The 71,324-nt window shown below is 40.7% G+C and overlaps 5 protein-coding genes and 1 long non-coding RNA gene across 8 annotated transcripts in view; 4 read left to right on the forward strand and 2 right to left on the reverse strand.

Moving 5' to 3' along the window:
- The window catches only part of znf703 (zinc finger protein 703), a 3,276-nt gene extending 1,286 nt beyond the window's left edge, over positions 1–1,990 (forward strand). The window contains exon 2 of the mRNA XM_071482041.1: positions 1–1,990. This exon is cut by the window's left edge and continues 19 nt beyond it. Coding sequence (XP_071338142.1) covers positions 1–1,490 — 1,490 coding nt within the window. The 3' untranslated portion in view covers positions 1,491–1,990.
- Positions 1,991–20,392: 18,402 nt separating this feature from the next.
- erlin2 (ER lipid raft associated 2) lies at positions 20,393–41,518 on the forward strand. Of its 3 annotated transcripts, XM_071482043.1 has the most exons (13): positions 20,429–20,543; positions 21,578–21,694; positions 21,865–21,972; positions 22,600–22,681; positions 25,746–25,792; positions 25,967–26,028; positions 26,212–26,337; positions 28,455–28,528; positions 29,365–29,423; positions 34,792–34,883; positions 34,971–35,060; positions 39,798–39,877; positions 39,988–41,518. In XM_071482043.1, the coding sequence occupies exons 3-13, from the start codon at positions 21,866–21,868 to the stop codon at positions 40,159–40,161; spliced, it is 993 nt and encodes a 330-aa protein (XP_071338144.1). In that variant the 5' UTR covers positions 20,429–20,543; positions 21,578–21,694; position 21,865; the 3' UTR covers positions 40,162–41,518. The 3 variants fall into 3 exon arrangements, 2 of the variants coding, with proteins under 2 accessions (XP_071338143.1, XP_071338144.1); XM_071482042.1 differs by lacking the exon at positions 21,578–21,694 and having other exon boundaries at positions 20,394–20,543; XR_011691569.1 differs by lacking the exons at positions 21,578–21,694; positions 39,798–39,877; positions 39,988–41,518 and adding an exon at positions 32,919–32,965 and having other exon boundaries at positions 20,393–20,543.
- A 3,684-nt stretch (positions 41,519–45,202) lies between these two features.
- ch25hl3 (cholesterol 25-hydroxylase like 3) lies at positions 45,203–48,237 on the forward strand. The gene is made up of 2 exons (XM_071482046.1): positions 45,203–45,791; positions 47,749–48,237. Exons 1-2 carry the CDS (start codon positions 45,340–45,342, stop codon positions 48,098–48,100), a joined length of 804 nt encoding a protein of 267 aa, XP_071338147.1. The 5' UTR covers positions 45,203–45,339; the 3' UTR covers positions 48,101–48,237.
- A 5,804-nt stretch (positions 48,238–54,041) lies between these two features.
- On the reverse strand, positions 54,042–57,510 carry bmp10 (bone morphogenetic protein 10). Its single transcript, XM_071482045.1, has 2 exons — positions 56,716–57,510; positions 54,042–56,336 (listed from the first exon to the last, which is right to left on the reverse strand). The coding sequence occupies exons 1-2, from the start codon at positions 57,119–57,121 to the stop codon at positions 55,267–55,269; spliced, it is 1,476 nt and encodes a 491-aa protein (XP_071338146.1). The 5' UTR covers positions 57,122–57,510; the 3' UTR covers positions 54,042–55,266.
- A 2,544-nt stretch (positions 57,511–60,054) lies between these two features.
- Positions 60,055–71,324, reverse strand: part of arhgap25 (Rho GTPase activating protein 25) — a 14,030-nt gene continuing 2,760 nt past the window's right edge. Inside the window, exons 2-11 of the mRNA XM_071482044.1 lie at positions 70,275–70,477; positions 68,364–68,451; positions 67,891–68,004; positions 65,537–65,741; positions 64,312–64,444; positions 64,130–64,203; positions 63,765–63,886; positions 63,052–63,206; positions 61,573–62,117; positions 60,055–60,813 (exon numbers count right to left, since the gene is read on the reverse strand). Coding sequence (XP_071338145.1) covers positions 60,612–60,813; positions 61,573–62,117; positions 63,052–63,206; positions 63,765–63,886; positions 64,130–64,203; positions 64,312–64,444; positions 65,537–65,741; positions 67,891–68,004; positions 68,364–68,451; positions 70,275–70,477 — 1,841 coding nt within the window. The 3' untranslated portion in view covers positions 60,055–60,611. The remainder of the gene's footprint in view (positions 60,814–61,572; positions 62,118–63,051; positions 63,207–63,764; positions 63,887–64,129; positions 64,204–64,311; positions 64,445–65,536; positions 65,742–67,890; positions 68,005–68,363; positions 68,452–70,274; positions 70,478–71,324) is intronic.
- Positions 66,468–69,448, forward strand: LOC139623664 (uncharacterized). The gene is made up of 2 exons (XR_011691570.1): positions 66,468–66,604; positions 69,360–69,448. It is a non-coding gene; the product is annotated as an uncharacterized lncRNA (long non-coding RNA).

Consider the following 71,324-nt stretch of genomic DNA (forward strand, 5'->3'; position numbering starts at 1 on the left):
CTTTGGCTCTGCTGGCCCAGACCTGCTCTCAAATTGGCAAACCAGACCCCCCCTCTTCTTCCAAGTTGGCCTCCCTCTCCTCCAGCAGCCTAGGAGACAAGGAGTCCTCAAGCCGGTCGTCCAAGCCTGGAGAGCAGCACCAGTCTCTGGAGGACAAATCCAGCTTCAAGCCTTACTCCAAGTCATCGGGCGACTGTCGTAAGGATGTTCTAGTGACAAAGGGGCCTTCAGATAAAGCGGCTTTCAGGGTGCCAAATGGAAGCTCCAGTGGTGGCGGTGCGTCGTGTCCATCCTTTCCTCCCCATTCCCAGTCACCCAGGTCCAGCTCCCCTCCACTGCACACTCAGAGCCAGTCCCACAGACAAAGCCATTCCCCCTCCACGCAGCCCCCGCCACACTCCCAGGCCCCGCACATGGACAACAAACCTGGGAGCTCAGAGCAGGCCAGCTCGGACGCTAACAACAACAGTCCTGGCAAAAAAGACTCAGATGGAGCTAAATCAGGGATGGATGGGGCTCAGTTAGCCAACTCCAGTCACATACGGGCCAGCGCCAATTCCAGTAATGCCAGCTCTGCCAGCAGCCCGCGGCCAGAGAGTAAGGCTGACCCGCAGGCCCCTTCACAGCCTGGCCTCAGCTCCGGGCACATTGCCCCCGTCTCCCCTTTCAAGCCAGGACATTCTGTCTTCCCCTTGCCTCCTGCTACCATGGGCTACCATGGCTCCATTGTGGGCGCCTATGCTGGTTACCCCTCCCAGTTTGTTCACGGTTTGGATCCTACCAAGTCTGGTTTGGGGATAGGACTTCCGGGAAAGCACCCCAGCTCCAGCCCGCTCACCGGAGCCTCACCTCCATCTCTGATGCAGGGCTTATGTCGGGACCCGTACTGTCTGACTTACCCCAATGCACCTCACCTGGGTGGCAGTAACTGCTCCACCTGTGTCCATGACCCCTCAACCCTCAAGTCCGGTTTCCCCCTGGTTTACCCCTCACATCATCTCCACTCCTTGCACTCCAGCTCCTTGTCCTCCAGCACCACCCCCACCCTCTCCCACCCACTCTACACTTATGGTTTCATGCTCCCTAATGAACCGCTGCCCCACGCCTGTAACTGGGTATCTGTCGGAGGCCCCTGTGACAAGCGTTTTGCCACATCAGAGGAGCTACTAGCCCACTTGCGTACCCACACGGCCCTGCCTGGGATGGTGGACAGTAAGCTGTTGTCGGGCTATCCTTCATCGGTTTCATCGACAGCCTCCTGCCACCTCCACCTGCCCCCACCAAGCAGCCCAGGTACACTGCCCAGCTCCTTCTCCCTCCGAGGCTCCCCTGGTCTGAGCCTGGCCCGGTACCATCCCTACAGCAAATCCCACCTGTCCGGAGCCCCAGGGCTTCCCATGCCCTCTCTCCCCTCCTCCTCAGCCTATTACTCCCCCTATGCCCTTTACAGTCAGAGACTGGGCTCAGCCTCAGCCCTTGGATACCAGTGATATCTGAAATAGTGTTGACGCCCACAGATCGCAGGCACCAGCTTGGACTCTCCAGAGCAGCCCTGAAGATGGATTCTTGAGATTGGGGTCATCACCAGTGCAGGGCATCACGCCTGCCAGGACTAGCACCTGTTAGCCTCAGTATTGTGACTTGCGCTCCAAAGGCAGAAGAGCCTCTGACGGATTGTCTGCACCACAGACACACACAGACTTTAGTGATTAAAGATGGCGGGAGGCAGAGCTTGAAATGATGAAAATTGTGGGATTTTTTTCAACAGTTTTGACTTTGGTTTCTTTTTTTGTTGTTTTTCTCCATATCTGTCTCCTGGAACTGAAAGTCTGTATTTATTTTTTACTCAAGCGCTTGGTATTCAGCTCTGGGGGGAAAATTTTGCTGTCCAAATAAATTGTTCTTAAGTATTCTAACTGAAAAAGAATGATTTAAGTATAGTACCATTATGCCTATCATACACTCTAAAAATAAAAATCTTGCACCACGATGAAGATGGACTGTGAGGCTTTATTCTGGGGAACTCTTTTTATCTCTTTTCCTCTCTGCTGTTGTTTTTTTCCTTCATATTCTACTGAGCATCAGATTCTGGAGAATTGCATGTCCATGAGAATTATCTTGAACAATGCCATTATTTTTATTTGTAAATATGGAAAGATGTAATATTTTTTCAAACTTACTCGGGGTCAGCATTTTGGGGTCACTGATACAAATGGTACAAAGATAAGATAAGATGAAATTAAAAAAAAAACCGATGGTGGCTGTGCTCTCCAACCAACAGGAAAAGGTCCTATTTTGTTTAATAAATGATACATGATTTTGACTTGTTTTTTCCTCATTGATGACTATATATAGAAACATCCTGTGTCACAAACGATGGAGTAAATCCTGCCAGGCCGCTGCACTGCACTTATCTAGGCCTATCTATCATTATGGCTGTTAGAGCCACGCTAGATGTGGCTATGTGTAATATTTCATGGCTCATATCAGTTGACAGGGCTGTCCCGAGGAGGGCAGGCTGGGTCACATTAGCCCTGTTAGCTGGTCTCTGAGGACTTTCATTCCTCCTCCTCCTCCCTCCATCACCCACATTGCTTTTGTTGTTGCGAGTGTAGCTTTTAATTGCTGATTCCTGTTTGTGAGACCTGAAAACAGCCTCCTCAGCAGAGTGGATGGCTGTGCGGAGTGGCCGCTGGGTCACTGGGACTTCAATAATGACCTGAGGGAGATGTCGACCCAGGATCTCCTCACGGTCTGATGGATTGGGCTGCAACACAAAGGCCAGAGCTGACAATGGGAGGCGGTTAATAGAGAAATATTCATCAAAGTCCTGACACCTCCCCTGAGGAGAGCAGGCTCTCTTACAGGAACCACAAACATGGAGGCCTCCGTCCTGATGTGAAGAGCCATTTTCTCGCTGCCCTGTGGTTTGAAGTCAGCGTTCTCCACTCCGCTGTTAGATACTAATTCGAAGGGAAGGAGTCGGTCTATCTTAAAGCCGCACCAGTGCCATTAGAGTGTTTCGGTCCTGATAATGTGTCTGTGTCTCCACTCTATTTGGCTGACAGGGTGTAGGTGGCACAGAGCAAAGAGGCTGTAGTCTCCGAGGCGGCTATTGACCCCGACTCCCAGACTCCTCTACTCTTGCGGTTCATTAGCACTCCAGACAGGGGAAAGGCGAGCACAGGTGTCACTTGACAGGACCATTAACAAAATGGATGACCCTCCCAAACCACATCCAGCCCCTGCCACACCAGCAAGGTCACGGTGCCCTGATCACCGCTCTGCGTAGCTCTTTGGGACACAGCACTTATTTTTCTTCTTCAGGAACTGGAGCTATGCACACACTTCTCTGCAAGAGGACACACTTACTTTCTTGTTGCTGCTTTTTTGGTGGAGTGTAAAAAGTAGTCTAGACAAAATGGGTCAAGGATATTCTAGTTTTAATGCTGCATGTGAATTTTTGTGAAACATATTTCTTTGTAACTTGCAGAGTTGTGCTACAAGGGATACACTGGATTGTGTTGCCCCCTAAAGTTGTGTTGGTGAAGTACAAGTCAAATCTGTAGCAGAGCAGGTACGTGTCTCCCACACATGAATTGCACATCTTCAGTATTATCTTGCTTTCGATATGTATGAATGTGGATGTTGGGATGCTGTTTGACAAACTGTAGATTGAGAGTTGGGTACATTGGCTGGAATCTGGAGGTCATGCAGAGGGGAGAACTTTCAATCTTGTCAGGGAGGTGGAATTAATTCCACTGCTGCCAGTTTACACTCGTTCATCAAATGCCTCACTATTCTCCCTATCCCCACGCTCATCAATCTCCTCCATCTACCCCCCCCCCCCACACACACACACACACACACACACACACACACACTCTCTCACAGCTGAGTCAACACCCACACACTCCATTTATGTCACCCGTGTGAGGCTGTGTGTGTGTGTGTAAGCATGTGTATCCAGCCCCAGTCCTTTGTCCACAGTGGGTGACACATAAGGCTGAATTCTGCAGGTCTGTGGGGACACAAATGATGATGTTATTTGATGATATGTTAAACTGATGTTATGTCAGAGCAGGATGCAAAATCTTCCAGTTTAACATTTAAGTGCGGTCACACAAAAAAAAATCCAAATCCAGACTCAAACACTAAAGTTGTCACCAGTTTGTGAAGAAGAATGAGATAACATTGGCATTTCTTAAAATTTTGATATTATCTTATTTTATAAATAATTAGAAAGATATTCCAGTGGCACAAAATTATTGTTTTCCAGTTTTTATTGAAATAAATGATAATATGTAGAAACACTAGAAACACTTACATAGTTTTACTTTAATGAATAAAACAATTTTTTTCTTCATTAAGAGAGAAAAGTACAAAAAATATGTTTGCCCCGTCATTGATTTAAAGGAATTGTTTGATATTTTTGCAAATATACAAACAGGTTCTTGTCAAAACCTTAAATAAGAAGATTGATGCCCCCTCTCATATCTGTTTTTTAAATATGAAGCTACAACCTTTAGCTTAGCATAGCATAAAGAGTGGACATTGGGCTTAAACAGCTAACCTGCCTTCATCCAAAGGTAACAAAATCCACCCAACAGCGCCCCTTAAATTCACAAATTTACATTTATATCATTTATATGTCAAACTTGTGCAAAACCAAAATACACAAAAGAAAGCAATCAAACTATTTCCTGACATGTTGAAGTATTACTGTAAGGAAGTCCAGAGAGAAGCAGTCTTGAGGAAGTCGGTCACAGTAATGTTAGCAGATAGCAGAAATCAGAGTAGTAGTTGTATCAGTAGAGGTGGTGATGGAGGGGACTAATATTTTCCCCTCTGTGCGTCAGTGCAGAGATGGCGCAAAGTGCCACTGTGAGGTCCTGAGCAGCGGCTGACAGGCCTGGTGATTAATGACGACAGGGTGTGGAGCTGCTCTTCAATTAGACGCCAGCTCTACCCCGGCTCACCATCGCTGCTGACAGCTAGGACAGAGGGGGGGGGGGAGCTCATCAGTCTCTCTCTCTGTCTTTAGAACAAAACATTAACCTCAACTCCATGACTACCACCTCTGTGTTTAACATCAGGACACAATACAGAGCCTTCGGCATCCAACAGCGACCGCAGTGTTAAAGCAACCCAGATGGCGTGAACACATCCCTCATCAGGGCCTGTCATACAATCTCTGCTTTATTTCTCCACATAAACCCTGTGACTAACTCTTTTACATGCCTGTTTCAACTCCCCTCTCATTCACGTCTGCAGTCAGGCATGCTGTAATGCTCGCTGTGAAAACAATAACAGCCACATTAAAGTCTTCCAGGCTGTTTAGCAGGTTTTGTTCCTCCTACAATTCCAGGTACAGTAATGTTTGCGTGGTCATGAAAACTTAACTTCCCTGTTAAGTTCCCTGTCAAGCTTCCTCCATTTGGTTTTTGAAACTTGCAAACATTAGTACAAACTGTTGGTTACAGCTGACTGTGGATAACAATACTCTGGGCTAGTAGCACAAAATGATTAGTGACTCAGTGTAAATCAGCCTAGATTCAGATGTAGATGAAGATATTTATATAGACTCGGGTTCATGCACATAATAATTTGTGTTCTTTTCTCACAAAGGTTGTGTTAACACTTCAACAAAACAAAGTTAAAGACAATAGAGTTGAACAATTGTCTAAATGGACAACTCTACATCATAGCAGTTTGTTATTTTGTTGCTTTCTGAATTGTATTAAGCAGTTAGATACCAACAGCTGTTTTTTTACTTCATTTTCACTGTTAGCATATCCTTCAAACTCATGTCTGTGGTTATTTTGGTGCTTGTTCAAACCAAAGACAAAACACTGACTGATTTGTTCTCTCCGGTTGAAGCTGCCACACAGATGGTTTTAAAACCTGTGGTGAGCAGCAGCACTGACAGACAACTCCTCCAACCTAACCCTTAACCCTAACCCTTTATCCGAACCCTGTGACAGGAGGAGCGTCTCCTGGAATATCACCAGATGTACAGGACCGTTATTGCCATGGTTGTCATGTCCTGACGGTGGCATACCAGACCTTTGTCATTATAGTAATCATAATAATTAAAGAACAGTCATGGTTTTGTTAGGTTGAGGCACAAAAACTACTTGGTGAAGTGTAGGAAGACATCATGGTTTGGATGACTTTGTTAAGGTAAGAGGACCTTTGTCGTCATGGTTACAATAATAAACACACAGTTAAGGTGGTGGTAGGGTCATGGTTAAATGAAACAACAACTACTGGCTTTAAACAGGAAATGAACAGAGGTCTCCTGTGTCAAAGTCCTGTGTTTTGTCTATCCACCCGTATACACCAATGACTTTGTCTACTATCTACTACATCACCCCACTTCTGTCTTTGCTCCCGTCATAATAGAGTGCTTCAGGAATGAGTCCTAACACTAGGATATTGGTTAGCTTTCTAGCGCGTCCAGTTCTCTTGGCCTGAAGTCAATGGGTTTCTTGAATGGATTTTTGGTTAGATGACTGAATAATGCTCAGGACATGTTCACGTTTTATTCTTTGCCATAAAATATGTCAATGCCCCAGTCATGATTTCTTTCAGCTTTCACGTGTCTTAAAAAAGGCTAGCAAATGGCTAGATGTGACTACAGAGGTTGTCGGGGATGTTAAATATCATTACGCCGAATACGAACACAAACAGTCACATGATGTTGACACTGAAGTGATGTGACTGTGGTGTAACGTGTAAAAAACTTTTGTTTATCGCTGAGCTCATTTTCTGCAATAATCCTAAAGCCAAGGCAAAAACCCCTTTGGCTTTTTGTTGAGGGAACCAGGGTGACGCTATCGTCCCAGTTGGCCTACAAAAATACATCATCCCAGCTGCCCTCTATTACTACGGCCACTGGAAGTCACGTACATAACTAATGATCATAATAAGCTGCTTCACAGACAATCTATAGGGTCATTTTTTACAGGAAGACAGCGTCACATTGGCTAATGATAAGGTAAAGAGCCATTTCGTGATTTAAACATTGTTTTTTTGCCCTTGTCAGTTCAGTAGCCAAGAAAACAAGAGTGACATTTAATGTGATGCAGCTAACAGAGCCTGTAATTATTAAAGAGGCCACAAATTATGTTGCCAAATTGTACAATGACAATACTGTATGGTAATTTATTTTAAAGCCATAAAAAGAGGCTTTTTTGACACCCAACCTTGGAGGCAATGAGAGAAAAGATGTTTTGCAACACAAGTTGACATTCCTCCTTTGTAATAATTGACACCTCTTTGGTTCTGACTCCTATAAAACCCTTAGATATTTTATATTTATTTTGTGCTAAATCAATAAACAAAACTTTCCACATTTCATTCTGACATTCACCTCAAAATATTGAAAATACTTGTTTGAGTTATAGGTTGGAAAATATTCAGAGTCAGACACTGAATAATGTACCTAAATATCTGGTTGTATAATTCCTTTTGAGGATTAATTAATTTATAGATTAGTGACAGAGGGGCCGTCATCTCAGCTGAGTTCACATAGAGAAATAGTGCTTTTAATTTAATTTTCAGCCATCCTGACCTTGGCAAACCTCACTAGGCCTCGACATGGAAAGCTGCCCAGAGCTGCTGTGGTCGCTCCAAAGTTCCAGTGGTGTGAGTGAGGACCGTTAATAGACATACCCTCCCTAACCACCAGTGGAGAAATGAACATTTCAATTACAGTACGGTGTGCTGCTAATAGCACTTGGACCACGTGTCCAGCTGGATTCCATTTGTTGCCGCGCTGGGAGATCGCGGCAAAGATGTCACGAGCGCTCAGAAATGAACGTGCCTTGGCGAGGAACAAGCGGCAGTGCTGATGGTCGTGATTCATGCTCTGACTGACAACTTGTTTTTTTTTGTCCACTTTTGGACAGCCTGTGGTCGTAATGTACTCACTTTAAGTATCATCGGCCTCACGTCCGTTTTATGTCTCCTCTGGATGGGCATCCAGACTCAGAGGCTGCCATTATGATAATTGCACTCATCTTGCAGTACAGGCCAGGATACCCAGTTCATACTCACTTTATATTAGCTGCTTAACTTTTCCTGCAGTGTTGTTGCAGCCACATTAATGGTAGATTGCCTCATTTTAAAAATAAATGTGTGGGCATATGCAAGACGAGATACAATGACGAGAAACAGGAAAAATGATTGACAGGGACGATGAAATGCAACAAGGGCCCCAATTAGGACTGAGCGTGCAGAAACAAGGGTGAACACACTGATTAGATGAACTGGAATAAATTACTCTTAAACTGCTGTAAATGTAAGTGTGACTGTGTGTGTCACAGTTGTAATGTAAATTTAAGTCCAGATGTCACATTGTCTCTCTTCAGTCTCTTAACACACACAAGATGTTTGGCAGCTCACAAACAGTTGAGTGGGACTTCAGCTGCCAGGACCCAACAGTGTTGAGTGTGTGTGTGTGTGTGTGTGTGTGTGTGTGCCACCATCACCCAGCTGTGTGGTATACACTTCATATATACATTGAACATCTGTATATGTTACACATTCACTCAATAATACATGTTCACTGTATTCTCAGCCTGTGTAATGGTGCATTTAATCTGTGAATAAATGGGCGTATTGGATGTGACATCGACAGTGATTATTTTCACTTGGGCTGAACAATGATTTTTTTTTTTGTACCAATGATCAACTTGTTGTCTTTAGTTCCCAAAAAACAGCACTCAGACCATTATTATCATTAACATTCTCTAATAAAACCAACAGTCAAAATACATTCAATCACAGTGAAACCAGTGATAATGCAGCTCTCAGACCTTTCACAGGAGACATTTATACCTGTCGGGAAAAGCACAGGTGCAACTAGTAAAATGAATTATGTCTCACTTCCATTACGTGTCCCCGTAAGTCATGCCAGTGAGTTAGCATGTGCAGTACCAGGACCATGAATCTGTCTCACGTCTGGAACATTAATGTTATTAATCATTAACAGTTTTAATGATCACATGTGTTTTTCCTGCTATGATATGTCAGCATGTCTTTCAAAATGAGGGTGTATTTCCTTTCAAATGAGTTTGAAATCTCATTTCAATAGTACATTTCTGTAAATTGAGGTTAGAGGAGAACTCCACTGATTAAAGTTTGGAAGACGCACAGGAGACAAATTAAAAATGAATATCTTAAAATTAATGCCAAGACTTTAGTCTCTAGTATGGTTCAAGCTCAAAAAAATGCTGGGCCCTACATTTATCATAATGATAACATCTTAATGTTAGATTTGTCAAATGCCCACACACCAGAAGAGAAGCAAAGTTAGCAACTAGCTGGTGAACGTAGAGGAGCATTTAGCTGAAGAGGCAGATACGTTCCTCAGGACTGAAGGAGACCAGACACAGAGCTATAAGAGGAGTGAATACTGAACTTTCATCTGCCAGGTGACCAGACACACAACCACAAATAATTCCTAAGGTTGCTTCTTATCTTTGAAAAGTGTAAAAAACTGACAAATGTTTGTTAACAAGCTCACAGCTTGTCTCTGCTGTGTCCCAAAACATCAGTGATTGCAGGTTTAACATAGATTGTTTTCTAATCTGTAACTTCAAGAAGAGGCTGTTTAAACTGAGGAGATTTTCCATGCCTCTCTCTTTCTTTTAGCTCTGCTTCCCTTGTCTCCCTAAGGTGCTGCACTGACAGCTCCAGAGTCACTGGACACTGTTGGTCTGGAGCAACACAGTGGCCTGCTGCCTTCACAGTGAGCATTAAAGCTGTACCGTCCTGAAGATGGACAGAGAGAAGTAGGAAATTAGACAGAAGTTATTTTACCCACCATGTTAAAAGTGTGTTATGATTTTTTGATTTTGCCTCCTCCAACGATCCTTTCACCGGACCTCAAGTTAGATTTCAGCTCTGAGTTGATAAAACTTTCATCATTTTGTAATTCTGTTTTAGAAAATTTTAAATAAACTCATACTTGTGGCTTTGCATATCCAGGTGGGTCTGCTGATTGCAACACAGTCAATCCTCTATTATCGTCACATCTTCACATTACAAGGTCAGTTTATGTTTTTAGGTTCCTGACAACCTTTACACATTAAGGCATTTATGGTTCATGTTAGTGGTTCCACACCATCCATGAATCCCCTGTGTTTGATTTAGCAGGACTGTGTCAGTGTGAGAGTGTGTGCTCACATACACAAGTTTATATTAGCAGAGGCCTTGCGGTTTCTGGAGTGAGGGTGAAAAAAAACTTTTTTTTTCCACAGGCAGCCTGATTATTTTTCCTTTTTTCAGAGAACCCCTCCCTCACCGCCACCTTCTTCTCCCCTAATAGTGACTTACCCACATGGCTATGATGGCGCTTGGGGCAAAAAAAGGAAAAAAATGAGTAGGGGAGAGGAGGGAGAGCCAGGGAGAGGGCGGGAAGGGAAACAGAGCTGATTATCCAAATACAGTCATTAAAGGGGAAATGTGTTTTTCAAGCTGTCAAGATGATTAATGGGCGAGAGCAAATCCTCACAAATGCTCTTGTTTAGTCTAACTGGCAGACACGATCCTGCCCATTGATTTATGGCAGGCCTGCTGTGTGAGACCATAGTGAGGTTAGAGGGTGTGTGTGTGTGTGTGTGTGTGTGTGTGTTTGTGTGTGCAAAGTTAGGGTGTATGTGTTCATGTTAAACTGTGGGTTTGTGTGCACACGTATGCATGCATGTGAGAGCAGCGTGTTGGTCTGCATGAGCAGCAGGGGTGTGGAGGGATCAGAGCACAGGGGAGAGCAGTGAGTAAATTCTCCTCATCAGCTTTCACCCTCTGCTCTGACAAACCAGCCACACAAGCCAGAGGTTAGCTGAGCCCGTTTTTATTTTACGGCTCCATGATTGAACATCAACAACAGGATCGATGTGACATCCAGAATAAATCAAACAGCTGTTCACAAGTACTTAGGCTTTCATCTGTCACTTGCCAATATCCTTCCTCACAGATGAGATTGGAACAAAATAAACAATATTTCTCTCATTGCTCAACTGAAACTGATGTTTATCTGGCCTGCAATGTAGATAACATCACCTAACAATACTGCTTCATAGGGCGAGGTAATACTCACTTAGAAGTTCATAAACAGTGTAGCGTCACAACATGTTTTTAAAGGAGCACAGTGACCCAAAGGAGCAGTTTGACATTTCAGAAAATACATGTGTTCCCTCCCCTGCTGAGAGGCAGATGAAAAGATTGATACCATTCTCATACTATATCTTTGAGGTAAATCTGAAGCTAGAGCCAGCACCTGGCTAGATTAATTTAGCATAAAGATTCACATGAAAAAGGTGAGCTAACAGGTTTGGACAAGTGAAGGAACTTTTGATAAGATTAGAGTAAGTGTTTTTCTTGTCATTAAAAAGGGATATTTGCAAGTTTTCTTTGCTGCCAAATGTGGTGTCCTCTGGGAGTGGTTGGTGGGAATTGTTGCTTTAAAAGGGCTTCAGCCCCGTTGTCTTTATAACACAGGAGGTTATAATACGCCCTCTGAGCAGTGCTACTGCTTCCGGGCAGATTTGAGGTCACGGTGAGTGGCTGGGGCTAGCTGGTTAGTGTGCTCATTTCAGTAGAAGAAAAGAGACCAGAGTTAACATTGGTGTCAATTTCCACAGCTGGAAACAGCTGTTGGTGAGTAAAGGAATAAAGTGTGATGCTAAAACCACAATGTCTCTTCTAGACTGGTAGGTAACAGCTGTTAATTCAAACATCACCTATGTAGCAGTAGCAAAACTTACTAATAGGTAGCTCTCAACATTTTGGGGAATGAGCATTTTTTCTTTTTTTTTTATAAGTAGATGATATACCTCTCAGGTCTGTGCTGTAAATGTGAAGCTACTGTTAGCTTAGCTTAGCTTATCATGAAAACAGTGGTGTTACAGCTAGCCTGGCTCCACCCAAAGTCAGTAAACCAGCACGTATAAAGCTTCATATTTAGTGTACTGAAATGAAATGAGATTGGCATAGAGCTCAGCAAAATGATCAAAAATGTCAAATGATTCCTATAAATTGCAAATAACTTTCTGCATGTGTACAAACTGAGAGGAGCTTTTTTGTCATTTCTGTGGAATTTCATTTGAACAAAAACCTGTTGATTTTTTTCACATGACAAACAGATGAAAATGACATGTTTAATGATTCCTGTTGTTACTGATTCAGTTTGCTGATGGAGGTACATATTATAAAATGTAACATATACTCTATGTTTCAGGACTCATTGTATTTCTTTTTCTTGCCCTTAATCTTGTCCTTCTGGTTTCCAAGTTTTCTACTCAGTTTAGACTAAACTACATTCTGTACAAGGCTAAAAGCACTAAATCAAAACATTTTGACATATAGTATTTGTTTTCACACTCATTCAAGGACATATCTATGTTCATTTGTTTTTCTAAATTCTTACTTTTAGGTAAAATATTATGGGTAAAAATCTGTGGCATATTTGATTCATTTCTAAAAGCAACATCTGTTTTGCAGGAATTATTGAAACTAATTTCTGGGAACAATTATCTGACAAAGAGAACCACAGACAAAGAAATGAGCTCCACCACCCACACTCCTTTGTCTGACAGGTGATTCTGCAAAAATAAAAACAATGAGCAACAGAGAATGCTTTTTATAATAATTTGTGCAGAAATTGTGTGGCATGTATTTTAATACATTTGAAAAAAATAAAGATGCATTCAATCAAACATGCTACATAGATAAAGATGATATTTGTTTTGTTTTCCTGTCTGTATCCTCTTCCTAGTTCCTGCTGCTTGCGCAGAAATCCAGATTTTCCAGTCATAACTGAAGTTTCATTTTATTGTATCTGAATAAACTGGTGCTTCCAGGGACTTTAAAACAAACTCCATGGATTTATTGCAAATACTTACTGACCCCGCTCTGATGGAAAGTCCCAGTACGCTCGTCCCCTGAAGGTGAATACGTCACTGCAGGGCGGTCCAGTCCAGCTTTTCTAGGCTGGTCCAGATGGATGGCTAGCAGCTGTTGGCCCTACAACCTCTTCTCTCAGCACAACCATTAGGACTATCTGTCTGCAATTTCCTCATTCTTCCTCAGCTCCCTCTGAAGTCTGCTATGATCGCTTTCCCACACCCCCACAGCTCAGTGTAGCACTACACTGTATGTACACTGCAGTATCGTTTGGCCTGAGCAGACCTGTGCACATTCACAGGACCAATTAGCCTGTCCACCCACATATCCATACACACATACACACATAGGGGTACACACACATAATCACACAGACACATGTCCTCTGATAAATTTCACCATGAAGCAAAAGCAGACACCCATGAGGAAGATGTTAAAGGGAGATTTCTGCAACCAGGGGAATATTAATGTAGCTCCACAGAGAAGGGCCGGTTGTGTAACTCTGTGCTTGGACCTCCTCTGGGACTCTGCAGCACTGTGAAGAGCAGGACGTTCTAAACCCTCAAATACTAATGGTAACAGATGATAGTGAGAAAAAAAGAGAAGAGAAGAGGAGGATAAGAGTGGATGTCCAAACCTTTAAAGTTAAATTGTGACTTATTGGTGTCATGGCATTCATGTTGGGCTCCAGCAAGAGGCAACAGGATGCAACAGCTGGATGAATTTCTCACTTTAAAGCTGCCATAATCAATATTTCTATAAAAACAATAAATCAAACATATTATGTGTAATGTCAAAGGGGTCACTCGTGTTGACAAACCCACAGAGAATTATGACCTCGCTTTTTATTTTCCCTCAACTCTGGGGAGTTGTATAGTCTCTTTAAACTCATTGTTTTTGTTTTAAGGCCCAGAACTTAACAGTTTTGGTTCACTTTCACTGCTCTCCTTAGTATAATTTAGGCAGCAGTAGGCAGCTGTTATAAAAACCCACTACCTGCCCAGAATCAGAAGGTGCTGGAGACAAAAACAAAGGAGTGAGCTTTGTTGTCAGGTGGCCAAACACATGACTCCAAATTAATGCTAATGTTGGTCTGTGTCTGCTGGATGTGTAAATAGCAAGCTATTTGTTAACACAGTCACTGTTTTAACTTAAAGGTGATGATATGTCAATGTATCCTGTTTGTGCTGTCTTCAAGGGCCCAAAAAAATCAGTTTTTTCAAGGTTAAACATATTGGTTAATACATGCTTTTTGGGAAGGTATTAGCAATGCATCATTGGGTTGGACTAGCAAAAGCATTTACCCTCAAGCTTTTTTTTAATATATTACACATATCTATATCTTGTTCTGTTAAGATTTTAAACTAAAAAAAGTTTTTTTGTTTTTCCAAGTTTTTAAGACATTTTGAAAAGGCTATCAATACAGTTTAGTTTTAAAACAGGCATACTTTTGCTTTTTTGACGCCTGACTTTTGCTACTTTGATGCCTGACTCCATGCTACTCCGTAGTTTTTGCTGCTGGCCCCGTTTTAGTTTGAAGACTCTAGGGTTGCATTAAAGTCTGGAAAGGCAAACAGAGACCTTCTCAACACAGACCTTTGGAAACAATGACACAGACACCCACGTTGGCTTCATGAATAGGACTTGTCAGTCACGACTACCGGTGGTGAATGCAACGTGGATTACAAATTACAAGCTTTACTGATCTTGTTGTCTCTGCTAGCAGCTGTTCTGCATTTTAACATTACAACTGCCTTTGCCGTTCCTAATTTTTAGAATTTTTTTGCAACTAACCAACTGCCGATTAGAGCTATGTTTTCAGGTGTGTTAGCAAAGACAGAGGTAATTTCTGATATGAAGCTAAAACAGTCTGTCGTTTTCATTTTCGAACCCTCTTTTAAGAGGAAACTGTATTAGTGTGGACCCGCTGCGAGAGGAATTTGTGACACAGAAGTCACTGGGAGCTGAGCTTAGCAATAGTTTGCTAAAATTTTGAGCCAAGCTTTATATAACAGTTAGCTAGCAGAAACCCAAATGAAACCAAAAAAGGCTAACACTAATTAACCAACACTTCTGCACTAAAGCCTTGTTCTGTGCAGAGTAATTAAGTGTAAAATCCAACCTGAGCTGACCATGAGTCTGTTAGATCAGCTGAGTCCTGCTAGGTTTGAGTACAAATACGAAGCTCTGAAATGGAAGAGGAGCGTGGGAGCTTGGAGGGGGAGTCTAACAAAATCCGAGGCATGTAGCCAGCTGTAAGATCATTCTCTGTGTGTGTATATGTACTCAGATTCGCTTAACGTCTGTATACATGTTCAGGTTATTCCAGCTGCAAGCTCTGCAGCAGTATCCCTCTCCAAGCTGCACAGCTACATCTGTGTGTGGAGAAATATATGGGCATGCGTGTCCATGTGTCAGCGTCCAATGATTAATGACCACCAGCCCTGCTTTCTTCTACTTCCTTCCTCTCTAGTCATGTCACACACATCATCACGCGTCACTGTAATGGACGCCGGCAGACGGCTGTGGCAGCTCCTGCTTGGCCTCATGGATACAAACAGACCATAACTTCCTCCACATGCAAATACACTCATATATTTAAAGCTGCACTGGGAGACATGTCAGTAGCTCCATAATGTGACATGAGTAAACTATGTCCTCAAGTGGAGGTCAGCTTTATGATCTTCCAGGGTTTTCTGGAGTCACTGGCTGCTCTTTTAACCTTTTTATGTTGAACTTAAAAGGTTTCAAAGTTGGAATGACTCTTGTTAAAGTAAGTGTTCAGGTGTTAAGAGAAAGTGATGCAAGAGCAAGATTTGAAAGTGGCTATTTGTTCTCTGCCACCAAACATGGAGCGAGTGGGGGTGATTGTCGCTCATCATCCATTGTGTTCAAAAGACAAGAGGTTATAAATTAAACTTCTGAGCACTGCTATCGAAAAGTGACGAGACCATAGACTGTATATAAAAAGAGACTGGCCAGGGCTAGCTTCTTAGCATGCTAACCTCAGTAAAAGAAAATACATTATAGAGACAAGAGTTAACATTGATGTTGCTTTCCAGTGGTGGAGACAGCCCTAAAACACAAGACCAGAAACACAACTCCAAATGAATGATAATGCTGCTCTGTATCTGCTGGATGTGTCACTTAACAACTGTTTGTTAATTGTTAACTGTTGCTAAGTTTTCCATATTAACTTAAACTGTGATAAAATATCAGTGTTATTTTCACAACATTTATAAATGGTCAAAAAAGCTAACCAGCAGCAGATTAGCTTAGCTTAGCATACAGTCTGGTATCAGGGGGACACAACTAGCCTGGCTCTGCCCAAAGAGCTCTAAAGCTCACTAAACACATTTTATCATCTTTTTTTTTCTAATCTGCACAAAAAATGAAGTTTAAAAATATCAAGTTGTGGTTTTATGATTGTTTTGTGTTGGGTTTTTTTTTCTTGGCCGGGATCAAGCTTCCACTCTTTATGCTAAGATAAGATAAACTAATCCCCTGATGATTCTAGCTACATATTTGGCAATATGAAAGTTGGATTGATTTTCTCATCTGACTCTTGGCAAGAGAGCGAATAATATTATTTCCTAAAATATCAAATATTTCTTTAACAAGAGAACGAGGGTCAGTTCTCACCACTTCATAGTTTGAGCTGTTTGTAAAATCTCTACCCGTCCATATTAGATCTTACAATATTACTTCACACTGACAATTACCCATTGATAATTTAACAAGAGCTGAATTCCTAAATAGCAAACAAGTGATATTACACTGTTAAGATCAGACCTGCTAGACCAAGTAGACATATAGCATAAATGTTACATTATACTATGACCATGTATGCTTGAGAAATGTGAGAGAAACCAGGATCACACATGCTCACACAGATGCAGTGAACATATCTCATCCATCAAAAAAATCACAGTCTTTTCCAAACTCGTCCTGTCAAAAACACTTATGTATGGGACCCAAAAAAAAGAAGTGCCGCGAGTGTGTTCATGTGAGCACATGTCTTCTGAGCTGTCTGCTGATATGCTGCAACGTGCTGTAAGTGTGTGTGAAAGAGAAACATAAAAGACAGAGAAAGAGAAAGAAAGGGAGTAGTGCTGACAAAGAAAGAAGAAATGGAGAGAGAAAGGAAGATAATGAAGGAAAAGAATGAGCAGTGGAAAAAAGAAGCAGGGGCGAGAAAGAAAAGGGAACAGCAGAGAGACAGAAAGCAAGCAAGTCTTGCATGTGTGTTGGTTCCCAGCCCTGTCAGGGCCCTGTCAGACTGTGATTTATGGCACCGAGACTGGGAGCAGTCTTTGCTGCCAGCTCAGTATTGTTACAACTGACAGCTAATGAGGCCGGACGGGCTTTCAAGCACAGCACTTAACAGAGGCCTCCATCTTCACAAGTCACGAGCTCTCCTCTTTCTTTTCTCCCCTCTTTTTCTCGCTCCCATTTATTTCTTCTTCCAGGGTGGCAGCAGTGTGGCGAGCTACCACAAGATTTCTGAGGGTGCAGAGAGAAAATAAGGCAGGCCGACAGAGATATATGGGCGACACTCTGTTACTGCCGCACTTCCACTCTCTTCCTCCTGCATGTTATTAAGCCAGAGGCTCAGCTCATATAAATGAGAGAGAGCGGATGAAATACACAAAGGGAAAGGTTTAGCTTCTACACTGCAGTGTACTTTTCCTTTTAAACCAAAAGTATTCTAATCTTTCTACTATTACCCTGTCATGTCATCAAAGCCTGGAGTTACATGTCTGTCCTCTCCATCTGTGATTGTGTGAGTGTGATCTGTGTGAAAGTACCTGAACTTTAGAGCTTTGGCTGTGGTGTGTTTTACCTTCAACACCCCTGGACCGGGCTGCCTGGACCCTGCTCTATAATCACTACCAGAGTCTCTGGCAGAGCTGCCCTCCCTCCCCTCCACCTCCTCCCTCGGCCCCTGGTCTCTTGTCAGTCGTGATTAATGGCACTAGGGCCCCGGCGCGGCTTACGCTGCCAGTTCCAGCGATGTTCCCTTGATACTTAATGAACTCTGACAAACTTCTTTTCCCTCGCTCTGTTGTTCCCTTTCCCCTCCACCACCCCGCCCATCCCTGTTTAAAATGCACGGCACAGAGCTGCCACTGCAGCACCTAGGGGTTAGCTCTGGTCCTTTGTAAATTTCTCAAGAGGCCAGTGTCTAAAAATAAAGCGCACAGCCGTTTTAGTGTCAAGACCCCTAGTTGTGTATCAACTAGAGGCTTGTTGCTGATTGAGGATGAAATAAATCGACTTTTTGAGCTTTGCAGTGATTGCATTTTTTTAATTGGCAGATTGTGACAAATTTGCTTTCATGAATGTAAAACTTTCTGTTTGTTCCTTGTGCCAACAGCTAAACAGATCCACTGCAAATGATTAAAAGATTAAGATAAAAACCTGTTGCAATATAACAGTGAAAACCTGTTACATTTTAAATGTTGAAATTATGAAGTGGTAAGTGTGGTCCATTCAGTGTCTCTATACATTTCTCATGGAAATTCAGCAGCATGCGTAAACTGGTCTCTGGTGCCATCTGCTGTTCACATTGGAAAAATGAAATAGCATTTCACACCAAAATTAACAACATCTTGATAAAGGAAATGCATAAGAAATAATAATACAATAATTATAATTTTCATCTGTAGTCCTCAGGCAGGTCACAGTAAAAACTTCCACACAGTGACAGAACAGCACTAAGTAAACTCAACAGAGACAAAACACAGAATACAAATATACACAGCAATATCACACACACACACACACACACACACACACACACACACACCTTCTCAGCACCATGAGTATGTTAGACAAATTAAAAGCACTAGATACTGTATTAATTTTGCTATAATGGGCAGAAGCAGAAGTGGAGGAAGTACTGAGATCCACAGAAGTATAACTATACCTAAAGTATACAGTGATATGAATATTAAAATATAAAAGTATGACATGTAGAAGTAGTTATTCCACAGAAAACACTGTGGAAATGTTTATATGTCATTATCAGATTGTAAATAGTTATACAGTGTGTTAGTTTTACCATATTGTCTACTTTATATACAGTGAGGTAGATAGCACAACTATCATCCAGTGGTAGTTTATCCCATTATTTGAGGTTTATACCTTCCATAAGATCAGGAAGCCCTTTATTAGGAACTCCATACTATCACGACACTAATACTGGGCGGGGCCTGTCTTTGCTCTGTAACAGCCTCAGCTCCTTGTAACGTAGATTTTAGATTCTGTTTCATGTTGACATGATTGCATCACATCATTTCTGCAGATTAGTCAACTGCACATTCATGCTGCCAGTCTCCTGTTCTACCACATCCCAGAGGTGTTTTATTGGAGTCAGATCTGCTGAGTGGGGAGGCCACTGAAGTTCACTGAACACATGTTTATGAAACCAGTTTGAGACGAGTTTTGCTTCGGTGCATTATCATTCTGGAAGTAGCTAATAGAAGATGGTAAATTACAGCCATCAAGGGATGCACATGGTCAACAACAATACTCAGACAGGCCCTGGCATTCAAATGATGATTGATTAGTATGAAGGGCCCCAACGTGTGCCAAGAAAACATCCCCCACACCATTACAACACCACCAGCCTGCACTGTTGACACAAGGCGGGTTGGTTCCATGGGTTCATGCTGTTGTCTGTTGATGCCAAATTCTGACACTACCATCTGCTGCCTCAGCAGAAATCCAGACCCATCAGACCAGGATACGTTTTTCCAGTCTTCAACTGTCCAGTTTTTTTCCACTGTAGCCTTAGATTTCTGTTCTTGGCTGACAGGAGTGGAACCTGACGTGGTGCTCTGCTGTTGTAGCCCATCCACCGAGGTTTGGCGTATTCTGTGATACTTTTCTGCTGACCATAACCAAGAGTGATTATCTGAGTTACCGGCAACTTTCTGTCAGCTCAAACCGGTCTGTTCTCCTCTGACTTCTCTCATTAACAAGGTGTTTCCGTCCACAGAACTGCTGTTCACTGGATGGTTTGTGTTCTTTGCACCAAGTAAAAACTCTAGAGACTTTTGTGCGCCAAAGTCCCAGGAGCTCAGCAGTTTCAGAAATACTCTGCCACCAATGATAGTGCAACAGACAAAGTCACTGAGATCACATTTTATCCCCATTCTGATGTTTGATGTAAACGTTAACCAAAGCTCCTGACCTGTATCTGCAGGACTGTACAGGATGATTCAATTTCAGCAATGAAAAGCATAGAATTATTTCCATCCTAATCAAGCCTTTGTGAGTACTGTAAAAAGTTTATTACATTTCAAATAGTGAATTATAGCTGCTGTTGCTCCGGCCCCTGTGACCACCAGGGGCCCCAGACGAGCAAAGTTAGAAAAATCTATCTTACACTCTGGAGCTCTGTACATGTGAAGGACAGAAGCAGTTTGCCAGAGTTGTGTCAAGGCCTGCTCCTCCCATTACTCTTGAATAAGGTCAGACACATACGGACGGGAGCGGCCGTCCGCCAGAGGGCGCTAATGCACCAATCTGGCTGCCGAAGACTCAAACGAAGAAGAGGAAAGTACCGGCTGCCGGAAGTACCTGCTTCCTCTCTGTTGTTGCTGTCACCTCGCTCCTAATTACAGGTAAGAACTGCCGAGAAACAGGAACATGTGTTTCTGTTTATTTAAACACAATATCTGGCACCTCCGGCCTAGTTTAATATGACAGTAGAGCGTCAAAAGAAGCAAGAGGTGCTAAGATTGTTTTGCTAACCTGTAACTAAGGTTTATCAATATTTGGCCTCGTGTTGAGGTTCAGCACTGACAGTGAAGGCTGTGACATCCTGGTAACTGATGTTATATCTGCACAGGTCTGCCGTCAGAGGAGGCGCCTTTCTTTGAGGCAGCAATAATACAGTAACTAACCGCCTGCTAATGCCGTTAGCCCCGAAGCCCTCTAAACCAAATGCCGTTCAAATGTTTGGCTATTTTAAGTTGACTTGCTAATGAGTCATACCTACCTGTCATAATGTGATTATTTCAACACTGTAAACAAATCATTAGATTAATTCCTCCCATTCGGCATACACGTGTTACACACAAAGATTGTCTATATTTTGATAGTGTTAACTTTTAACTGCTGTAAGGCTGCAGTCGTTTCAGTGAACCAGAGGAAGTGGTGTCCGCCACTTTTCGAAAGCTTAAGTTGTTGCTGTTTTCACTTTCCCTCCTCTCTGTTTTTACCACTGAGAGTTAAATACACTTTTGTGCCAGCAAAAATATCCAACTCATAATGAAAACAAGAAGCTGCAGATCAGTGGCATACGATGAAGAAAGTCAGAGCACAGTCAAAGACACATTGAAGGAAGGTATATATTAATAAATGTATATTTAATAGGATTAACACATACAGGGTAAATAAAAAAACTGTAGTATAAACACCATGTGAGACAAGTCCTGTGTTGAGAAGCAGGGTCACCAGATTGTATCTCTGCAAATCCTTTCTAACCAGAGCTGGGGAAGCTCCTCATCCAGCTCCTTCAGTTCAAACGAGCTACACTAAGATTTAATATATGAAGAAACGGAGATAATGTTTCTAGATCGTAGTGACAGATTGGTTATACGTATGAGAAGGGAGGTTACAATGTTTTTTCACTTTAGCCTCAATCCTCTTTAAGTGTGACAAGGTCACTGAGTCCCAGCTGATGCCTGGCTTAGCCTGAGCTGAGAGGAGATAAACCAGTGAGCAAGAAGCCAACTCCACAGTGTTACTACGGCACTACACAAGCAGCGGAGTGAGTTTGCGTCCTGTTGACTGGATAGATAGACATTTACACATCACTTATAGCTGTTGGAGTATCTGAACATTTGATTGTAATTAAGGCAGGATATTGTGAAACCCCTCAGAGGGAAACTGTTCCCATCTGTTCATCTTCACATGCTGTCTTTCGTCTTTGCTTGCCAGGATGGCACAGTGGGGTGCCATATTCTCCATAATTGCTGCTCTTGGAGGAGCAGCTCTTTTAGCCTCTGTACACAAGATCGATGAGGGACACACTGGAGTTTACTACAGGTGAGACAGCAGCACTCAGTGTTTTCTTTTTTTTTGTGTGTCTGAGACATTAGTATTAAACTGCTTTGCTGTAAAAGTGGGACAATAAAGAGGAGAACATCTGCTTCAGAGGTGTTTACCTCACGCAACCTCACTGTTAAACTGTGGGTTAAATATGTGGGCATTAATCAAAAATACTACTTTTGGTTCTGTGCCTCTGCACTCTTGTCTGTGCAGGGTAATTTAAGTCTTATCACTTCAACAGACTGAGTGAGCTTGTGGTCTCTTATGACTCATGTGAATGTGGCCAAAGAGCAAAGTTTAATTCTTTATCAAGAAAAGAAATTCATCTGGGAAGAGTCTTTATCTCCTTCCCTATCAGTAGCAGAATAAAGGACAATGGAAGCACCTGAGCCCTGTGGCTAACATTAGCTACAGAAGTGAAACTGTCCATCTTCATGTCCTGAGAGAGGGCTACCACTCAGGATATGAAGGTGTGTGGGACTCAGACCCACATCTTTAATTTCTGGTACCACAAGTATTCAGAATGTTTTTTTTTTCTATTACAAGCTAAAATCCCCTGAGGAGGTAGTTTTATTCTGTTCTGAAGCTCTAAGATTAAATGATCTGTGTGTCTGTGTAACACAGGGGAGGGGCTCTTCTTACCTCCACCAGCGGCCCTGGTTTCCATCTTATGCTTCCATTCATCACCACCTACAAGTCTGTTCAGGTGAGTCAAGTCAGTTTTATTTAGCCATAAATGTCTCATATTCTATACATTATACAAAACCTCTGACCTAAGATCCACAGTTCATATATAGCAGTGGTCTCCAACAGGTGGGCCACCCCTTGTTTTAGAGTATCTCACTCAAAGAGAACATAGTCTGTACAGACCATTGATGTATAGTCCAAACTTTTAGCAACACAGCTTCACTCTTCAGCACCAAATCATTATTTGTCAGTTGTCAGTCAAATGAGTTTCGCTGTGAAGTTTATGTATATCAGATATGCCGCAGTCAACAGGCAGTGATAGCAGCTCTTATTGTGTTGCCGTGGATTAAGTGAGTTAAGCTGTGTTTTTTTATTTTTTTTTAAATTAGCTTTTTCAAATTCCTGTTTGTTATGTACCATTGGCTGTACTGAGAACAATCACTCGATTACTTACTAAGGAGCTTCTGTTTCCTCTGATTTCTAAGCAGATTTACAGAAGTTTATTTGCAGTGGTGTTATCATGTCTGCGTGTTCAGGTTTGACTCAATCATGACTCAGATTGACAAAGTTGGCATTGATGTGAGTTTCATGAGTTTTGGACATTGATATTTGATGATTTGTTAAATTATCTTATTCATCTGATTTGGTTTGGAGATCAGTTTGAGTCTTTTGACACCATGAAACCAGTAATATAAAACATGAGGAGCTCTCAGCCCTTTTTATTCTGTCAAAGCAGGTCTCAGAGTAAAGAAAGATGTACAGGCACAGTACCAGTAATACAGATTAAATGATGATATAAAGTAACGGGCCAAGTGTTTAATCAGTACTGGAGAGGTCATGGTCTTTTTTCTTGAAATCTATATATATCACAAGGTCACATTAGAAAAGAAAGGAAAACAGATGTATAGACACAGTATCTAACTCTTTCCCTCAAACCCTTCCCCAGCGGTCTGATGCAATAGTGTAATACAGGGTATGTCAGCATGAATAAATTCTAGCAGGTGCTAATTCAAAATTTGAAATATCAAAAAAAGGATGTGTCCACATTTGTTTTAAAAATGGACAGAGGGAGGAACAAGCCTTCAGTGCAAATAGTCTGTGTGATGAGTAATAAGCTGTGTACAAATTGATAATTAAAAATCTGATAATGATATATCAGACATGACATGACAAAAACTCTTGATATTTGTTTTTTAATTAATGTATTTATTCATTTTTTGAATATGAATAAGACACAGTGCATTTGGAAAGTATTCAGACCCCTTCACTTCACTGAGAGAAACTTGACAACCATCATTTCAGCACACCACCGATCTGGGCTTTATGGCAGTAGTCAGATGAAAGTTTGCACGATAAAAAAACAAAAAACACCCAAAGGACTGTCAGACTTTGTGGTCTGATTGAACAGTTTGGTCTCATTTCTAATCGTCATATCTGGTTTCCTTCAGATAGAATTGGTTGTCTTTCCAGAAGTTTCTCCATCTCCACACTGAACCTCTGGAGCTCATTAGGGTTCCATCAGGTTCTCGGTCACATCTCATACAAAGGCCGTATTCCCCTGATTACTCAGCTCGGCCAGGAAGTCGGTTCTGGAGAGTCCTGATTGTTCCACACATCTGCCGTTTAAGATTGATGAGGCCATTAAGCACTTGAGAGCCTTCAGCAGAAAGTTCTTGTAGCCTTCCACAGAACTGTACCTTGACACAATCAGGCAGCTCCCTGCTCCTCATGGTTTGGTTTTTCCCTAGGATGCATCATCAGATGTGAGACCTTATGTAGAGAGTTGTGTACCTTTCTCAAAGATGATCAAGAGAAATGGAAGGAATTGAGTTCAATTTCCAGTGTCATTGAAAATTGTCTGGATGTTTATGTAAATGTGATATTTCAGTTTGTCCTTTTAACACATTTGTAAAAAAAAAAATATATATAAACTTCAGTTCTCACTTAGTCAGCCAAATGATTTTTTTAGCATGAGGCTGCAACATAACACAATGTGAAAGAATCGAAGGAGTTGGACTTTAACAATGCACTGCTGACAGCACTGATATTACAGTGTGAGCGTGAACTTGTCAGTGGTCTCCAGGGGACAAACCATGGAATGTTGACATCTGATGACCTCAAACCTAATTTACCTTTTCTGTGCTGCATTTCCTTGTTACTTGTTGGCCTACAGGCACACTGATACCAATACACATGTATATCTCTACTTGAAATGTGTGTAAACCTGATTATCAGTGAATGTGTGCACTCCTCTGCTGAAGGGAAGTGAAAAGTACACACCCTGTATTTTATTTTTTTTCAGATGTGTTTTATTGAGCCAAAGAAAGTAATGCATACAGTAAACTGTTGTACCAGTGCTCATTTTCATAGTAAGAAAGGACTATAAAATTATATTGATTTGTAGGTATAAAACAGATGGTATGAAGGTATAAGGATTGTCCTTGGAATTTGAACATTATCCAAAAAGGAAGGAGAGATAATTAAAAAATAAATAAAACAAAAATAAAAAAAATAAGTGAAAAAAATTATTAAATAATTACACTAAATGAAAATGGACAAAAATAAATGTGTAGGTGCTAAAAAGTAAATAAGGGAGAAAAGATTAATCTGAATCCAAGATTGGAAACATAACTCAGGTAAGATAGATCAGGAGTTGCAGTCTCTGACCTCATCTTCACTCTTAGATTAATTTCCTAATTTCCTAAATCTCCCCTGTAACCTACCTTTCCTTCACTCATTTCCTCATTAAATAGAAAGAAACAGTGTAAACATGGGTTACACACCCTATAGTTAAAAGGATATAAAAACCAAGACCAGCCTTTTAATGTGAACGGTCTTTGTGAGGGTTATAATGTTCAGGGTGTTGGCACATTTTGTCATAGAGATATTTACACTGTATGCACAACTAACGTCCAGCTTTCTTCAGTTTAATATGTTAAATGATCTAATTTCACATGGTTCTGATGGATTTACTCCCAGCTCCAGTGCTGAGTGTCTAGTATTTTTACATTGATGTCAGAGAAGTGCATCTGGAACGTCTGAAAGAAATGCATTAAATATGAATCTTTATATTTGCCTCGCAGACGACGCTGCAGACAGATGAGGTGAAGAATGTACCATGCGGCACAAGGTGGGTTTGCTGTTATGACTGGTTTAAGTTCTATCTGATGTGGTTTTGAGACAGTCCATGTCTAAACACTGGCATCGCCCAGACTGTGAAAACAATCCCTTAGCACATACTGGTGTTTTGAATAAAAGTGTTTATCAAATCATAAATTAAGTGACTGTTTCCTTTTTTTTGCAGCGGAGGAGTGATGATTTACTTTGATCGCATAGAAGTGGTGAACTATCTCGTTCCATCAGCAGGTAAACTCACCAGTATTCAACAGGCCAAAAACATCAATTCCTCCCATCCCTCCCTTTTAGATCCTGCAGCTGTGGGTCACTCAGACACATCTGAAGATAACTTCTTTGGCGCTGACAGACACATTAGGCGTTTTGTTACAGCTGGCTCCAGCTTCACCAGATGTATCTCTGTGTTCTGTGCAGTGTACGACATAGTGAGGAACTTCACAGCTGACTACGATAAAGCTTTGATATTCAACAAAGTTCACCACGAGCTCAACCAGTTCTGCAGTGTCCACTCACTGCAGGAGGTCTACATCGGCTTGTTTGGTAAGTGTGGTGTAAACTTACTACTGATTTGAAACATCTCTGTGTTTTGTTTAATTGTACATAAACAGCATTTAGTCACCTGCAGCTTCGGGCTCAAAATTTATCCCCCTCCCCTGAATTTATGGTTTGTGTCTTTAGTTTACACACCTTAGTTTACCTTCATCCACCTTGTTTACATGAACTCACTCTTGTGAATGTAAAAACCTATCCATCTAACCTCAGTACACAGTTCTTCACAAGAAACTTACTCATGATCATTTATCAGATGAGTAAACATGCAGAGGAAGTTTTATTATTAACGACTTCCCCGAATAAGTTCATTTCAGTACTGGTCTCAGTATTTCATCTGATGTATTGAACAGTACTGTGGCAGAGATGATTTGTCTGTACAGTAATTGTCTTAATAGTTTAGTTTTCAATAGTCAGTATCCTTTCAAAAAAGCAGCCAAGTCATTTTAATATTAATGTAAGGATGTTAGTCTTACTTGAACATAGCAAGTAACATTTCTTGAACATTCAGCACAGCACAAGTCTGAATTGAGGGATTAAATACACAGATTGTTCTCTTCCTCAGTTTCTGTCTCTCATGCAAAAAGAGGATAAAATCAATCTAATAAACCACAAATGAAGGAGACACTTTTAACCTGCCGAGGAGCTTCTTCTCCTGAGTTTTTGTTTTTTCATCTTGCAGTGTGGGTCAAAATAGGTTAAAAAGTCCTTGTGCAACCAACAGTCTGTCTGTCTGTTTTCATCTATACACAGACTTTAAGGTATTTAAATGAACTTTCTCATGAAAGCAGAGCAGAAAACAAAGTTATACAACATTATCCTGCTGAAAAAATTCAGACAAACTTCCTGTTGTGTTCTGCCTCCTGCTAATGCTGTTGTTTATACTGGACTTAAACTGAAAGCTGTGGTCCTCAACCTGCTCTGCTCCTCCTGTCTGTTGTCTGCAGAGTTACAGCTAATAGATGCACACGATTTTTATGGGTTTTGGGGGGATTTTAACCTGTTTTTCAGACAGTTTTTATTTTCTTTTTAAACTTTATCAAGTGAGTCAGTAACAGTCCTCAGCTGCCTCGTGTTTAAACCGTGATAAAAATACTGTCACATAAGCAGATAGAGCGCAGCTGTGTGATCGCAAGAGGTAGTTTGCAAGAGAGGGCCGTGCAGCCTGCTCCACTGGGCTGATCACCACAACACAGCTACATCTATCTCTCTGTCTCTCTCTGATGTTTTTTTTTTCACTTGGCCACCAGCCCAAGCTGTGTAGCAGCCCATGGGGAAAAGTCTGGTTTTCCCAGTGGCCACAGCATCATTTGGTCTCTCTTTGCTTTGAACAACCTCAGCTCTCCTGCTCCATGTTGACATGACTGCATCACACACTTTCTGCAGATTCATCAGCTGCACATTCATGCTGCCAATCTCCGTTTCTACTCCATCCCAGAGATGTTTTACTGGATTCAAGCTGGATTATGTGCTTTCATTCTGAGATGTTTTTCTCTACAGAGGTTATCTGAGTTACCGTAGCATGTCTGTCAGCTCCAACTAGTCTTGCCGTTCTCCTCTGACCTCTCTCATCAGTGAGGGGGTTTCCATCCACAGAGCTGCTGCTCACTCAATGTTTTTAGGTCTTTGCACTGTCCCGACTTAACTCTGGAGACTGTTGTGTGTTAAAATCCTAGGATATCACTACGAGTTTAGAAATACTCAGACCAGCCAATCTGGCACCAACAATTATGCAACAGTGAAAGTCACTGAGACACATCACATTTTCTCAGTAACTGAAGCTCCTCAACTGTATCTGCAGGATTTTATGCACTGCTGTAACATGATTGGCTGATTGGAAAATTGCATGAATCAGCAGGTGTACAGGTGTTCCTGATAAATTGCTCAGTGAGGGTACAGTGCAAGCACTGTGGCTCTTTTCGTAAAGGTACTGTCATGTCTGAATGAAGCTATGAGACACCTTCTTCTACACCTCTGACTACATGACAAAAAAAACCTTCTGAAAAGGGCTCAGTCTGACACTGAGTTTGAAATCAAAGAGACAGTTTATACTCAGGTTATCATCAGCAGCAGCTCACCCATCCTCTTCTTGTACTTTTCCACCACAGACCAAATTGATGAAAACCTGAAGTTGACGCTACAAGAGGATCTAACATCCATGGCACCTGGACTTATCATACAGGTACAGTGATACCACCGGAAAGGCAGGGTGCTTTAAAGCCCTCTAAAACTGTGGTTTGCAACCGGGGGTTCAAAATAAATAAATAAATAATGAAGAATTTCAAAAATGTTTTTGAGAATGAATTTTCCATTAAATCTGCTATACCAGTGTATTATAAAAGAGATTTGAGCAGATGAGTGAAAATAGTGTGTGTGAATCTGGGAGGAAGACGCCGTCTCCTCCAGCTGGAGTGGCAGACTGACTGTGGTCCAGCACAGTGACAGGTGGTTCAAAAAAGTTGAGAGCCCCTGCTCTAAAAGAGATCTACACTCACACAGGACTGCGGTAACAAAAACTCGATAACAAAAGTCTTTTTTCATTCTGTTGCCTTAAATCAAGTTTCACAGGCATTATAAAAAAATCCTCCTTGAGCCTTTATCATGAGACAAGATATATTTTGTTGTTTTTTTAAGTTTAATAAAGAACAACATTATGACTGACTGAGGTTTTCCCCCTTGTTGATTCTGCCCACCCCCCCCCCACCACCTCTCTTCTGTGAATGTGAAAGGCTCCACTTGGCTTTAATTCTCTGGTCTTATGTGTCCTGTAAATCTCCAGAAACACTTGAAACAACAGTTGTTCTCTTTCTGAGAAGCCAGTAATTGCACAGTACAGAGGGTCTTTGAACAGGACCCTTTGTTTCAGGGCTCCTCTCCAAGTGCCCTTTTTTTTTTTTTTTTGAGAACCCCCTTGGTGGTTTTTTTAATGTTATGTTTTTTGTTACGCTCCTGCTGTCTGTCTGTATCTGTCTACTTAACAGAGTATCTCTTGTCTTTGTCTGTCTCACTGGTCAACAGGCGGTCCGTGTGACAAAGCCCAACATCCCAGAGAGCATTCGCCGGAACTACGAGCTCATGTGAGTTTTTTTTCTGTGCCCAATAGGAATGTTCCCTGACCTCTGAAGCCTGTACTGTGTATTTATTTTCCCTCCCAAATGGATGGACCTGATGTTCATCCAACTCCTGCTGCCAAGTCCTGTAGCAGAGGAAGACTCTGCTGTTTCATGTCTGTCTGTGAGCGTCTTAATTCATCATGCTTCATGAAACAACAAAATGATGCTTAGTAACAGATAATGTGGTTGGAAAAAGAAATGGAGGACTTACAGTAAGCTATAGTCAGATTCAATGGAGCACTGTGAGGCAACAGGCCCTGTGGAGAGTGGAAGTGAGTGAGTCTAACTCTGCGGTTTTTTTTTTTGTTCAGTGCATACACAACTCAAAGGAATATCTTTCATCTATTTATTACACATTTATTACAAACACAACTTCAGTGTTGAGAAACAAAGTATGCACAGGGTCTGTCTTGCATAATCACTCACTGTGCCTTACCAGGGAAACTTCTCATGAAGCAAATAATCCAAATGTGTTATTTCTTAGGGCTGTTATAACAGAAAAATAACCATGCATAAACCTGAATGCACACAACCAAGGGCTATGACCCATAATTAGTCATCATACTTGTCAGGCTTTCTGTTGCACGGCACAATTGTGTCAGATTTACTGTTGAAATTCTTAGTCATTTTTGAAACAAGGATTTCTGATTCCTGACAAAGGTAGAAAAAAACAGGCTTCTTATTTTCAGCTGGAAACCACTATACCATGGATTTTGTCAGCTGAAAGTGTTGCTAGCAGAGTAGCTAGCTAATTAAGCGAATGTTAGCTCCATGAGTGGGCTGAGCAAGAAGAAGTCTCTGGCTGACTTTTTTAATGTCTCATGACATAACTGACCCCTTTTAAAAACGTGAATCCTTGGGTTTTAAATATGCACTTTACTACTTGAAAAACAGGAGCTGAAGCTGCATGTCTCAGGCAAAAAGTCTCTGTGTGGGAGGGGGTTCAACAAAAAACAAAGCTCTCACAGGGTGTTTCTTACATAAATTAATAAAGTGTGTCTGTGCAACACAACAATACACTGTAGTGTTGCAAGCTATGAAGCAGTCCTGCCATGCATTTAGCTTAATAATCAATTTATCCATAAATAAATAATTAGCTCTAAAGTGCAAATGAAAATGTGCATCTTCCCTGGGAAAATAAAAGTTCTTGTTAAAATACAAAACATTCCCCTATCAGAAAGTGTGCAAATTCTACATGAAAACCTGTATTTTTATAAAGAAAAATATATTTGCAACACTTTTAAGAAAAATGCGAAATGTAACATTTGGAAGTATTAATATGCACCCTTCAAAATAAAAGTCTCCACTAAATCGCCATCAGATTTTACAGGAATTTAGAAAGTGCTGTTGATAATTTAGTGCAACAACATACACAACCACATGCCATGGTAGCAAACTCTGTTGTACAACCCAGTCTTTTACTCTCACACACCTCACAGTAAAAAGTGAATGCAAATGTCTAGATATACGCTCCTCCCATCACAGCCCCTCTCTGTCCAAACCTCCACTGCTGAATCAGATGGGTCACTGTCAAGTGATGAACTGAAACAAAACACAGTCTATAAATATCTTGGAGCAGCACTTCCTCTAAACACGTCACTGTTTTCCAAAAATACTGCATCATTTGGTTAATATGTGTTTATCTTGAAGTTTTTCATTGACACATTTAGATCTTTTCATTCTCATGGTAATAGTTAGAGTTTAGGTGATAAATCGATGAACTTAAGCCCAGTATGTATAGATGTGTGCTGGATCCTCACTGGCAAAAATCAGAAGGAGAACAGCACTCCACTTAAATTGTTTATTCGTACATTACATGGATGTGTCAGGCAGCTGGCCTTCCTCATTGTGCTGGAAGTGCAACTGGCAACAGTGTTACAACGAAGTACAGCTGCATAGCACATGACTGTGTAACAGTCGCAATAATGTAGCCAATAGGAGGAGTCATATTCCAAATAACACTGATACCAAGAATGGTATGAGTGTTTCACTTTGTTGAGAGTTTTATCTTACAAGGATTTAACCACATGCCTTAAAGCATCAACAGAAACTTTTGGCCTTGGTCACAAACGATTTGTCTGTCACATGTACAGTACATCTGCATCGTGGTAACTGACTGTCGACTTATCTTCAAAGCTGAAGAGTGATTACTGTCAGTAAGTCTCCTTACTATATGTGGTTGTGGATAAAAGTATTTTCTTATCAGCCCGTTTATCTGAAAAAGTCAAGTCGTTGAACTACAAATAAATGTGAATTTAACGGGCTCTGTTTTGGAATCCAAATAAACTTTCTCCCCAAATCATCTATATATGGCCAATAGTATTTAATGTAGTTAGGAAATGGATTGTTATTATGAGATTTTAATCATCAGATTAAAATGGTTTGCATGATTTGGGTTTTTTGGAGAACCTATTTATGTCGCACAAGATGGCCAAAAAAAGTTATTTTGAAACAAAAAATAATGTTTTGTCAAGATTTCATTAGTTAACTGAGAAAAAGGTTTCAATAGTGATCTGAAACCTGAAACAATAAGACGCCCAGGAGGAGTGTCCAAGTTCATATGAATTTTTGTGAAGGAAGAATTAATTTCACTTGTTGAGAGATCAGCAAACTGAACTATTGGAGATGTTGATCACATGATCCGATTGTCTGCATTTGGGCAGTTTCTTCCTCCTCGACTCTTTGGCAGTGGTCAATGTGAAGTCATTTTTCCTGTTCATTAAAAAAGGTTTAGTGAAGGTTTCAGTGTTACTGTTTCCAGTTTGCACATGAGGAAACAGTTAAACTGGATTTCTGTTCTACTTTTGATTTTTATGCGTCCACATCAGCAACAGCCAGAGCCGGAGGCATATTGTTTTTGGGTTGTCCATCCATATGTCTGTCTGTCCCATTGTCATGGACAGAATATCTCAGTAACACCTTGATGGAGCTTCTTCAAATTTGGCTCAAACATTAACTTGGACTCAAAGATGAACTGATTAATTTTGTTGGCCAAAGGTCACTTTTGGAGTAAAGGCTTTTTAGCCTTTACTCAAGACAATTATGATAAAATTTCACACAAAACATGCCAAACCTACCTAATTCAGTACACAACTTAGTATACCTGAGCCTTATTTTTGTAGATTTCCTGTGGGTTATGGTAACATTTACCTACCAGCTTAACTCCTGAGCTATTAGTGAAATCACTTACAGCAAATGGAGCCTAGCAAGTCAGCAACATGAGCAGTCAGACGACAGCAGTGGTAGTTATCAGATCCACATGTTTAAGTTTTATTTTTACCCATTTTTATCCTGCAGAATCCAACACTAGATTTTGCAGAACTACACATGCTGCATTTATTGCTCCTGAAAAAATGCAATTTTAAAATACAGTGAACAGTTAGATTTGCTTGGTCATTGACCTTTCACTTTCTAATAATTGGTTCAAAATGAGTTTTAAGCTCACTTTTGTTTTTACAGGCTGTGTGTCAGCCTGGCCAGTGGTGTTCTCATGACTGGACTCCAGGGTAAGTCACACTAATGTCTAGAATGTAACAAGACTGAGCTCACATACATTCTGTACCACCTTTCAGAGACTGAAACTAAAAGCATATTGATCAAAACTTTGATCTACTGCAGTTCTTATCACATGCAGTTTTTTGTATGCAGTGAGCAGTTAGACTTTGGATGAGCACACTTTTAGTTTCACTTTCTAATAAGTGGCTCAGAATGTGTTTACGATCACTTTTGTTTTTACAGCCCGTTTGAAACTCTGGGCATTCATGTTGTTTAGCCTGGACTCCAGTCAGGGAAACGGCAGTTTTCCTCAGTTTAGAAATGTGATCACAACTGTTGGAAAAGTTGGTCCGGACTATGTAAATAAACCCATCACTATAAAAAAAACATCCTTTTAATCAGCAGACTGTTTTAATTTTGAGGGATTATCAAAGCTATGAACAGCCTTTAGACACCCAACTGAAATGGTTTATTTGGAAAGTAAAAATCCCAGATTTGTTGCACAGGCAGACCGCGATGGCCCAGTGTTCAGATGCTGGATTGGGAGTTTGGAGCTGGAAATCTTGAGGTTTTTAATGCCAAACCTCAATGTCTGATATAGATTCCCAAACATTTCGTAAGGGCACAGGACTGTGTGACTGTACTACTGACTGGTGTTTAGGGACATTTTTATGGACCTTTTGTAACCGTTCCTACCCACTTTTTCGTAAATCTGTGATTTTCCTGGGAATTACCTACAAGTCATTGTCTTACCAGAAAAATTAAGCAGATATCAAGAATGGGGGAAAAAAAACACTAAAAGCAAAGGAGCTGCCATTAACAATTTTTCATGCAGTTAGCATTAAACACTGTGTCTGGTTCTATATTATATGACGTCCTAATCAAGTTAAGTTTATGGGGGCTCAGTGCTCAGGGCTTAGGCTGCATTCATTTCATGCAGTAATTATTGTAATTACCAGTTTCTAACCATATAATAAATAAGCACCATTCATGTCAGCATCCAGGTCATAATTTTTTTCTGAAAGCTCCAACTTATATTTATTGCATTTATTTGTTGCATTTATATTTATATTTTGTATTTGTATATCATAGTATAAGGACATATTTTTACATTTTATATTTTATTTATGATACATTTTATATTTATATTTTGTCTTAATCTTTTTATCTGTATCTTATGTTATTCTCTATTCTTTTTCTGTTACACTTCCATTCTTGAGGGAGCAACTATAACGTGACCTAATCTCCCGCTGGGGATCAATAAGTATTCTGATTCTGATTCTGATGATCCACCTTAGTGCTTAATTTTAACTAGTGCCTCAAAAGAAAAACAAACATGGATATCTCATGTCAGCCAAAATTCAGGGGTGAAGGTAATCAAACCTAAATTGTAGATTTTGGTTACACTTGTCACAGCCTGGCTCTTATAGTCGTGTCTGTGTTGTAACCTGCATAGAATAAACAAACGATAACAGAAGAAACTAAGGCTGCTGCATCACCGACGTGGTTCCTGCAGAGAGAGACAGAGACGTAGTGAGAGGGATTAGCAGGGACTACACGTCACAGGCTGGTGAACACCAGGCACTGATGACCATGCTGCAAGCAGCAAGATGAATTAAAGCACTGTCACAGAAATAACAACAGGGGTCGCCACAGGAATGATGTCACCAAACTCAACACACCAATGAGAATGATAAAGGTGCACAGTGTCCTGCTCTGACAGTGTCAACAGGAACAAGAGGCAACTGCTGTGAACACAGTCCTGAGGATACAGTGAAAACACCTGTGTGTGAGTGTGTGGAGCCTTCAGTGGTAAAGTGTGCATTAATGTTTGCAGGGAGAGCGAGAAGACGAAGCTGCTGATCTCTCAACAGACACAGAAGGTTGTGGAGAAGGAGGCAGAGACAGAGAGGATCAAAGCCGTGATAGGTGAGAAAGAAAAAGGTCGCTGTTCAGGGGAAAGTGCCTAAAACACCCTGCAAGCTGACAGTTTAATTATGGCTCTCTGTTTTGTAGAGGCTGAGAAAGTGGCTCAAGTGGCAGAGATCAAGTTTGGGCAGAAAGTCATGGAGAAGGAAACCGAAAAAAAGATCTCTGAAATCGAAGGTTTGTACCCTGTAGTGACATGACTTCTCAGATTCTTTGCTTAAAGAACAGCTCTGCTGCTTTTACATTTCAGAGTCTGTTTACAGGTGTTGGGGAGTTCTACTGCATGAAAAAAAGATCTATCCCAATGATAACTAGTTCAATCTTTCTCTCTCTTCTCTTCCTTTTCCTCTTCTGTCCCCCTCCCTCTTGCCTTGGCCGGCATGCGTCTCCACTTTCTCTGTTGTTTCAAATTAAAGGTCCTCTGCAGAGTTGTGTAATTGCGACTTCTTGACATTGCAGCACCATTAATAATTTTGCAGCAGTGGTTCACTGATCCAAAATGTATAGAAACACTGAAAAAAGACATTATGTCTGGTTGTGCTGCATCCCTTCTGACCATGGCTGCAACGATAAGCCCCAGCTGTGGTTTTTCCCCCAAGCTCTGATTTGAATTAATTTTCATTTTGGCATGGAGAATGCACTTCAATGTTAATGAAAGAAAAAAGCTCCTGTGCACCCCGTCATAGAAACTTATGACAGGGCTTTCCATTTAATATTACTGGTCTCTGCTGTCCTGATTTTAATGTGGTTTGGAAAATTCATGTGACAATGAAAAATGGTCAAGTTACTGGAGACAAAAAGCTAAACATGTTTTTTTAATTTAACTATCACACTTGCATACTTTAAAAGGAAATACATATTACAATGTGAATTGAATTATTTATTTATTTCTATTTTAATTTTCTATACAATCAGACACTACTATTTTTGTAAGGGGTCACAAAAAAACAAGATCTTTAATCATGAATTTTATTTTATAACTTTATCATAAATGTTTTATATAATATCTGAAAAGCTACCAAATGCTGTCAGACCAGGAGTTTCTCTCTATCTTCAAGAATTTCTTGAAGACTCATCTTTTTTGAGACCACCTCCTCTCCTAACACCTCTAACACCTTAACATACCGGATTAGCACTTAGTGTGCACTTTCAGTGCACTTCTTTATTTCTCTCACTTTGTCTTATTGAAAAGACGTAGTACTGTACTGAAGCTTTAGTGTTGCTCCTCACTTGTAAGTTGCTTTGGATAGAAGCGTGGAATGAGTAAATGTAAAATGAAAAGTAGCTCATTACTTTAGCTTTCAAATGAAGAATATTTGCCTCTGAAATGGAGTAAAATAGAATAGTAATGTAGCATAAATCAGAAAGTAAGTGCAAGTGAAGAACTGGAGATATTAGGGCTGCACGCCACGCACAAATTTTCATACCTCGATATTTATACCAAATATCTTGATAGGGATATGATATATTATATGACTCTGGGTTCATCGTTATTTGAAATTTTAAGTGTAGCAGCAAAAACAACAGACATAGAAAATGCAGTTGCTTCACAAAATATTTTATTAATCAAAACAGACTAATCTCACTATTTGGCTGCATTAAAATAGGATGATTTCTTTTCCTCCACCATATCACCAACCTTGTATTTTTCTGCACACATCTCCTCAACCACTCTAATCTTCTCCTCACTCAGCAGTGTTGGGAGATTTACTTTTTAAATGTTTCCCAATACACATTAAAGGAAACATGTCCTAAAATGTCATTTGGAACCTGTTCTGTTAGATTACTCAGTATGAGTAACATATTGTAAATACTTTTATTACTTCAACATTGTCTTACATTTTATTTAACAGTATGAATGTGTCATTCACACAATACTTCTTACTCAAGGAGACTAATATTCAGTTGTTTTCTGAAACTTGTCTTGTCTTGTCTTATATTTAAGCATGAGACAATTAAATGTTCACTAATTACAGCAGATATTCTTTCTGAATGGAGAGAAAGTACCAGGGTAATCATGTCTTTTACAGAGTGTTGCATTATGGGTTGTTTGTAGCCTTATTGTTGCAAAGGTGTTTTCAAGTGTTTCATAGGTGATGAGCTGGAAAAGACAAAGATGTTAAAGTCAGAGATGAGTGAGAGTGACAGAGGAGTTAACTCTCCACAGTGACTCAGTCAGCTCACTGGTGGATTATAGATGCCCAACCCAACAAACAGTTTGGTAACCAGCCTCACCCTGTTTTGTTATCAGAGGGCCATGTGGGGATGAGAAACTTGCAGATCAGATTCGTTCACTGTAAGTCTTGTTTTACCAGTGTTAGTTTTTATGGTGCACAGTGTCATCACTGGATTACTACTTTGTAGAAACAATATTTTCTTTTTATTAAGTGAGGGGCAGGGCAGCTCTGCAGCTCCTAAATCCTGGAGGAGGTAGATAGACTTGACAAGATAAAGAGAATTATTAAAATGCCCAGAAGAAGATCCAAATAAGTGTCTCTTTGACTGATTTCTCACTCTGCACAGATTGAAAAATGGCTGTACTGGCCCAGACCTGATATGTCACTGTTGACAAATCACAGAGATAATGAATGTACTGTATGGCTGTCAGATACAGTTCATGTAACAGTTCAGTTACATTATCACTCCATTTGTTTGTTTTTGTGAAATTTCAGCACAGAGGACATATTGAATATTTAGTTAAGTTGTACCTCTCTCTCACACACCCACACACACACACACACACACACACACACATACATATATATATATATATACCGGTCAAAAGTTTTAGAACACCCTAATTTTTCCAGTTATTTATTTCAATTCAAGTCATGCAAGTCCAATGAATAGCTTGAAATGGTACAAAGGTAAGTACTGAACAGCCAGAGGTTAAAAAAAAAGGTCTGGTTACCCAAAACTGAAAAATAATGTACATTTCAGAATTAAACAAAAAGGCCTTTTTCAGGGAACACGAAGTGGGTTAACAATTTAAAGCTGTTCTGCAGCAATGAAGGTTGAATCAGCCTTGAAAGCTGGTGCTACTAATTCCTACAGGTGTTCCAACTTTTCTTGAATACATACAACCCCCTCTGTCTGCATAAAAGCAGTGTTGGAACACATTGTGGTACCAGACCCTCATGAGCATCAGGTGAACAGTATTGTACTGTAGAAAGTAGTGTGTTGCTACAAAAATGGCGAGAAAAAGGCAATTAACAATGGAAGAGAGACAGACCATCATAACACTTAAAAATGTAGGTCTTTCCTACAGGGAAATTGCAAAGGAAGTCAAGGTGTCAGTGAGTACAGTTTTCTTCAACATCAAAAGGCACTCAGAAACTGGGGGAAACTCTGACAGGAAGCGGTCTGGCAGACCCAAAGCCACAACTGAATCAGAGAACAAGTTTCGGAGAGTTAACAGCTTGCGTGATAGGCGGCTCACAGGACAACAGCTTCAAACACAGCTTAATAGTGGTCGTAGTAAGCAAGTCTCAGTTTCAACTGTGAAGAGAAGACTTCGAGCTGCAGGTTTGACAGGACGAGTTGCAGCAAGAAAGCCATTGCTAAGATGTCAGAATAAGACAAAGAGGCTCTCCTGGGCCACGAAACACTGCCATTGGACTACTGAAGACTGGAAGAAAGTATTATGGACTGATGAATCAAAATTTCAAATCTTCGGTTCATCATGCAGGATCTTTGTACGCCGTCAAGTAGGCAAGAGGATGGTTCCATAGTGTGTGACATCAACTGTCAAACATGGAGGAGGAAGTGTGATGGTCTGGGGCTGTTTTGCTGCATCCAGGGTCGGTGACTTGGATTGAGTGAGTGGCACCCTCAACCAATACAGCATTCTGCAGCGCCATGCAATACCCTCTGGTATGCGCCTAGTTGGTCAGAGGTTCATCCTACAGCAAGATAATGACCCAAAACACAAGTCCAAGCTATGCCAAAACTACCTCAGGAAAAAAGAACAAGATGGTAAGCTTGAAAACATGGAGTGGCCAGTACAGTCTCCAGACTTAAACCCCATCGAGCTGGTTTGGGATGAACTGGACAGAAGAGTGAAAGCCAAGCAACCTACAAGTGCCACACATTTATGGGAACTTCTGCAACAGACTTGGGAAGAACTTTCTGAAGAATATTTGATTTCTATTGTAGAAAGAATGCCATGAGTGTGTTCAGCTGTTATATCTGCCAAAAGTGGCTATTTTGATGAGTCAAAAGTTTAGAATACATTTTGGTCTATAAATTGATTCCATGATTTCTTTTTCAACTCAAATTGCTTATTTGTTCTATGCTTTCATTTCAGAGTGCAATGACACAATAAACTGAATAATTTTCAGTAAAAAACTGGAAAAAGTGTGGTGTTCTAAAACTTTTGACCGATAGTGTATAAAGATCATGTTTGGATGTGAAGCTTTTTACTCCAGCTTAATAACCAAACTACAGGCGTATGGCATCAGCTATTCCCTTATTCACCGACACTACTCAAGAGGCTGTAGGCCTACATACAGGGCGGTCGTGACGGGGGGTGAGGTGATGATTAAAGATTTGATATTATCCATGTCGTTGCCTTTTGCAATCTTAATATTTTGAATGTTCATATGTAGGTAAGGATATATGGCATATATCGTTCAGCTGTGATAGATATACTGTATATATAGAGATATAAGTTTCTTGTCACAACATGAATGATGGCAGCATGGTATTTAGTTTTGATAATTCGACAGCCCTGGTATTGTGTCAGGTGTCATCTAATTTTTAGTTACACTTGTTTAGTTACACAGTTTTTCCTAGTGTTATTGTTCTGAGTAGACCACTTAGATCGCTTTGCATGTTTGTTGGTTTACTGTTGGAGCCAGGAGACCAGCAGTGGAGCTCATGTTCCTCCTGACAGTTTTTGTTTGTGATTTATAGACAGTGCTTTCCTGGCCAGGCAGAAAGCCAAGGCAGACGCAGAGTTCTATACAGCACAGAGAGCTGCCGAGGCAAATAAGGTAAAGAGAGGACACAAACACACATCTTACATTAGCAAAGTCAAATAGGAACTGGAAAGTGTAGACTGTTTGTTTTATTTGTAATTTGAATTCTGTTTCCCCTCTTGCAGATGAAGTTGACACCTGAGTACCTGCAGCTAATGAAGTACAAGGCCATCGCAGCCAACAGCAAAATCTACTTTGGCAACGACATACCCCAGATGTTTGTGGACTCAGCAGGAAGCTCCATAAAAGCCTCTGCAGCCATGGACATTATGGGTGAGCAGATCCTGGACCTGGATTAAGTAATGGGACTCACAGGACCACCCAGGGGTGGAGGACTATCTGCTGGAGGGCAGTAGCCTGGCCCACAGGCTGGCTGGCTTGCAGGTTCTCCCTCTGGCCCAGAGAGGCTCTGCTGACCAGGGCCTGTATTTCTCAAACGTCTCAGAATCATCTAGAAATCACATTGAAAGTTTGAGTAGGAAGTGAAATTATTCTACCTCAGATTAAAAACCTAAGTTATTTTTGAGGTTTCCTATGCTTGTGTTTGTTCTGACAGAAAACACCATTGTGTAGACTCAGAACCATGAATTGGAGGAAAAACTAGATTAAATACCATCACCTGTGGGTGTATAATAAGCTCATAATAAACATTTAGCCAAAAGAATAATTTAAACAAATCGGCACTGCTGCTGCTCAGCTTTTACAGGCTGTGTGGTAAGTTTACCCAGTCACAGATCACAAATCCATTACTACTTATGTGCTTATACTGTGTAATCTTTTTATGTGAGATGTGTCCTAATTGAGCATTTGATTCACTGATATTTGCAACCTGTTGTTTTGAAGAATAAAACTAATCAATCAAAACTAATCACCATCTATATTTTCTAATTAAGTTCACTGGCAGGATAATTCATTATTATTCATCTTACTTAAGCTTTTAGGTGCAATGAATTCAGTCACAATTGTGAACAACCCACATCAAGCTTATTTTTTAGATGCGTTGTCCTTGTGACATTAATTGACCGTTCGCTAAGTCCCATCCCTCCAACTTACTGTTGCTACCTGTCTTGCTACAAGCACAGCAATGTGGTGTATAATCACACTGAAATTTAAACTGAAATTCTTAGTAACTTTATATACAATGAGTCCTTAATTTCAGACACAGGTAGACAAAAGCAGGTTTACCATTTGTAGCCTCCGACCTGTGATGCAGACACAACCCCTTTCACTAGTGTATTTCTGTTGTTGTAGCTAGCAGATTAAGCTAATGTTAGCTCCAGGAGTTATTTTAAACATTGGCTATGCTGACTTTTTAATGCACCTAACTCCTATTATTATGAGAACCCAGTAAAAAAGAAGCTCCCTATATCTAATTGAAGGCTACATACATGATGTGATGCTAAAAGACCGGGCCTAAGAGTTCATGTTCAAGCAAACAGCATTGTTACCAGTTGGTGATTCATGTACAAGGCAGCATTGTTCTTGTATTGCAGTGTAAAGCTTGTTGGCTCACTTACAGGGCATTACTGGCAGCTCTCTTCCCTGGAAAGAAGCTAAGGTTTGTCCAAAAAGTGACTAGAGTTGTAGCTAAATATAGAGACTTTTTTTTTTTTTAATTGTTAAAAAAAAAAAAGCATCTAGCAACAACAGCACACATTTTGCACACTGTAAACACCCCCCCTAATAGAAACTGTCTGTGCCAGGTCATTTTGAAAGAGCAACAGCCAATGACAAATGGTGTGACTTCATGACTCAGTGATGTGGCATTCAGCTGACCACTGATGTAACTTATCACTCACCCAGTCGCTTAGTCAATCATGGACATTTGCATTTACAGGGCTGGTCCTTCTGTTCAGTACAACAAGTGTTAGCCTTGTATTCTTTCATGTGTAAGCCTGTTTTGCTGCTTAGCTTAAATACTAGTATTTTCAAGCAGTATGTTTTCACCTCAAACAAGAGAAAAAGCTGGATGAGTGATGTGGACTAACCAGTACAAACATAACATAGCTAACTTTGATAATGAGTTAAGCTCGGCTTGCAGGTATTTCCCTAAATCCAATACAGAGCTGCTAATGTTAGCCTAGACTCTGATAGCATCCAGGACCACACAGGGGGTAAGCTGTATGAATGGGCCTTTTCAAAATCAAAACCTCTAACCTGACAAAATAATGTATTTAGTTAAAAATGTGCTAATTCTTGACCCCGGAAGTAAAGCTACATTACTCCTGTAGTAAATAAGCTTGTTGCTGCTTATGTTACAGCAGATAAACACACTGTTTGGTCAGTTCTAATCAAATTTGCTCTTGTATTTTCAGTTTTCAAAAAGTAATTAAAAAAGACACCATCCTCATGACTCTGTAACTGCAGATTCACTCTTTCTACATCCACATGCACACCACTCACACAAATCACTGTTTATTGGAGAAATTTAGGTCAGTTGCAACAACTTAAAGTTGTGTGAACTGAGGAGTTGCATCCCAGGAAAAAAGCCTTTAATCCAGTAAATGTCTTTGTAGAAACAATATTTTTTTTTATTCTCTGTTTTACATTCCCACAAGTGAAGGACAAGGCAGCTCTGCAGCTCCTAAATCCTGGAGGAGGTAGAAAGACTTAACAAGATTAAGAGAATTATTAAGATGTTGATACTCTGGCCTAAAAGAAGGACCAAGTATGTGTCTCTTTGAAGAAGGTAGGCTGTGATGTCTTAATCTGAACAGCTTGAAAAATACTGGCCAGCCCTGATATGTCACTGTAGACAATCACAGAGATGATGAATATACTGTGTGGCTGTCGGATGTAACATCATCGCCCCATTTGTTTGTTTGTTTTTGTTTTTTTGTTCTTGTAAAATTTCTTTTCAGCACAGAGGACATATTGAATATTATTGAACTGGTGCAACTGCTGAAATTGTACCACATTTTGCTGTGTGTGTGTGTCTGTGTGTGTCTGTGTGTCTGTGTGTGTGTGTGTGTGTGGGGGGGGGGGGGTTATTCACACTGTACTTTTAGCAGAGACTATATTTGTGCAACTGTTTGTTTTATCTGTTATGCTTTAGGATTTTTATTCTAAACAGTGCCCACTTAGAAAAGATCATGTTCGGATGTGAAGCTTTTGTACTCCAGTTTAATAACCAAACTACAGACACATGACATCAGCTACATTCAGCTATTTTCAAAATAATTAAATGAAACCATTTCATGTATGTCCTGTAAGAATCTTTATAGGATATGTACAGTAGTGAATTACTTTTGTGTCTTTGGCAACATGACCCATTGCCCTGGAGGAGGAAACACTGAAAGAGAGAAGTGTGTGTCAGAGTCTGTAAGTTACTCACTGTGAACACTTAAAAACCTTTCTTTTTTTAAATCCTAATATTATCTGAACCAAAATAACATGTGTTGTGATGCTGCATAAAATACAAATGTGTTTTCCAAAGAACCACTTGTCACACTGGAGACTCATTTCACAGTTCAAGGCTTAAGAACAAGGTCGTACAAATTTGGTGATGGGCATGTTTAGGCACTGATTCAGGGAACATGTTTTTTTTTTCTGTCTCACAGTGATAATGCTTTTTTTTCCCTCTAAGCTAAATGTCATTTGTCCTGAATTCATTAAAATTCAACAGAGCTTCCATTTATCTTGTATGAACAGTCATTATATTCCGTGTTACTCACAGTTCTCTGTAATTGAAGGTTGGACTCATTTTTATTCTAATTCCTCCTTTACAATGACTTGAAAGGTAAATGTATTTGCACTGGTTTGGTCCTTGATTTCAGTTGTGAATGTCCAAATAAGATATTAAATGTGCAATTCAGACATTGTCATTTGACAATAAAGTAATATGGGTTAATCTTTAAGAAATCATTTGTGTTATTAAGATTGTTTAATTTACATTAAAAGTGCAGAGTGACATGTAGGAGGTTTCTTCCTTTTAATAAAATTGTGTAGAATAAAATAAGTGTGTCTCAAACATAGTAAAACCTACAGTGAACAACTGTTAAAATCCTCTGCTTAATGGAATGTTTTAAAGTTGAAAAAAAGTTTCAGTAATAATAATAACCATGAAAACATCTTTACAGTTTTTATTTCTCATTATAAATCAATTTAACAAACTTCCTTGAATATGATGAGTATATTTTCCAGGTTGTAAAGGAGAGAGTTACAATATAGTTACAAAACATGTCACAGTGGAATAAAAGTAACTTTTGAAAATATTTCAATTGTGGGACTGAAGCGTTGGACTAGTTGACATCATTTACATACACACGCCGATGTCATGGCTAAACTAACATGTTAGGGTGACCTGCTTTATTTTAAAGGTCTGGTATGTTCTGAGAATTTCTAATATATTGTTTTTGAAAAGTTCCCTGGAAAAATGTGTAAATTGATTCTAGTTACAGGGAAAATCAAAAACAAAGCTCTGAGACTGTTACTTTGATTCATTTCGTGAAAAGCAGATGGTGCTTCTCAGAAGTGAAAAGCCGACAATGAGAGTCATGAAGTCCTGAGTAGATACTGAGAACCAAGTATAGTGAACAAACAGAGAATTTCCTGATAGTTGATCAATGTTTATCTCTAAAGAATGACTATATTATAGATGACAATGAGTCACTGCAGAACAGACAGGCAGATACTTTGATGAATCATTAGATGATTACATGGATAGCTGCACAGGCTGACCATTTCCTTCATGACTAAACTCTGAATCTGCTGCTAAAAAACCAAACAGATGGTTGATCCCTCATAACGTCATCATTAGGCTATCTTTTTCTTCTACACTGTTTTTGTCTCCCATCTTCCCATAAACTTTTATCCTTTAAACGTTATCAGTCATAGGATATATACCTGTACACAAACTGTATTGTGTGTATTGGAGTCAGTCTTATATCATTTGACTCATACTCTGTCATTTTTTTGCCTGATTCTGTTCTGTCACACCTGAAGATGTCCCTGAATTAAAAAAAGTTAGCCCTACCTGCAGTCAGCAGGGTCATCGCTCTCAGACCACAACAGGTCTCGCCATGGTTGAAATGAGACACTCCTTTCCCAGAAATCCCCCATATTCCCATCAATATGTGTAGATGGCTGTGGATAGCAGGTAAGGGGATTTTTACCGCCCCCTCCCCCCCACCACTGCCACCAGCCCACACCCACTCATACAGTGACTCAGTTGAGTCACGAAATGAAATAAACGTTTTGTCTGTATAATATCGGTCCAACGCCCCTCCCACCAGTCTTCTCCAGCTGTGGGAAGAACAGCAGCCCAGGAAAAACAACTAAATAACCCTTTTCCAAATTTTCTTGTTAGAATTTATCCAGTGAAGAACTTTATGCAAAGTGAAGACATATAACTTAGGGTGCTGTAATATCCTTTAAGGGAAATAAGAAAAGCTGATTTTTTCTGGAAGTAGTTTCTTTTGTGAGAACGGTCAGGGGTTTTACACGTGTGAGAGGATGCAGAGGGTCCTGGTGGAGAAATGACAGCCGTGATGGACGCAGCGTCCACAGAGTATGGAGAGGCATACACGCTTGTCCTGCAGGGGCTGTGGGAGCATGTCAGAGCGGGTCAGGAGGAGATACTGCTCTCACCTTACCTGCCAGCGTCCTGCGCCTTCCTGACGCACGTCCTGTTCTGCGCACCTTTCTTCGTGCTGGACGCGCTGAGCAGCGTCAGCCAGCGGGTCCGGTCGTGGAGGATCTCCGCAGGTTCGGGAGCGCCTCCGTCCCTCCGGCTGTGGTTTGACTGTTTCTGGCGTGTGCTGTTCAGATACCTGACGGTCGTCCTGCCCGTCACCGCGCTGTTCCAGACCCTGCGGAGCCCCATGTTACCGGCGCTGGGTCCGTCCTGCTGGCAGCTGTTTGTGGAAGTCTGCGCATGTTTTCTGCTTTTTGACACATTCTTCTTCATATGGCACTTCTGCATGCACAGGTGAGCAGTATGCGCATATGTTGAGTTAGTGCAGTCTAACATTTTGTCCTACTATGGACTTTGCATGCAGATATCAGTTGTTGGAAAATTTTATCCTAAAATATTACAACACGCCCCAACCTGAACAACCATATACAGTTCCTTACTTGTCCCCACAGGTCTTATTATTCAGTGGTGGGAAGTAATCAAGTATGCAACATATACTACTGCACTTCCTTTTACTTAATCATATTCGTTTTCTGCTGCACTACACTGAAGGGGGACATATTGTAATTTTTACCCCACTATATTTATCTGACAGTGATATTTACTTCACATATTGACATTTTAAAAACCTATATGGACCTTAAAGAATGCAGAGCACCGTCATAGCGAAACCACCAAACACCATACGAAACATCCAGAATCTGCTCCAGGTACAATAATAAAAGGATGCTTACATGTTAATGCATCAGTCATAATAATCATCAGTCACAATAATCAATGTTATTAATATATGTTGTTCTACTTCTCTACAATGAAATAATTGGCTCAATTCCATATAAATCTCCAACTCATGGAGAAGAAGATGATGATGATGAATTGTGCAAATGATAAATGTGTTGCACTTGGCTTGGCAGACAGTTTTGATCAATGACATTAAAAAGACCTATGCCAAACCGGTGTTGTTTTTATGAGGTAATATTGCTCCAACAGCTAATCCTTAACATAGATTGGATTTTTCCCCCCCCTCTTTACAGTTCACTTTATATTTCACAATCACTACGTCAACTCTTATAAGAAAGAACTATTGAGAAATTACTCATCACTCTAGAAAGACTGTTGGAGATTCTGGTATTGCATATGATATTTAATAAAGACTTTTAAAAAAATGAATTAAAAAAAAAACTCCAGAGTTAGTACAGCGTTTCCATAAAGTTTGGGAATTGCACAGGATTGATTAAAAAAAGAATGGTGAACACTGAAGCAGCAGCAGCTGAGACATTCTTACTTTTAGTCTCAATTAATTAACTCATTAATAGGGCTGTCAAATGATTAATATTTTTTTAATTGCGATTATTTAGTTAATCATGATTAATCACGTGTTTTATCACATGATTAAAAGTCTATTATTTAGCATTGCAGAACAGTTTTCTCTTGCTTGACAACACATAACCATCAGCCTGTCTGAACTAGACGCTAACATTAGCATGTCTGACGTGTAATTATGAAGATGTCTTATAATTTGTTTATCAGTAGACTCTGGGTAAGTTATATTTTTATTTTCCAACTCATTCGATCTTCACCAACGACGATTCAGGCGTTGGATTTAAACACTTAAGGTCTCCCGCCCCGCCCCTTTATGCAGACCGGAACCGTCCCCTTTTGCTCCATGGACATGAGCTGCCATGAAGTATCTTGCTCTGCCATGTAAAATCTTCGTAGGAAGTGTCTGTGGCAGCTTGACAACAAGTAAGGGTGCTTCAAAGGGTCACAATAGTAGCAGCTAAAGATTCTAGAACTTAAGGCTGTAGAATCTTTGGTAACAGCAGCAGTGACGGTGGAAAGTAAAGAATCTTTGTCAGCACACGATTAACACGATTAAAAAAAAAACTTGTTATGCTTAATCTCATCGCGATTAACACGTTAATGCTGACAGCACTACTCATGAAATTTTTTTAGACTCTCTTTGCAGAGTAAATGAAGTCTCCAGTCTGATATAACTCTGAAGGCATCGCCATGATGGTGGGGAGGAGGAGGCTGTTCTTCACGTGTAAATTTAGTGAAGTGCTCCTTTAACCTGAACGCGTGTGTGTTTTGAAAGTTGTTTGTTTGTTGTACTGCTGATAGTAGGAGTTGAACTATTGAGCAAACTACCACAGAGACAATGACAATACACTATTATGGGAATATGCCAGTGATTTTCCATTAGGTTAACAGTATAACCAGAGGCAGCTGTTTGTTTATTCCTCCTCAGGTTTTCCTGGCTTTACCGCAATGTCCACCAGCTGCATCACCAGCACCGCGCAACCTTCGCCCTGGCAGCCCAGGATGCCAGCTCAACTGAGCTGCTGTCTCTGCTGCTGCTGGCTCTCAGCAGTGCCTGGTTGGTGGGCTGCCATCCTCTGAGTGAAACCCTCTTTCATCTCCTCAACAGCTGGATGGCAGTGGAAGACCACTGCGGCTACAATCTGCCCTGGGCCCTGCACAGAGTGCTGCCCATTCTGGGAGGAGCCCCCTTCCACCAAGCCCACCATAGCCTATACAGAAGCAACTATGCCCCCTACTTTACCCATTGGGACCACCTCTTTGGCACATACCATGCATGAGTACTGTGTTCATATCCAGATGATGACACTGTCACATGCAGCAATTTGGGAGTTTACATATTCAGGCTGCATCTAACTATCAACAGGAATTTTAGGTTGTTTTCTGTTGTTTGCAGATTTTGCTTAATCCTGGTCAACTTTTCATATACACACTGAATAAGGGATATATCAGCATGCAAGTCTGACATTTCAGTAACATGTCCATTAAGACATTTTAAAAGGGGCATATTTAAGGTACAAAATATGCTCATTTTCATTTTATATTTTTAGTCTGGGACTTGATCAGCTTTGCATCATTCACAGGTCAAAGAAGTCCTTATTTATCTCAAACTGCATGTTATGCAGCCCCTCAGTTGAGCCTTTCACTGAAACAGGCAATATTAGCTGGGGACTCCTTAAAAGCCCACTTTGTTTGGCTGAACTTCTGGAGGCCTGCTGAGAGGCAGCACATCCAGTGCTTGGGAGCACCACATCATCCTCTCACAAGTGTGGAAGCTATGAGAGAAAACTGTAAAACTATCTAACTAGTAACCAAAACTAAAGTGCATAACGATTGGAAATGGAAACTTATTAAGTTGGTACATGTTTGAGCCTGAATCTATTTTTCAGTATAGTTAACCTGCATTTGCATCAAAAAACATCGCCTTTTCAACAATACTGACAGGCTAAAACTAACCAAACTCTTCCTGGCCTCTGGTCTAACTAGCTTGGTTTGAGAGCATGCCAGTAAGTGGGCATTATGTGAAAGTGGTACATGGTGACGTAAATAAGTTATGGAAGAAGAGCCTGAAAACAAACAAGCCATTTCAGGCTCTTCAGGAGCAGTGTTTCCTTTGGGAGATAATAATTCCCTTTGCTGTGGAGTTTGAGCTTTGTAACATAGCAGAACTTTAACAGGCACAAAAAACACACTAAAAAGGGAAAACCTAAAAAGTACAGTACAGGTACTTTAAGACTTGTAATCACAAACACCATATGTAATAAAACTGACTGTATCTGAAATAGATATACTGCATAATTTCATTAACAGGTTTCCTTGTCAATTTCACAGAGTTTATGGACAAGACTTATGCTCCCAACGGTGCTTGGTACTTGGTACAGTGTGAATGCAGGCAGTGGTATTTGGAAGATCATGTCTATGGCTTCTTCTATAGCAAGTGAATGCAGCCTGAGATGAGAAGAGCACAGGGGTGGCCTCATGACATGGGTGTGTTTTTGAATGGATTTGTGTGCTTTCAAATTGTTTCTGTAGGTGTAAGGCTAATAGGTGACAGATTTGTTTTGATCATTGCTCATTGTACAAGTAGTGAAGAGAAGGATGAACTAAGATTTCAGTGGAATAGTGGGACATTTTGGGTATTTACTTGCTTTACTGTTGAGAATTAGAATAGAAGACCAATACCATTCTTATGTTTGTACAATAAATTGAAGCTGCAAGCAGCAGCTAGTTAACTTATGACTCAAAACAGGGGGAACAGCAAGCTTGGCTCAGTGGAGACTCCAGGACATTGCTAATAATTGAGTTTTATTGTGTGGTAGGTGGAGCTTGTTCCACTTACACAGAGCCAGGCTAGCTGTTTCCCCGTTTCCAGTCTTTATGCTAAGCTAAGCTAACTGTGTTTAAAGTGAACATCTATGTGTCATCTGTATGTATAATTTGTACCATATTTTCTTGATGAATATTTTGTAAAGAGCATATTCAATCATTTAGTTGCATGATTGTAAAGTTTTTCTAAAAAAAAATCCTTACAGATATTCATTGGTGACAGTAACAGGCACATACTATACTTTGAGTATCATGTTGTTGAGTATCATCTTTTGTTGATTCAATTGTGTTTCTATGGCCATTTCTATTATCTTTGTATCATATTTCTACAAGCTTTTTATTCTACAGGTTCTACAGTAAATCAGTGCATTTAGCAGGTTGTTTCAGAATCAGTAGGTTCTGTAATTGTGGAACAACACAACGTGTTGTCATAATAAAATGTACTTCTGAATACTTAAACACATGATATGCAACTTCTGCCACCAGGGGTCTCTCAATCACAACAATAACAAAAGACAATGTTGAGTGACGTCACAAAATAGCGAGGGGTCTTGGGAGTTGTTGTCTTCACCACCATTGCTGTAAGCTTCTATCAGTTTGGGTTTCTTCAGTGTCAGCTGTTCAGGAGTATTTTTACCTGGAGATGAATTATCTATAGAGATCTCCTCCTCTCCAAAATAAACAGACCTGGTGATTATAACCGTTAAAAGCAGTGGAAGCAATTTCACATGTAAAGTCAGTGTTTCGCTGATGCTGTACGGCAGACATAGGACATCAGGGATGGATTGGAGTTTTTTACCAGCAGCCAAATTATCCGCTGAGGTGTCCTCACCAAAACAAACGGACCAGGGGATTAAAACCGGTAGAAACACCAAATCAAGCACTGTCACTCTAAACATCAATGATTTGGAATCTTGGGATGGCTGGAAACTTAGACTCCTTACCTTTGTTTCTTTGATAACTTACGAACCACATGTTCAGGATGTTTTTACAGGCACAACATGTAGGCACTAGTCCACCAAGCAAGTAAGTCCCAGCCGGTACTCTTTACTGTATGTCATTGTTCTCTCTGTCACTCTTTACTTTTTTGGTTTTTTTTTACTGGTAGTCGATCAGCAGAGGCGTCCTCTCCATCTCCATAACAAACGGACCAGGGGGTTAAAAGAAAAAACAAATTCAGCTGTCATTTGCCTGGCTGTTTCCTCTTATAACTACAACACTGACAATATGACATCACTGACAGGCAACTCAATGAAATGGAGCTTTACCATGATTAAAATCACTATTTCTCTGGTTTGGGAATTGCTAGAAACATTTGGGATAATGTAAGTGTTAACTCAAAAAATATATAACATAGGTCTGGACATTTGAATGTGGAAAACTTACATATTATAACTTTAAGTATTTTTTAAATCAAGTACTTGAATACTTTAACTCAAGTAAAAATATGACTGGCCAACTTTCGCTTGTATTGGAGTAATATTTGACCAGGAGGAATCTATACTTTGACTCAAGTGATAGAGCTGTTGGCTTGGTAAGCATGAGAAAATATACGAAGCAGAACACAGACTGGTGTTTTGTTGTTTGTCTCAAGTTCAGACTTGTATTGTGAAACTTTGGTTGGTGATTTTTTTGTCTTTGGCCTCTCCACTGTTTATATCCCTGCAACAGCAACTTGATTAAAGTGGTAAAACGATGTAGCTTTTCTTTTTTAGTAATGAGAGACCTTTAAGTTACTATTAAGAGTTGTAACTTTAATTTGTTTTTTTAATACTAAGGAACTGTCACCAACACACTTTAAATCCCATAATAACATCCCTCTGTTTTATTTTCTAAAGAATTTTGCTGGGATAGTGCCAGAGGATATGGCAGCTATCTCCTTTGGTGCTCATGTTATTTTCTAATAAAATAATCAGAGTAAAGCGCTTGAGATTGTGCAAGCCTTCTGTACTTGATCACACTGAAATGAAGAGTGTGTGAGCCAGACCTTTTTTCTTTCTACCTTTTTTCCATTTTTTTAAGCATTTCTGTTGAAAAGTTTACATCATTACTTTGAATGAAAAGTGACGTGTTTTGTGTCCTGACTTGCTCTGAACTTTTGCTGAGAAATCAGCTTGAAAGTATGGTGTGAAGGACTTGGCTTGCATAAACATGTGATCTGCACTGCTACACACTACATCTGCTTTTCATTACTGCCTCTTTAAATGGGTTTTTTGAAGTTTCGCAACAACACAGCCAAATGTAAATTGTTAAAATGTGCTTGTACATTTGGAGGTACTTGCGAATATGAACATGTAATGGTTGTGCAAACCGTGCTCTGCCTGGGAAATGAGGGGACTCAAGAAAAGAGAGAGAAATGAGTACTGGGTGGCGGTGGTGTTGCCAAGAGATGGACTGATAAACATGTGACCCAAAACGGAAACAATCAGGCCTTATTACAGACCCCACGTCAGAGCCAGGGCGAGCCATGCAGTTTTGGATGACACACCAAAACACACGTTCACAGCGAGACACACGTCGACGTCCTGCAGCCGATGTCATGATGTCAGTCTGTGGAGCATTGCAGGATTTTGAAGCACTTTTGAACTGTATGTGCAGTTTGTTTACTAATTGCTAGGTGTGCTCCTAACTGAATCACGTAGGCTAATCCCTCACAAACTGCTGCGTAACAACCAGCAGCAAGAATAAAATTCTCAGATGGGGCCATGTCAAAACAAGAGAGAGAAGAAGCACAGAGCGCTCTGCAGCTGGACTTATTATCAGAGCAAATACTAAAGACTTCCCATTCATATTTCCTGAATGTTTTCCATTCAGTGACAAAGGCCAGATTCATATTTTCTCCACCATTCTGTAAATATCCAATTAGTGAGCCTGACATGACTGAGGCTGCCTGTTGTCACAGTAACAGAGTTTTTTGCCCTCTGGTTTGTAACCATTTTTAGACAACCTCTGCTCTCATCTTACAGGGAGGTCAGTCAGTGCCCAACTTGTTTGCTTTCTGAAACATTTCAGTGCACTTGTCATTGGTGGGCCGTTGCCAAAGACTGTTTCTGAGGAAGCTTTAAGCTACAAACATTGCTGTAACAGGAATCAAGACCTTTAAGACCTGTAAGACCTGTATTTACAGTTTTGAAACACATTGTTCGGCATATTACAGACAGGAAATCTATGTATGTACAGCACAGTCAATGGCATATTAGAATTTGACTGTACAGTGATACCCAAAACTATTTTGTTAAAACAGGACACAAGGCAACACATTATTTTGTAACAGTGCGGTTATGGTATTATTACTGCATTAGTTATATTCCCCCTAGTCTGGCAACAGGGAAAGTGCTATTTTCTTTTTTCTTACCTCATATTTAACATACAGACATGTGAGTGGTGTCTGTCTGAACACTGAACCGTGGGTAAGAAAGCAAATGATGGGGGCGCCCCAGAGGCTCAAAACATTCAGGTTCAGTCGTTACCGCAGTCGTTCATCATAATGATTCCAGAATAGACACGCACACACACACACACACACACACACACATTTTTAAAGAAAACAAATGAGCAAATATGTCAAACTGTATCCAGTTTGTAAAGTAGCCTGATAGGAGTCAGTAGCATCTCACTGTAGACTCATTCATATTCAGATACAGATCTGTACTGTACTCACCTGCCTGCCACAAGACAATCTTTAAATCACTGTCTGTAACTTAGTCTTTGATTTTCCTCCTTTACCTTGACGCAACAGAGTGCAGAAATCTCACCTTTCACTCAATGTGATACACATTTCTAACAACAAATAGAGTTTTACACATTTCAGCGTTTGAATCTTATCTGTATCCTTTATTTACATCTTCAGTGTCCTTTGGTACATGGAAAGAACAACATACTGCTCCTGCAATCTGGTTTAACGTTCATAGAAAGCGTAGTGAGAACACAAAGAGATACGAGTCCAGATTTTTGTCTCTTGCTCACATTTTTCCGTCACACACAGGTTTTCCGTCACAGTTCTCTGCATCTGCTTGCTGTCAGTATGAGCAGCAAGCAATTCATTTTGTTCATTAGCAGACCTTCCACTCAGTTTCCCATGGTTCTTTGTTTGTGTGTCATGTATGAACTATGACCTGTGAGCTGATACTGGTGGACTGACTGAGCTGAATGTGAGCAGTGCATAAAATCATTGGTTTAAGAGCTTCTTCCCTAAAAACTGGAAAAGAAAGGTGACAGACCAAGATGCTTTGATTGATGATTGTGAAGTGGAAAATAGATTGTGTACAATTAACTGTGAGTAACAATGTCAGTTTGGTATTTTAACTCCAAATATTTATGTTCATCTTGATATGAGACAATCTTAGCATGGTGTGTAAACTGTGTAAAAAGTAAGGAGCCATTATTGAGTCATAGTTGCAGCAACTTTTCATTTGAGATTTATTAATTGTTCTTTATTGTTTTAGAAATTGTTACCATTTCTCTTCCCAACAAGATTCATTTTGTACTGCAAACACATTGTCATGGTTACAAAACCTGCTCTACCTTACAAATTTACATATATATCTACTCTGTTGTAAAAATTAATAAATTAGAACAATAAATAGTCTTTTATTTGACACAAGCAGCAGAGGTATCAAAGGCTTATAACAAAAGAAAAGGACTGTATTTCCTTTGGGGATCCATAATGGGAATGCAACATGTTGCCCCTCTTCCCACTCTTGGTTTTAGGGAATAACAGGAATAAGAGGGGTTTGGGGATTCAGGGAATAACATTCCAAAAGGCCATTTTTAACATAAAAGGTATGGATGACTCAAGTAGGAGATATGTTTGGGGCACATGGCGCTGGGTCAGTGGGTTGAGCCAGTTAAGATAGTTTGTTGCCTTGGAATGTGGACAACCTCTGCCCCCTTGTCCTGTTCCACCCCCTCTATCCCACCAACTCAAAAGATGCCCAGAATGGTATCCAGTTCTTCAAGCCTGAGTGGTGGCAAACATGTTTCTCAATTCCCAACACCTTGCTATCGCTGTAGCTCGGGGGAGTGGAAAAGAGGCATGTGAAGTGGGAAACGGGGTTGGAAAAGATAACCCTGCCACCAGGACCCCTGCACAGCACCTACGTATCAGGAGGCCACAGGAGGCGGGAGGTGGGCCTACAGAGTTCACGTCTTGTCAGGTTGCCTCTGGGAGGTCATTTCACTGCACCGGGACACATGAAGTGCTGATTAGTGTTTGCATCGAGTGGGGAGGCCAGAGATAAGTTGAGAGGAAGACAGATGTCAGGGGGGAAGTAGAGGGAGGGGGGCACCAGGCCCACTAGTTCCCACCCGGCTACGCACACAGAAGGATGTGCTTGGTTTTGTCCTTTGGGAAATCTTGTTGGTATCACTGCTAGCAACATGTTGACCGTAGATCTGCAGCAAAGTTTCTCAACTGTCTAAATGATGGCAACTATCATTCATCCCTTTGGCCATTTAAGATTAAGTACAGTCTCACTGAGTAACCCTTAAAGAGCTTCCAACAGTCATCTCTTTGTTGAAGACATTCTTGGCTTATCTCCTTTTCCAGCTTATTGTCTTTTCAGTGTATTTCCTCCTACTGTAAGACTTTGCAAAGAGTTAAACTCTCTCAAAGTGTGGACTATCTGCAGCCACACTCAGCCACCACCATGCCTTCAAACTTGTACTTGTAAGTGACCACGCCTGTATCATCCAGGTACAGCAGGGAAATGGGGTCCAGCTTTGTGGGCACACAACAAGCTTGTGCCGCCTTCTGAGGACTGTTCATGTTGACCAATGTCTGGACAATGGCATGCTTGGTGGGTGTGACATGTTTTGTCAGAGGGAAGGAACAAATGCCAGTGCACTCGTAGGCATCGTAACCAGTGGGTGCCAGGATCCAGCTGTCCCAACCAATGTCTTTGAACTCTACGTATAGAGATTGTTTCTTGCAGTGGTTGCCTTTGGCATTGCGACGAATGCGGGATGCTGTGTCATAGATCAGATTTGAGCGCATTTGGATGAGGTCTTCTTCATCTGGCTCAGCTTTTTCATCTCCTTCCTCCCTGTCCCTCCCCAGCTCACCCCACAGGCTCGTCCCCAAGTCATTCTGCAGAACCATGTTAGAAGTTTCATGGTCAATCATCTCATTTAGCTCACGCTTGTCATCACGATGATCGCTGCTTTGGTCATCAGAGAAAACAATCAGCAGGGGTTTGTGTTTTTCCTCAGGACTGGTGTCAATCTTCATGTCTCCTTCAGGTGGATCTCTGTCTTTGTTGTCTTCTGTCACTCCTTGAACATTATCATTAGCCATACTGGCAATGTGCACTTCCAGCCGGTGCGTGGTGCCATGGTGATTTTTGCGCCAGCGTTGAACGGTAGCAGTGAGATCAAAGGCCTCCCAGCCGTTATCAGTCCCGTAGACCTGGCGCGATGCCAACTCCTCCAGCTCTATCCGCTGTCCTCCCCCTCTGAGTCCATCTCCTCTCACGGGGTTCTCGTCAGTCATGTTGTCATCAAAGTCATGCGATTCCAGTTCGTAGATTGTTACCTTGCGGTCAACACCAGCGTAGAGGTCACGGTCAGTCTGGACAAGGGTGTAGAGGCGAAGCTCGGCCGCTGCGATGCGTTCATGATCGGGGATTGACACGTTGAAGAGGAGAGGATGACGCCTCACTCCTCCAACACCTACAACACTGGGAGATGAATCTGGAGAAAAGAAATAATAATCCAAGTTAAAGTTTTAATGATGTTTTCAGCTGAGTTCTGCAACATATCTAACCATGTCCAAAACTAAATGTAATGAGATTTTGCTACCATTTTCTTAACGATCATTGCCTTACAAAGAGACGTAACAAGGAACAGGGTCGTGGTTAAGGAATGGATTTAATCAACTCAAACCTGGTTTGTATAAGCTTAAAGTCAGTCTACTTAAAAACTGTATGAAAGAAGACCTTGCCTCATGCAGTTTCACTACTTGCAGACAAGAGTGTGTTTACAAAAATACATGGCAGAAAATAAGAAATAAATAGTAGCTCTTATTTTTATTATTAACCAGGGCATCATCATAGGAGCAGATGAACTGTACCTTCATTTTTGAAGCTGCGGATGATGCTGGCAGAGGGCATGGCTGTGTGGTCATTAGCGAAGCGGTTGTAGAGCTCCATCATGTACTCGGGCGGCTCTTCTCGTGTGCTCCCAGGAGGCAGCGGAGGACCTAACCCCGACAGGTTGAAAGTGCGCAGGAACTGTTCCTTTAGGCTCTCCAGCAGGCTCTGCATGTCCATGTTGCTGTCCTGCTCCAGCAGTGACAGATCCACCACCCCTCCGTGCCCATCTCCCAGCCCTGGAGAGGGGCGATGCCTCTGATGGGAGCTGGATATTGGGCTGCCCTCACCACAGAGAGGCCCCTGAAGCAGCAAGATGGAAAACAGCAACAGCAGAGTCTTGGAGCTGCAGATGGTTCCCAGTTGAGAGACCCAAATGCTCGCCATGGGAAAAACAATCTGCTGTTGTCTATTTTATGCCCTCTGTGGTTGTCTATGGATGAGCTGATGCAACAATAAGACAAATTGATTGTGATCTCTGGACCCCTTAATCCAAAGGTTAATTTAAATAGTGTTCAGTTCATCTGTAGCCTAAGAAACCTCTTTTCCCTGCAGTGGTCAGTCGTGTTGTTGACCCTTGCACTGACAAGTGTTATCCTCCGTGCAGGACCGTGTATTCCTGCAGCTCTTCTCCAGATGTCACAGCATTTATTCTCACGCACACCTTTTGATGTCCTTTGTGACAGGGAAGCAGTTCCGGTGACAGGGTGGCCGAGGCTCGTCTTTGTCCATCCAACTCATCTCTGTTGTGTCCTCCCCTGTGTCAGTCTCTCTCTCTGTGCTCTGCTCTGTTCTTCCCAGCTCTCTCTTTCTGTCCCTTATCTATGATATGGTGGGCTCTGCATTGCTCAGTGCTTATGGTCTCTTTGCTGGTGTGTGTGTGTGCGTTTGTGCGTGCGTGTCCTCAACTTTGTGTGATGCACATGAGCGTGTGTTATCTCACAACTTCCTTAATGAGGATTTTGTAAACACTGTCCTGTAGCCTCTTCCTTGTGGAAGTTCTATTTTGTTTGGGTGGGTGCTCCAGGCTTGATATTCTTCATTTGTTTATTTGCTTTGTAAATGGTGGAGCTCTGCAAGCTGCTGTCTATGCTCCATTGACCATTTCTTTTTGAGAAAATACACCAAGGGTCTGTTGATCTTGTTGAATGTAACAGGATATATCTATTAGACAACACTTGTCCAAATGAAATTGAAATGCAATGAGGTGTGAGGCCTTAATGATCCAGAATGAAAGATACTGAGCTCTAGAGTCTTGAAAATATTTCTAGTAGTTTATGAGGATGTAGTGTAGTAGTACAAAATAATCACTCATGTTCATTCAACAAAGCAACAATGTTATGGTGTGTATGCTTGATGAAATGTTGTGAAAACGTGTGTACTTCGTCTTCTAGTAAATGGACACAGTGTCTGTGCACAAATGTTAGAGGAAGCATTAGTAAGGTTTCACAAGGAGTGCACAGAACTTCATATATTAGGGTGACAGCGACAAGTGAAATGAGATGGCTACAGAAACTGGGTGACTCATGAAGAAAGACTTCCACCATCCAACATGTCATTACTGCATGTATGGATATACTGTACATGTTGGAAGCAGACTAACACTGCTACCAACACGGGGATAAGAATATCAATGACTCCTCAACATATTCAAATAACTGCAATTCGGCATCCGAACCCTCATCCCACTACACAACTGTCCTTCATTCCTGAGCTTCTTTGTGTGACCTGCAGATACACTCCTGATTGTGGTGCTCCACAGAGATGGGAAGTAATGAACTTTTTCCTGCCTCTGCCACTCATCTGCCAGGCTGACAGTTGACAGACATGCTGTTATCTGTCCCTTTGTTAAACTGCTGCCACAACAGACTATCACATCTTCCTGATGGCTGTAAGAAGGCTTGATAGTGGCAGTGTCCCTGTGCACACACACGCAGTCAGGGCTTTCCATATGGTCTCTATTATGGTGTAAGAAATGAGGATTTATGAAGGCCTGGGTTGCTTTTTTTGGACTGAACCTTCCGACAGAGGATTCTTTGTGCTGATATCCAATATCCGTATTTTATGATTTTCATCTGTGTTTCATCAGTAGTAAGTATTTTCAGGTGGAAAGCCAGTGAAAACTAACTTAGCATTTATTTGGTGTTATCTCTGGCTGCCCAACAAATTTACCCACTGTTTAGACACTGAGCTGAGACTCTACCTCGTAGCTCCATGCACAGGTACTAGGGGTCTCTCTGTCAAAACAATAACAAAAGTTATTGTCCTTGTTTGGATTTCTTCAGTGTCGGTCATTCAGGAGATTTTTACCTAGAGATGAATTATCTTAAGAGGTCTCCTCCTCTCCACAATAAACAGACCCAATGATTATAACTGTTAAAAGCACTGAAAACAGTTTCACATTTAAAGTCAGTGCTTCACTGATGCTGTACAGCGGACACAAGCCATCAGGCAATGGTTGGGAGCTTAGACTGCTAATCTAACTAACTACCTGCTAATTTATGACCAGGTGTTCATAGGGGGAATAAAACTGGTAGAAACACCAAATAAAGCAGTGTCACTTTAAAAATCAATGATTCGCTGGCGCTGTACAGTGGACATGGAACATCAGGGAAGAGTTGGGGGCTAAAACTGCTAATCTAACTGCTCCCTTAGGAACCAGATGTTTGGGAGATTTTTACCAGCAGCTGAATTATCCACAGAAGTGTCCTCCTCTCTGTAACAACCAGACCAGGGGATTAAAACCGATAGAAACACCAAATCATGCAGTGTCATTCTAAAAGTCAGTGATTCACCAATGCTTCTTTGTGGAAAGGAATGGCTGGAAACTGAGACTCCTTACCTTTGTTTCTTTGATAACTTATGAACCAGACATTAAGGATTTTGTTATAGGCACACCACATAGCCACTAATCCTCCCAGATGGCAAGTGCCGGCAGGGAATCTTTACTGCATGTCATTCCCCTTCTCCCTGTCACTCTTCACTGGTTTTTACCACAACTGATGATTTGGGATAATGCAAGTATTAACTCAAAATATATGTAGAACATAGGTCTAGTCATTTTTAGACATTTAAATGTAGAAAAGTTACATTGAACTTTAATATAAAAATTAGTGCAGCTTTAATTAAACAGTTAAACACCAACAAGCACACTGTTCACTGTGTCTCTTTCAGGCTCATTGTTTTCTAGTTGTTCTTGGCTTTTTGCTCAAGTAAGGATCAGTGATTGCTATTATGTGGAATTTATAAAGGTACACTGATTTGTTGGTGTGGAAAACATGTATGTGATGTAAGATTGTTTTATGTACCAACAAAAAAACTTCAGTTTGTGCAATTTTATTCATTAACCACTGAAATGACACAACAAATAATGGCCTGATCAAGGAGTGCAATCAAAGCTGATATTGTACGGCCTCACATTTCCATGGAAACTCATTTCTTCCATTTTGCCAAAAAACAAGTTGTCAAATAACATTATTATGCAAAGACATACTTCTAAGTGTGGTGCTTCCTTTTCTGTGAGTCACAACCTGGTGTAGCTGCAAAAAAAGCTACAGATCCAGGAAATTCATAATCAGTGACACCACCTCTCCAGTAGGTAGAACAAACTTGTTTTGCATTTGAAGTCTTTATTGTGAATAGTGATGTTTAAACCTACTTAGATCTCTTCTTAACAGACTTTCCTCACAAACACAAAGAAGTGAGCCAATAATTTATCTTCAGGACCAAACAGAGCTCAGATGGAAACTGTCCAGTGCCATCCCACTGGAGGACGATGGTATTTTCCATAATCAGCTCCTAGGAAAGTAGTTCAGTTCAGGATAATGGGGTCATAAATCCATTTACTGGTGAGTCTGATAATGAATGAAAATGACTGTTAAGTGGGAGCTTGTGGCTTTCCGCTGAGGAACTGCTGAATGTCTCTTTGGAGCTCCTCATTGCGTCTCTGGGCCTCATCTCGACTGCGCTCGGAATTTTTCAGGCAGATCTCCAGAGCAGCCACACGGCGGCGCTCTGCCTCCAGAGCAGACTGAAGCTCTGCGACTGTGGCCTTCAGCTCCTTGTTTTCCTGCTGCAGACTGAAAGAGTCCATCAGACACACAGAGAGGTCAGATACATAAATAAATAAATAAAATATATATATATATGTATATACAAATAAAAAATAAATAAAACTTATTCTGGACACTGTTTTTGTCCTTGTATTCATTGCTGCCAAATCGAAAAAACGTTGTCATGATACATCTTCATGAAGTTACTTTGTATGATACTGAGTCTTAAAACTGAAATGTCTTAAAAATATGTGAGTGGTGCGATATCACCCGTTTTCATTGTAAATCAACTGTTTCGAATGTGTCATTTTATTTATTCCAATCCTCTTTTTATTTGTGCTTTCTAAGAAATGATGGCTGTTGAAGGCTGACTGTGAAACCAAATTACTTTTGTCGTGTAAAACTGAGGGTGTTTAATGTCCTGAACTATGAACTATGAACTTTCTTTTTAACTTTTCAGTTGTTTCATTTCAATCTTGGTGATTTTCATGTTTGAACTGATGGACTAAATTATTATCTTTGAGCTGCAGTGACTAAAAGCTTTTGAAAACTGAACAAATTAAAGTTTTCAAGCTAAAATTGTTCCTGAAGATCATTTAGAAATGACATTTTCAGCAGACATCATTGTTAAAACATTGATTGTTTCGTATTAGCTTCTTTTATATTACCTTTAAAAGTTGAATCAAAGAATGAATACCACATGTAAAGGTTGGTGTGGGTCTGTCTGGTGTAAGTCAGTCGTAACATAGTCACTGCATCGCCATGTGACACCTCAGCTGAACTCACCTGTCTACAAGCGGCTGGTTTTCTCTCTTTGGCTCAGACTTGCTGTTGACCTGTTGACTCGACCCACCCACTGTCAGGATCTCTGCACTCTTTTGATGAGGCAGCACACGGGCTGGCTGGGACTCACTGTCAGGTTTTTGGGAGGCAGGTGTTGAAGAAGCTGTGCTGTCACTTCCTCTTCTGGATGTGAGCTTACCCTCTCCTTCCTTGTTGCTCATCTGAGACCCCCCGAACAATGATCCTGTGCCCCGGAGGTCCAGGATCTTAAAAATGTCCTCTGATAATGTCCCGCTCTTCTCCTCCACATTCTCCTGGATGCGACTCCACCGGTTGAGAGCCTCGGCCTTAGCTGCCATCCCAGTGAGGGGACAGTTGAAGGTAGGCAGAGTCTGGGTGCGTTTGCGGGGGCTTCCGAGCCAGTCGTCTGTGGATGGGGAGAGAGGGTCTGAAGGAAGAGTGTGGGGGCTGCAGTTTCCTATGTCAGGACCTGGACTGTCAGTGTCCTCTTCCTCTTCTGGAGACTCAGACAGAGATGCATCACCCATCTGCGATCCACACATGATGGAAGATTAATTACAGACATATACACAACATAGAAATATTCTTGTGCAGAGGTATATTTATACTAAATATAAACATCTTTGAGTTTTGATGTTACTCTGTTAGCTGTATGTCTTTTAACTGTGTATGTGGGATCACTCAATCTACACAGTGTTAGTGGCCTGAACTGTAAGTTAAAGGTTCTATATTTTACACTTGGCTGGTGTTTTATTTGAAGTGCTGATATTTATAAGAAGATATACTTGTGGCTTTAAGTTGCAAAAACCATCTGAATGTCGTTTCACATCTCCTCTCTCAGGCTTCTCTCTGGAGATAAGGTAACAACAGGTCAGTGAGCCAATCAGAAGAAGAGAGGATCAGAGCCTCTTTTCTGATTGAGAGAAGAGAAACCAAATCCTGACAGGCTGGATGATGGGTCCAGCTGGTCCGTGCTGGGGGCATAAGGCTTAGTTTCTGAATATAGTCTGTGTGCATTTCTCTGTGGACTGAGCTCTTTGACACTTTCACAGTATTAATATAGAACCTAGACCTGCTTTATAATCAAAAAACACATGGACATCTATGTTTATACAATGTGAGACCTTTAAAAAAAACCAAAAAAAAGTTGTATTAAACAGTGAGTTTGAGAAAACTTGTTCAATTTGAATCCAAATGGTGAAAAAAAACACACAGAGATTACCCAGGTACAACCAGTACCCATGCCAGAGGGTACTAATAGTAATAAACAGCAGACTGTACTGTATATGGACCCAGTTGAAGGAAACAGCACTTTCCCTTTGGACACATGTGAACTTCTTCCTACCAACACAAATTATTTTACATATTCTGTTGTGTTCTTCTTTCCACTGACTGTTCTGTCCAACACCACAGAGTGCCCTAAAACAAGGATATTGAAACAATTAGAAAGGATTTATTTACCTCTGCAGACTCCCAACCCACAAAGCTTCGGGGAGTGTTCTTCTGGCTCTCGGCCTTGTTTGAAGGAGGGGAGGGAAGCACGTCTTTGGAGAGAGGAAATAGAGCCTCATGTTGTCTGATCATCACGGTCATCAGCTTCTGGATCTGAGGAGTCGCTGCAAAGAAAAACAAACACAAATGTGAAAAGATTTTAATCAAAAAGTCTCATCTTCTTATGCAAATTCTTGGTCCACTTTCTTCAATTTTTGGAAACGTCACTGGATAACTTTTTGATTTCTATTGTGCTTTTCTGTTATTTTCTGTTATTTTCTACAGCTAAAGTACACAGACATAATGCATATTATTATTGAGACAATAAGTAAAGTTTGTGGAATTGATGAAGTAGTATATAAATAAGAATTGCCATCCTAACTTGTGAGGTCTTGTTTGTTAAAGCCAGTTTTTATTTCACGAAATATAGTGTCTCAAAAAGAGAAGGATGTAGTCATGTCGCAGTATTGCCACATCGTTGCTTAATAAAAATGTCATATATCATTTGGATTCTGCACAGTACAGTTTTTACAGACAAACACATTCTCTGTTTTGAACCAAAATGTCAGACACATCCAGATAAAGTCAAGGTCATAACATTTAATCACTTCAGCTCCTGACAGCACATTGTAGGGAGCGACATGTTTGTAATGTTTGTTGATCAGTGAGAGGCGTGTTCTCACCCTTCATCACAGTGATGGGGTCCTCTATCTGAGGCTTGAGCAGGTTGATCCCCATCACTGTGGCCAGGTTCTCCACATTCATCTTATTCACACTGGAGTGCTGCTGCACCTCAAACAAAAACCTAAAAACACAAAGACATGATGACCACGATGAAGAGGCACAGCTGCAGATGTGTCAGGACTGAAACTGATCTCAGAACAGCGTTTGGCCAGTGTTTTTATCCAGAAGAACTCTGTGAGGTCTGGTAAATGTACAATGAAGCTCAAGGATATTTCACAACAGTTAGTTAGACATCCTGTCTAACCACAAAAGGCATCCTCCTTTACAATGTCCCATAATTCTTTGTGCTGCAGCTGCTACTCACCGGCACACATAACTGAGAAGGTTGTAGTTAATTCTGGGGAGAAGAGCAATTTGTTTCTCCAACTTTTCCCAACCCTGAAAAGGAGGGATAGGTTAAAGACATACATACACTCAAAATATCACATAATGCACACACATACAACACACACACACACGTCTGCAATCACTCAGGTGTGGACAAACCTCTGTGCTGCCCGGGTCCAGCAGGTTGGTGCAGTCCAGGAAGTCTTGGTACTGAGTCCAGGGCACCACGGGCTCTGGCAGCTCCCGCAGGTACAGCTTGAGAAGTGATGCCACTGTGTGGACATCTGTGTCACTGCAGGCAATGACACACATCCAATGAACATCCATATATACATATATATATATATATGTATGTATATATATATATATACACACACAAATGCAAATGCATGTATGCTGTTATAGCATAGCATCTCCTATTTTTATTAATTGTGGGCTAAAGGTTTGCTCCAAATATCCATAGGCTCAGAGTTTTTAAGGTTTTTTTCCATCATGACAAGAGCTGTGTAAATATTTTAATAACAAGCTCTTTTATTTTAATTCTACGACCCACTGGTGTAGACGTAGTTCTGTAGGAATTTGCTGTTTGGGCCTCTGGGCCTAGTTTTGTATATTTAGCTGTGCACCAGGGTTTTATTCAGTTATGTTGTTTAGACTCTGCCAAAAATAAAGCTAGAGGGGAAAACACTGAATCTTGTATCCTCTGTTTCATTTTAGGCCTGAAATATGACACAATATATCTTTCAGTAGCCCTGTACGCTCCTGGACTCTGTTGACATTAGATTACAGACAAACATGTTAAATGGATGTTTTAATTGACAGTGCTCTGTCAGAGGAGCTTGATGTTGAGTAACAGAGACGTCCTCTTGTGTGCTTGCCAGAACAGGATGTGGTGTCGCCTTCAGCTCTGAGCTGACAGAAATCTAACTCCATCTCTCTCATCTCTACTTGCTTCTCAGAAAAAAGAAAAAGCTGATGCTGTTGATTGATTGAGGTTAGGACATTTTCACCTTATATAGCAGTGACCTTCTTAAGCTCACACATGTACCCGCCAGGTTTAAAATGATTTCCAAGAACATTTAGGTCCATTTCAGTCTCCTTGAGATGTTGGACTCTGCCAGTGTGACGAACAAACCACTTCATAACGACTGAACATTCAGCATTTGTTGTGGATTTCAATAAACAGATCAACTGTTCTTCATATAGAATATATATCTCATACACACAAAACCACTTCCACTACTACTCCTAGATGTGTGTGAATTAATTCAAAATGTTGTCATAGAGTTAACAACCAGTATAGACAAAAATGAAATCATGATTATTTGTGATCAAATCTTTCACATGGCTCTGATCTGTGCAGAGGGAATCATGAGTGTGTCACCTGGGGAAGGACGGTCTCTCTCCTGCATCAAAGGCGTCTCTGAACTGTTTCACAGCGTTGTCCTGGCCGGGCAGGCGGAAGATGCCCTCCTCATCCAGCCCATGTTCTTTAATGAACTCGACACACTTCTGAACCAAGATTGGTACCATGTGAGGCCCAAAACGTTGCTCGTATGTCACAGTGTCCATGAGACTCTTTGCAAACACTGCAGAGATGCAGAGAGGTATTACATGACATCTTTTAGACCAGTAAGTTTGTATAATACAATCAAAAAACATTTTGCACGATTCAAATCAACACTTTTTGTATCACTTTTACATGGTGTTTAAGCCAAGCGGGCAAACCAAAGCTGAAAAATGAAGCCAACTCAGAAATGCCAATAACTGCAGTTCCCTGAATGGCCACTTGAGGCTGGCGCCAAAAGTGAATCAATCCCCATAGACCAGGGGTCAGCAACCTTAAACACTCAAAGAGCCATTTGGACCCGTTTCCCACAGAAAAGAAAACACCGGGAGCCACAAAACCCTTTTGACATCTAAAATGAAGATAACACTATATATATCGTTTTTTTTACCTTTATGCTATGTATAAAAAAGTGTGTTACATTTATGAAATCAATGAACTGCTACAGAGAAAACGAAATTACCGGGGGTCGAAAAACTCAATAAATTGCGTGCCGGCAGATTTCACACATCGGCGGTTGTGACGCATATTTTGAGCGACAAAAAATTAAACACGTTTTATTTTAATGTTACAAGATCACCATAATCTTCAAATTTAGAATTACATTTAAAAAACTAACAAACTAAAATAAAATAAATTTAAATTAAATACTCATTATTTATTTTCTACAGCCACAGGGAGCCGAAGCAGAGGGATGAAAGAGCCACATGTGGCTCCGGAGCCGCGGGTTGCCGACCCCTGCCATAGACTCTCATGTTAAAATGCTCAACTTTACAACAGAGATAAACATGCTTACATTCTGGAGGTTTTTTAATGCAAATATCCTAAAATATGGCTTGCGGTGCGGTTAATTGACTAGAACACGAAGAAGTCTGGGCTTTTGAGGTGAGTGAAATTCTTATTTTATTTAAATGTCAGAACTAATTAGCAGGTATTATGGTACCTAGCTTGTTAGCTTTGCTCTTTCACCAGCTAATTAGCCAGCAAATTAATTAGCTTGGGGTTAGCCTCCAAACAAAATGCCCAAACGGCCCGCTGTGCTAACGAAGCGCTGAAGTCTCAGCTCCACACACAAGCCCCTCCTCTTTGTCCATTTTAGTTGAGCTACGCTGAGGCAGGCGCTGTCAAGATGGCGACAGCGGTGCAGCTCACTCTGCGCTTCAAACCTGCTCTTCAGAAACCTATGGTTGATGTCACGGAGGCTACGTCCAACTTTAAATAAAGTCTACGGTTTATGCTAATTGTAGGGTGGTGCTGTGACCTAGAGCAATATTTGTCATTTTGGTCAGTCCACTTACTTGCTTTCATGCTGCGATTCAACTTTAATGTTCGTATGATAGGAGGCTATTGCCAGGAGATAGTCATCTTAGCTTAGCATTAAGACTTGACACAGGAGGATTAGTTAGTCTCCAACTGTGCCTCAGCCAGGAACAAAAACTTCTTGGAGTCTTAGCATCACCATACAGTTGCAAGAAAACCAGCAAAGACTCCAGGAGGTCATTGCGCCTAGCTGACACATGACCCCTGGAAAAACAGTAGAGTTTTTGTACAAATTAAATAAATGAGATATGATGTGTTAATGAGTGAGCTTTACTGGTACTGGTAGGTGGATTTTTGATACGACTGGATAAAACCAAGCTAGCTGATTACCCCTGTTTCCAGTCTTTATGCTAAGCCAAGCTAACTATCTCATGGGTGTGGCTTCATATTTAACTGCTAAATACGACACTGATATCAATCTTGTCATCGAACTGTTGACGGGAAAGTGAATAAGCCAGTTTCCTCTAAGGGATTTTGTTAGTCATCACGTAATACAGACTATATGGGATGACTCAGCAATAGATGTATATAGAATATATGCACAGTATACATCTCATGCATCACAACACTTTATATATTGACATCTCTGGAAAAGACAGTTCCTATTTATAACCTAAGAATAAATAGTATAGAGTAACCTGAACTTTATATTTTCACTGAACTTAATTTCTAATAAAGTCTAGTCCAGTCAAACGGGACAATTACAGAGGCACACAGTCTCAGCTTCCATAACTTTATTCTAAGGTTTTTGTTAAATGATTAATGTTTTGGGGAATTGACCTGTGATGAGAAAATGAGGGAAAGAAAAGTAAAAAGAAACAGTTTTATCACATTTTAAGATTTTACTGAACCTCCACTTGTCGGTACTCCGATGACTCTGCGTAGAACGCGGACCCACTCCTCCATGTCACTCTGGGAGCTTGCCATGAACACATATGGACATCGCTCTCTGTCTCCGGTTGCACCTGTGAAATGAATAATATCGAAAAATTAGATCATAGTACAACAAAATCCTGACAGAGATGCTAGTCATCAAATGGCATATCTGCAAGAAGTTTTCCAGAGAAGACTGAGATTGTTATCATTTCTTGGTAGTTTCTCATTCCCTACCATACAAATAAGTTTTGTCTCATACAGATGGACAGCAGAAAGGGACACGCAACCCAACTGGAAGAGCTGGAGTTTAACAAAACTGGAGTACAGGAAACACAGCTAAAAAACAGTAGTGGTGTATTTCTATAACCATTTTGAAATGCTGGAATAAATTTGCCTTCCAAGGCCTAAGGTCAGATTTGCTCCCTTTAAAGGTTGATCATCTGCTTACGTGGTATGATCTCGAAGAGGTACTTCCCAGGGTCATCTGAGTTTTGAGGGAGTTCGTTAACTTTACTGAACCGTAGCTGGATGACTCCCTGGAGACAAAAATACACACACACAGAGGAAATGTAATGTAATATAATATCCAAACCACTCAAGAACCAACCACTAATATTTTCACTAATGTTTTATCAGTTGGTTTGGAGTCCACTCATGTTGACTGTTTCATGTTGTTTCATAAACAACCATTCACATGTAGTCTATGTCTTTGAAAATTGTCACTGTAGGTGTCGTACAGTTTCTTTCATTGTGGCAAAATATGTGTCAGACGGGCTTTTGCAAATGCACAACACACTGAAAGGGGAAAGAAGAGGCTGCCTGCTGATCTGTTATCAGTTGGTTTAGAGTCCACTCATGTTGACTGTTTACATTACAGCATGTACAGTACAGGGTAATGTAGCCCACTTCTTCTGCCCCCCATTCTCCACCCTCTGTCCTACTGTTTAGTTTACTTTATTTAGTTTATTTATTTAATGCTATTTAACATAGTTTCAGTACAAAGCATTAAATAGATGTGTTGCACAGAAACTTTATAGTTGTTGCTAATTTTCTACTATTATATGTACAGTGTAATTAAAACAGTCAGTTTTCATTACCATAACACTGCAATACATTACAGATATGAAAGTAGAGTAAAATGTTATATTGAAATACACTGGTTTTGATGAATAGTCTAAGAAGACACAACAACGACAGCAAAAACAAAACAAAACAAACAGACACCAAAGTCAAAAACAGCAGTGACTTTTCGACTTTTGGAGTAATTCCCAATAATTCTGTGGCTTTTTGGAGTCGCTCCATCAGGTGGAGAACGTGAGGGCATGTGCCTCACCTTGTTCAATATCCCTGAATGAAATTATAGTTATTTTGCTATTTTTTTGTGTGTGTATTTTCATGTACACTCCTCTCCCTTCCTGTGTCACTACCTCTCATTTCTCAACAGGAAGTACATCAGATCTAAGAAAGAAAACTGCAGACGTGTCAGATAAGTGGTTAACAGAAACCAAATTCTTCATATTTTATACTTAAAGAGTTTCAATTTTTTTTTTTTTTACATAATAAAATGGTCTACAAATTTGAACATGCTCTCTGCATAGATGGTGACAGCACAGAAATGGTTTTTACTTCTCCTAATGTGTAGCCACCCCTGAAACTCACTACTAATGACACCATGGTCTCGTGGTCTCTACGCTGCCTTTTTGGAAGTTTGCCTACACCTTGCCCGAGATGTGAAGAGAGGATTGACATCTTATAATCATCCCACTGAGACAGATCTGCAGCATGATAACACAGAGTCCAGGGTCTTGGCTGGATGGTTGATTAATGTTACAGCTTTGAGTGTAAACCAGTGGATTAGAAGAGACCAACAAAGACTTTAAATGTCTTGAGACCTCTCTTGTTTAGCCTCTAATAGCATTTGCATTGTTTACAGGAAGTGTGTAAAATTAGCCACGCAACTAGCAAAGTGTTTGTGGTGTTGATTTGAAATGATAATTGATGACCCATTTTTTATTAACATATTAATGACTGTGGATATACAAGACATGTAATACAAAATATACTCACTTGTTGTACTTAGTTATAAAAGCAAGCCAGCATTATTTTACGTTAAACAAGTAGAACATTAACATGTAATAAAACAGATTATTTTGATGACAGTCCTGTCCTCACATGTAAGTTACTGCATGTGAGATCATTGTCATTGTAGCCTTTTAATTTTCTAATATGTGGAATTTATTTTGAAAAAGAAATGTGCACATGTTTTCTGCCAACAAAGAAAAAAAGAACAAAAAGATAATAAATTACAATTAAAGTAACATCATATTAAGATCTAAAATAAACCATGTCTGTGTCTGACCTGGACAGTGGTCTCCTTGTCATCTTTGTGATACGTCAGTGTGCTTCCTCTCAGCACAAAGTAACGTTGCTGCCAGTTCTTAACTAAAGACCTTTGTTGTTTCTTGAGCCAGCCGGCCTTCAGCGGCCTCTCCATGGACCTGGAGGAGCGCGGTGAGCCTGGGCCAGAGCCTCCCTCTCCAGGTATCACACTCTTGGATCGTGCTGCCAAACACCACAAGAGAGAAGTTGGAAAAACAGTTCAAGAACAACAATCCGCAACGTGCTGTGTCACATTCAAAGCTATGACTCTTTACCAAAATATCAGCGCTACTCATTTGCAGCAGAGCACTTCCCCTTTTTGACATGAATATGCATCAGCCTATCAAGGTTGAGAGACCTGCTCAGCGTCGTCTATTTTTGTTCCCTGCATATTCGGGCTGAAAGGAAACTGCTGGTCAGAGCTGACCAATTTCCTGTGGAGGGTGCATGAATGCAGCTGTGATTCTAGTACATAAAAAACACAACAAACAATAGGCTGGAAAGGTCAGAGACATTATGTTCTGTGTAGGCTTAACTTAAACTGAAAAAAGCACAAACAAATGTCATCCTATTGTGAGGTTATTTCAAGAATATCACCCTTGACTGACACTTGTCACCTTGAGTTATGTGACTGTGATGTTGAGGAGGTTTCATGCTGTGATGAAAGAGCAGAGGCAGAGTTGTACGTGGCCCAGAGAACACACAGTCAGATGGAGACAGCCTGAGTAACACGCAGGGTGGTAGGACTGCAGAGATAGCTGGATTGAAATTGAGCCCTGTCACTCAGTTGTTCTTAAATTCGCCGTGTCCTCTTAAGCAAGATGATAGAGGGGAAGAGAAGAAGAAGGGCTGCACTGGGGCAAACAGGAAGCTGCCACATAATCGCCGGAGGGCTGGCGACACTTTGAAGGTCTCCACCTAGCAGCTTGAGAAGCTTTGGTCTAATTTTACTTGCATCACCCTCCCTTGATCAGTGGAAAGTTGAAGCACTGTTGAGGAACCATGAGCCCACACACAGAGGCCGATGTCA

This window comes from Trachinotus anak, unplaced genomic scaffold, assembly GCF_046630095.1.
Source record: "Trachinotus anak isolate AG129_WGS33_773 ecotype Australia unplaced genomic scaffold, CSIRO_AGI_Tana_v1 ptg000008l, whole genome shotgun sequence".
In the NCBI taxonomy this organism is placed as follows: Eukaryota; Metazoa; Chordata; class Actinopteri; order Carangiformes; family Carangidae; genus Trachinotus; species Trachinotus anak.

Bases quoted from the DNA above. Each gene is read 5' to 3' on its own strand.
- ch25hl3 (XM_071482046.1), top strand. From the start codon at position 45,340: ATGACAGCCGTGATGGACGCAGCGTCCACAGAGTATGGAGAGGCATAC. The intron at 45,792-47,748 runs GTGAGCAGTATG...ATTCCTCCTCAG, and splicing joins TGGCACTTCTGCATGCACAG to GTTTTCCTGGCTTTACCGCA.
- bmp10 (XM_071482045.1), bottom strand. From the start codon at position 57,121: ATGGCGAGCATTTGGGTCTCTCAACTGGGAACCATCTGCAGCTCCAAG. The intron at 56,337-56,715 runs GTACAGTTCATC...TCTTTTCTCCAG, and splicing joins CCGCAGCTTCAAAAATGAAG to ATTCATCTCCCAGTGTTGTA.
- erlin2 (XM_071482042.1), top strand. From the start codon at position 21,866: ATGGCACAGTGGGGTGCCATATTCTCCATAATTGCTGCTCTTGGAGGA. The intron at 21,973-22,599 runs GTGAGACAGCAG...TGTGTAACACAG, and splicing joins CACACTGGAGTTTACTACAG to GGGAGGGGCTCTTCTTACCT. The intron at 26,029-26,211 runs GTAAACTCACCA...TGTTCTGTGCAG, and splicing joins CTATCTCGTTCCATCAGCAG to TGTACGACATAGTGAGGAAC.